The sequence below is a fragment of the Triturus cristatus genome, chromosome 4_2 (assembly GCF_964204655.1).
Source record: "Triturus cristatus chromosome 4_2, aTriCri1.1, whole genome shotgun sequence".
NCBI lineage: Eukaryota > Metazoa > Chordata > Amphibia > Caudata > Salamandridae > Triturus > Triturus cristatus.
This window is the reverse complement of record NC_140586.1, coordinates 308,426,583-308,498,671: the sequence shown is the minus strand read 5'-3', so window position 1 is coordinate 308,498,671 and position 72,089 is coordinate 308,426,583.

Genomic DNA, 72,089 nt, shown 5'->3' with positions numbered 1-72,089 from the left:
CAGGCTGCAGACACCAAATGGTTATGACAGGAAAATACCAACTGGCATTTTCAGAGTTGTGACTTAAAATCTGAGTTTACCTTTAAAAAGGATTTTAAATTACAAATCCTCAAATACCAAACAGGATTTTCCTACCTGCTCTTAATCAAAAGTTAGCCCTTATTAAATGTAATAAGGTAACCCGATGTTATCTTAAGGGAGTGGTTGGTCTTGCAATAGTGTAAATCAAATGTGAGCATTTTTTTACAACCAAGACATGTCAAACTTAAACATACAGGTGTGACTTATATTCAATTAAAAGTGAGTCTTAGACTTGGCAAAGGGGTATTTAGCCAACTTGAACTAGCAGTTTTAAACTGCCAAGAGGCTGCAATGGCAGGCCTGGGATATGATTTAAGGGGCTACTTAAGTCGATGACACAATAATTGCTGGAGGCCCACTAGTAGCAATTTACCAGCCCTGTATTTTGTGTCTGAGGTAGGTTCAAACAGAACCAATACTATTTTTTAACATGGACACGTTTTCTCAAGTTGCATTTTTCTTTACACAATAACCTTTTACACACATTTGCATGTGTGACAATGTTGGATTAGTTTCTCTGAAACTATTTTGCTTACAGATCCTGCTTCGCCTACCATTATCACGATTCCTTGAACACCACGTACAACGTCTTGACACACATTGTGCAAATCATGTTCCATTTGGTGGATGTGGCTATCAGTAGTTCAGAACAATGTTGGCTTATACAGGCTTGCAGACTTCTTCTCCCAAGGGTGCCCAGCTCGTGACCAAGACAAGAACTTACATTCTTTTCCATCAGGTAACCAGGGTTAGATCATTCAGTACAGGGATTCTTGGCTGTACATATACACACTCACCCTAGACACTTAGGTTAGGGACTGCATAGTAAGAGTACAACCAATTCCCTATAATGATTTTTATGCTTGTATATATACATTGTTTTACCACCATGGTGGAGCTTTTTAGTCTGTTCACCATACTCGTGCTTTTAGTAACTTTCATTTGTTTCTGTCTATTGATCATTGCAGCATATATATTATACACAAGAACCACAGAGGTTCTATAAATATTCACAAACGTCCCTCTTTGTATTCTTTTCTTTTCTCTAAGAGTAATAGAGCATGAGTGTCTGAGCAAAAAGGTTCTAGATCAGTTACCATACTTCCTGTGAGTCCAGGGTTCTCATGTTCATTGGTTGCCAGAAACCATTTTCTGCCCAACTAGATATAGAGGGGCTAATCCTGGCACTGTGAGCTAGCTGGTCGATAGGACAACACACTCTGAGGGGGTGCATAGAATCAGTCTGGCACCATTCCAATGTTTATGCTGTCTATAAATGTGCAGCTCCTACCGTGAGGTGGAAACTATACTATACTGGGTGTATGGTATACCACTGTACTATAGACTTACAAGTAAATTAAATATTCCAATCAGGTGTACTCCAATTTTAGCATGTTTTAGGGAGTGAGCACGCACACTTTGGCACTGGTTAGCAGTCCTGTTTTGTGTTGTCATGTTTCATCCCACATGGTTAGGCCACTAGGGGTCCGGGGCATTCGTCAGGACTTTAAGATGTGCTCCACGTTATTTTATATTGATATCCAGCTCATGATAATTTCATCAGTCCCAGCACACAAGACAGTACAATACACAGAACATGAAAAGCAGGCCTACTTGCGATATATTTTGGAAGCATCTAATAACTCCATAAACAAAATAATCATGTATCATAGCTAATGATATTTATATTGCACCACTTACAGATACCTCAAACCCAGGTAGACATGGGTGGGACATGCCATAAGCACTTCACACTTACATGCATCAATGCAGTAGTGTTTTCTTATCAGAGGTGCAGTATCCATCCAAAGTGACATGAATATACATAAATTTATAAAGAACATTCAGTGGAAATTCAGAACCTTCGCAATTAGTGTAGAAGTGTCTAGTCTTGTTAAAATGTATGTTTCTTTGAATCTTGCCACATGGAAGTGTGTATTAATACTTCTAAAAGCACAGCAGTGCATGACCCTTTAGTCAGACTTTGTTCCATGCATATAGATTGGGAGGACTATAGTGCAAACATTCATTCGCAGGGAACCAATAATATTAGTTTGATATGGTACACTCACCACTACAATCATACCGTGACACTGACAGCTCCAACTTCTTGACCGCTCTATCTTCTTTGTAACCTTTGTTATGTTTGTTGATTGTTTTGAAACACATTTTGCACAAACAGCTCGCAGACTGCCTGTGGGGGCGGTTACACTACATATATGGGCTTCATAACTGTACTGAGCCAGCCAGGCTCCCGTAGGGGCCATGATGTCAGTACACAACACCTCGGCCAGGCACTGCCAAGGTGATAAATAAATGGGGACAAACTGCTTGGAGTTCAGCCTTGGATCAGACACTAAGTGTGTGTGCCTCCTTGTGTGCGTCTTCAGCCATTGCAGTGCCTAGAGTGCATTCCGCCTAGTCTGAAAATGGTGGTGTCCCCAGCTCCCCCAGCACACTGGTGACGAGGGAGGAAAGACGCCAACAGCCCACAGAGCTGCATCCTGTGTCAGTGCATGTACCCACCTGCCTCCCAGGTGATTGGAACGTGCAGCCGGAGGGCAATGACCCCACGGTGGGCACTGGTGCCACCGGAGAGTTCCTGCAACGTTGGTGGCAGTGAGGGGTGAGGAGACCCGTGGCACTGCGAAATTTGATCTCCATAGAATACGAAAAATGAAAAAATAAAGAGTAATCACAACCGAGCTTCCCTGAATGTGGCGAGCACAGTGCCAAGTAGAGGGGGAGGATGAAAGTGTGCCGCCAGAACAGGTCGTCCTCGGTGTGCCTATGTGATGTCAGAAACTGAAAATCCTCAGCACAGGATACAGGAGCACATGCGATGCAGCGCTGACACTGTCAAGACCAAGCATTTCCTGCAGAGTGTGACAGCGATGGAGGATGAGGTGCAGGACAAGGGGCAAGTGCTAAGGCCCCCAGGGCAGCAGCGAGTTGCCCTAAGGCCCCCAGGGCAGCAGCGAGTGCCGGCACGGCAGCCCCTAGGTGGAAGCTCTGGGCATGGAGGTTGGAGAACTATTTTAGAGTGATGATAGAGAGAGAGAGACAATGAGGTCAAGAGATTGTATTTGCTGCACTTTGTGGGGGAGGAAATACATAAACTGTTCCAACACTTCCCAGACACTGGAGAGGTTGACCACAACGATGTAGCCAAAACCGCCCTCAAAGCACTCTTCGACCTGCAGCTAAAACCTGATTTTGAAGAGTTTAAGTTATGACAAGACTGGGAGGGGGAGTCGATGGTCAACTTCTACGCCTGCCTACGGGCTTTAGCCTGCACTTGCACGGATGACAACCAGCAGAAGAAAGTCAGGGCACAGTTGATACAGTGGTGCAGGTCAGCCATCTCCTCTGGCAGCCAGGAACCAAACTTGAAGAAATGCCTGGCCACCACGTATGACCTATCCAGCGCTGGGACGGATGAGATGGATCTAGCACTAAACAACGGTTCTGGACAGGCTCCCTAATCGAAATTGCTGGTTATCAAATCTGAAAGATTTGAAGCCATCAGCAGCAGGCCACTGCTACAAAAGGGGAAGAGGCAGAGGCAGGCCAGAGAAAGAACCCTCCTGCAGGAACTGCGGGTTGGAACCTCACTCATCCGAGAAGTGCCTGGCTGTAGGGCGCACATGATCAGCCAGCCACAAGCCAAACAACTTTGCGAGGGTCTACAGGAGTGGTAAACACGGGTGCCAAGCCGAAGGCAGAAGACCTCAGACGAGGGCCATCTGCCACTTGACTGTAAGCGAACACCCCCACCCCACAGGCAAAGATGGAGACAGGTGGCGGGAACACGATGGGGGTGAGGAGGAGGAGACATTCTTCATTTCTTACACAGCCCCTGGGGACCCATGGAAGGCGCCCTATCGCAGTCTGCAAGGTGACCATCACTGGCACCACCGTGCCAGCCCTTACTGATACACAGGTCTCAGTCAATGTAATGACCCATCAACAGTACCATCTTTACACCCACGACCGACTATCCACCCATTCCGCACCAAGATTTATGTATATGCGGCAGTGAACCGTCCACCCCTAGTAGGAACAATGGACATGACAGTCTGAGATAGAGATAGAGAAATCAAGACTATCTTCCATTTAATGGCACAAGGAGAACGGACGCTGATTGGGTGTCATGCGGCAGAGGATCTAGGGTTAGTCTTCTTCCCTCTGGAAATCCATGACTTACAGGTCTCCTCTAGCAATTCCCAGAGCTATTATCGGGACTCGCTGTCAAAAAGAAGCCCCTGTCAAATTGCACATTGACAAAACAATTCAGGTGACAGCTCTCCAATAATGGCAACTACCGTTTCACCTTTGCGCCAAGGTCAAAGCTGAGCTGGATAAGCTGGAACAGAGGGATGTCATCAAAAAGGCCTCAGGACCCACACCATGGACGTCACCTTTGTCAATAACTGAGAAACCAAAGCAGCCAGAGGCAAACACTCTCTGCATAGAGATGAGGAAGCCTACTCAGGCTGTACGCAAAGAAGAACACATTAACTCTACAATGGATGACATAATAGAGGATTTAAATGGTGCAAAATGGTTTTCAAAACTAAATTTGAATGCTGGGTACCAACAGCAGGTACTACATCTGGACAGTCAGTACATCATGACCTTTTCAACACGTTTGGGGTTCAGAAGATACAGAAGACTACATTTTGTTTCAGAATGCAATATGAGAGACACTGTTGGAACATCAGTGATGATAGTCTCATCTAATCCACTATGCTGGATGATCATCACCGCCACCTCCAGCCACCCTTCAGAGACTAAAGGAAAGCGGACTAACTATGCATAAGGCTAAGTGCTCATTCTTCAAATCAAAGATCGAATCCTTTGGATTTGAACACCTTGAAAATCTACAGCAATCAAGGAAGCCACACCACGAAGAATGCAACAGAGGTACGCAGATTCTTGGGCATGGCGACTTATTGTGGCAGTTTTCTGCCTAATCTGCCCATGTTGTCTGAGCCGCACTGGGCACTTATGAAAGCAGGAACAAGATGGCTGTGGGGCTCAAAGGAGCAAGAACCACTGGCCAACATAAAGGATGCTCTTTTATGGTACACCACAATGGCATACTTCAGCTCACACAAGACAACAGAGTTGGTGGTAGATGAGAGCCCTTCAGGCCATGGGGCCAAGTTGATGCAGGAATGGGGACCAGGGGTGTTGGGCCCCTAGCATTCCTAAGCAGGGACCTCATGGCCACTGAGGCGCGGTACGTGCAGATTGAACAAGAGGCCCTGGTGATTAAATGGGCCTGTCACCATTTTCACCTGTACATATGTGGCCAAGAGTTCAAAGCGGTAACTGATACAAGCCGCTGGTGAGTCTGTTTGCAGGTACAGGTCCCCACTCCTCGAAATGAGCGGTGGGCTGTACAGCTGCTACCATACCGGTTCAGTGTGATATATGCACCAGGAGCAAGCAACCCAGCAGACTTCTTATCCCGGCACCCATCGACTGAGCTGTCAGTCCAATGCTGGACAGTGACAAGGCTGTGGAATTTGCACAAATGGTGGTACTGACTGCCTGCCCAAGGACGAAGACAATCGAGGGCATCAGACAAGCTATGTTGGCTGATGATGGCCTCAGGAGAATAGCGGAGACCATCAGCAACAACGCGTGGAAGCTTTTCCTCCAGGACACAAACGAACTGCACCCAGAGAAGCCCCGACTGTCACATCTGTGGAGGATACGAGACAAACTGAGCTCCATGGCAGATGATAACATAATGTGAGGACACTGCATTGGCATCCCCTAATCCAGGAAGAATGAGTGATTGATCTGCACATGAGGGCCAGTGGTCTGTCATTTTCCCTCTCTACCCTCCCTGCAGTAAAAATGCATGATCGGGGGGGGGGGGGGGGGGGGGGTTGGGGGCGTGGCTTGCAGCCGACAGCGATGGCCTCTGCCTAGGAGAGCTCCGCAACCGCAAGCGTCTCTCCCTGACAATCCTGAAATAAATCCGGCATCACGGCGACTTTAAAAACCGGGAAAGGACGCCGGAAGATAGTGGCTAGCACCACCGTTAACTAGAGAACGCTACGTAAGCTTAGGGCATAACGGTGAGAGGACCGAGGCCTACATGCTGATCAGGAGCCGGGGACTCCTGTGAGACAACGTGGCGCCTGGTGAGCAGAACAGCCTGCAGCCGCGAGAAGGGCCGTGAGATGCCGAAAAAACTGAGGCCCAGGAGCAATGGAGGCAGAATTACCTACACCAGAGAGACCGGTTTAAATATACACCCACGCTACGCTACGGATCAGGCGGACGAGATGCCAGCAGGGAGGCGGGTCCGCGCCCTGACGGGGATCTGTTACACACAAAGACCGGGCACCCGGCAGACAAGTCAACAGGCCGGGAAACTGAAGGAAAGAAACTGCTGGGAGAGGATACACACCGGAGCGGGGCACCTGCCACAGAGACAGGCGGCGGGAGTGAAACTCGGCCAGCCTCGGAGGATCAACGCCGCTGGCAGATCCGGTTAGCGGCGAAGGAGGCTTAAAGGTGAGAGAGCAACCAAACAGGTGGAATCTCTTCCCCACTGTGACCTATGAAGCCAATACCTATTGTTACGCCTAAACCCTAGCAAAACTACTGTGGTACATGTATTTCCTGCAGCGGACCCACGGTCTGCGCTGTTTCGTGCCATAAGCTTCGCATTAACCGCGGAGCCCGGAGACGATAAAGAAGCGTATCTGGTAACACAGTGGCACAAGGGAGGAGCACTCTGGGCGGCCATCCAGAGAAACAGGTGTACTTGTGGGATGTTCGTAGTCTCCAGAGGCACACATATAGCCTCCCCATACTCTCTCACTGCAATTATAGGCGCAGAGCAAATTTCCAGAGCGTAATAACGCAAGGCAAGTAAAATCTGCCCAACGCAACATCCACAGCCAGAGCCACAGTATTCCGCCCAACAGAGGATACTCCACAAGTAATAAACTCCTTGACACCGGCGTCGGGGTAAGGCGGGAAAACCGAAAGGCTGTGTGTGAAAGTCATTCACACAGTCTGGCAGCGGAGATTGCCGACCACCCTGACGCATAGCTGCTGAACCTTGAAACCGGTCTTGCAACCATGGGAGGCAGAGCCCAGCGTGCAACGCAAGTAACTAAATTGGATAAATACGCCTACCGTGTTGACAAAACACAAACTCCAGAGACTCGAAAGGAAAGTGTTGACGGCGCCCAATCCGGAAAACCCCCAAAAATAACCTTACAGGACGTAATGCACACACCAATCCAAATGCAGACTTCGAGTGGCACGATTTCTACAGATATCACGCTACTGCGTGCAGACGTTTCTAAAATCAGTGACAGACTGAAAGAGGTGGAATCTACGACAACAGTACTATACACAGACACAGCGACGCTACAAAGGCAAGTCCAGACCCTGAAAAAGGCCCACAAACTAATAAAGATGAAACTATCGGGAAGGCCGCTCTCGACGCAACAATATTCGCATAGTGGGAGTACCGGAAATTGTACGCGGTCTGGCTCAGGACCTCTTTGTGGAAGAACTCGTTACAACTAAACTACAACCAAAAGGATTGTCCAGCTTCTTCTCGGTGGAACACGCCCACAGAGTACCGGGTGGGAGGCCAAAGCCAGGAGCCCCACCCAGGCCGATCCTTGCTTGGATATTCAACTTCCGTGACCGAGACGCTATCCTGCAGGCAGCAGGTATAGCACCCCCAATTCAAGTTGACAACAGCAAGATAGAGATGTACCCAGACTATACTGCGCTAGTAACAAAGCAACGGCGCGAATTCTTGGAGGTGAAGAAAGAGCTCCGGAATAGAGAACTTAAATACGCAATTCTCTTCCCCGCGAAACTGAGAGTGGTGGCGGAGGGAAAGACTTGGTTTTTTACTTCGCCGCAGGAGGCTGCGGACTGGTTGGAGGGATGGTGTAAGGCCGAAGGGCCCCTGAGATCACAACAAAGACACAGACAAGCAGCCCAGAGGTAAGGAGAATCGGAATCACCACACAAGAGAACGAATAGTGGTGAAACGCCACAAAACTCTCAGGGAGACTCAGGTTGAGACTGATTCGATTAGACATCTGTACCAGAACCGGGCCTCTCCCCAGCAGGAACGGATCTACAAACTGCAAGTCGTGGGCGCCAACTCCGATGATAGACGAGAAAACGGACCTCAACTCGACAACTGGGTGCGATAATAATGCTGAGGCTGGTGGACTACGGTGATGATGTCAATGACTATTATATACACAGTCGTGGACATATCATACTACTGGGGAGGCATCAGGAAGGGTCGCAATCAGCTCTCCCCCCCCCTACACGCAAGTACACAGTTATGGGACACAAGCACTCTGCTCAGTTGTGGTGGTGGGTAGTTTGGAATCTGCCTGGCAGGGCAGCAGGGAGTGGGGTAGGGGGCAGGGATCAGTTGAAGGGATTGTCATTTAAATTGGTTCAGCTGCATTTCAAGAACCTAGTAACATTACACATTGACAGTAACGCATACACGCTTCACAACATATACACACTCCACAACATGATAGCCAGGATCAAGACTACAAATGACACCAACGACGGTCGAAAACACAGAAACTGTTAACGATAACGGAAGATCCGTACATCTCAGTGATGTCATGGAACGTAAATGGACTGGGGGAAAAGATAAAGAGGGGGCTGGTCCTGCAATACATCAAGAGAAAGGGACCAGCGGTGGCATTGCTACAAGAATCACACTTGACAGACTCCACTTGTAAGGCCCTAGACAGATGGGGCTACAAGATGGCAGTACATTCCGAATTTACTTCAGGCTCTAGGGGAGTAGGAATCCTAGTATAGAAAAATGCCCCTTAATAGTAAAGAAGTCTTGGACAGACACCCCGGGTAGATTTGCTGCAATTGCATGCCAATGGGAAGGTAAAAAGTATAATTTAGTGTCGGTATATATCCCACCTGGTTTACACCGCTCCACCCTCCCAGACCTAGGCAAATTCCTACTCTCACTTCCACAGGGAGAACTTATTATAGGAGGGGACTTCAATGCAATCATTAATACGCACATGGACAGTCGACCACCTAGGAATCCAAGCAGCCCCAATCCCAAGCTGAACGATTTCATTAACGCGATTGGATTAACAGATGTCTGGAGGGCAAAAAACCCACACGAGCACCAGTATACCTTCCATTCAGGGGCACACAACACTCTGTCAAGAATTGATTATATATTCACGCTGGCGGCAGGGATGGAAAAGATATTAGACATAGTACACCTACCTAGGGGTATTTCGGACCATTCTCCGGTACTGCTGACCTATACTTCCTTCATCCCGGGTAGACGCAGACTCTTCCCACTATAACCACACTATTTGAAAATTAAATAAATTAAGAAAAAATTAATCACAAGTACGAAACAATATTTTGCAGAAAATGAACACTCGGTGAAGGCACCAACGACACTATGGGAAGCCTACAAAACGGTCCTTCGTGGCCAGGCTATTTCATTGGTTGCACATCATAAGAAGCAACAACACCAACAAACCCAAGCATTAGAACAACAGTTAGAAAGGGCAGAAGCAGATCATGCCTCAGACATTAACGAGAACACAACTCATATGCTTCAATTAGCGCAACAGGAATACAAAACCTACTTGTGGGAGCAAACTAAATCCAGACTCACAGCTACGCAGCATACGATTTACGAGCAGGGTGACAAGGCAGGGAAACTACTGGCTTGGCTGTATAAAAAGGAGAAAGCCAGTAGATGGATAGCGCAGCTAGAAATACAACAAGGTGTGATGACCTCAGACCCACAGGACATAGTCGACGAATTGGTGACCCATTATGAGCGCATATACACTCCAATAGCCACTACCACAATGGGTGAAAACATAGCCTTTCTAAAAGACATTAGAATACCAAAGCTAAATCACGAGGATGCACAAATTCTGGAGGCAGATCTCTCACAAGATGAGCTGACACAGGCAATATTGGCCTTACATACGGGTAAAGCCATGGGATCTAATGGAATTCCTGTTGAATTCTGTAAACAGACGACTGCTCTCCTTGTCCCTCACCTACTTAATATGTACTCTGACAGCTTGGATAGGGGCAAACTTTCTAGGGACCAACGCCTGGCAACGATAGTCGCAATACACAAGCCTGGCAAACCACCACATGACTATTTATCGTACAGGCCTATTTCCCTTATAAACACGGAAGCGAAGATATTGGCAAAAGCGCTAGCGACACGACTGCGACCGTATCTATGCACAATAATACACTCCGATCAGTCGGGATTTGTGCCCCAACGAAATACGGCATTGAATCTGCGAAGACTCCATAGTGTGATGGCGTGCAGGTCCTCTATCGAAGAGGACGCAATCAATCTTTCTCTCGATGCACGAATGGCATTCAATATGGTCGAGTGGCCCTTTCTGTTTGCGGTTCTCCACCATTTGGGCTTTGGACCCAAATTCATACGGTGGGTGGAACTACTATATGCGAAACCAATAGCACAGGTAGTAGCAAATGGCCAGATCTCGGCCACCTTTCCGTTGGGTAAAGGGACAAGGTAAAGCTGTCCCTTATCACCATTATTATTCGCAATTGTATTAGAACCCCTAGCAGCATGGATACGGCAAGACCCGGTAATCCGTGGGCTTAAGTGGACAATGGACTGGGAGGATCGCATCTCGCTCTATGCGGATGATATACTGTTGTATTTGGCCTCGCCCTCTCGATCCCTTAATTGCCTCCTAGATATTGTAGGGCGAGTGTTAGGTTACACTATAAACTGGATGAAATCACATATTTTCATACTTTCGGGTGGTCCCCCAAGACTCCCTCGCAATTGTGACATACAAATAGCTCACAAAGGTTTTAAATACCTTGGTATTTATATAACGTATCATTTAATTGCAGTAAAATCTCATGAAACCTTTTGCGCGCTTTCGCAGAGATGTAATCCACTGGCGATCCCTGCCACTCACATTATTGGGCAGAGCAGCTCTATTTAAAATGATGGCGCTCCCTACATTTTTATACCTCCTACAAAATACGCCATTTCCGGTCCCCCCGACATTCTTCAAGGCAATTAACAATGAAGTGAATAAACTACTATTAGACGGTAAAACAACCCGTATTGCTCTGCATAAGTTGGTCAAAAGCTGGTACGATGGCGGCATAGCGCTACCCCTTATCAAAACATATTACTGGGCATCACAACTGGCTGTAATAAATCAATGGCTTCACGCTGCTCAAGAGGAACCAGCTTACCGCATGGACAGATATCTATTAGGTGTAGACGGTATGTTGGGAGAACTATACAATAAGAAAAGAACAAAAACTCTAACGGGCCGACAGCACACACACTCAAGATATGGCATGAGGCGCAAAGGGAACTGGGCTGGTAGGATGTCGTGACGCGGGCTACACCGCTCTGGGACACGAAAAAATTAGGTACGTTACGCAATACTAAAGGATTTAGACAATGGGACCTAATTGGCATCTCAAAGGTGGGAGACCTGTGGCAGAAAGGTGGGATCATCCCATTTACACAATTGCAACAGACTTATGGCCTAGCAGACTCGGAAACTTATAGATACATACAAATCAGACATGCACTTGCGGCACTGCTCCCACAAGGTACGCAACTACCGGAATCGTCACCCCTAGAAGACAGACTACTCACCGACCATATGACGAAAAAAGCCATCTCCTTGACTTATAAGAAAATAATTAACAACCAACCGGACCCGACAATACTCCTAAAAACTAGATGGGAGGCTGACCTGGGTGAACTAGACGAGGCAGACTGGCAGGAAGCACTGGCATCTCCCAAGGAGGTAGCAATCCCCTCCAGATTCAAATTACTACAACTGAAAGTCCTACATCGCACTTACTATACAAGAACACTGCTATATAAGATACACAAAACAGACGCACCACTTTGCCGCCGGCAGTTTGGAGAACAAGGCACATTCTGGCATACAATCTGGCAATGCGTAGAAATAACCGTGTACTGGACAGCAATCATGCACACAATTTCGCAGGTTACAGGCATCACGGTTAAACCAGAACCTAAAAGGTGCTTACTCAACATCTGGGAACCGACAGATCTCAATCATGCGGCACAAACCTGGGTGGCGCTAGGTATGGTTTTAGCGAAAAGGAACATAGCACATGTATGGAGAGTCAGACAGACCCCCACGCTGAACAGATGGTGTCGAGATATGGACGAATTAATGGTGACTGAAAAATCAGTATATATGCATAGGAGATGCCCTAAAAAAATGGGCCCGAATATGGGGTACATGGAATCTATATTGGGGAAACATTTGCGACCCGCCACAGGAAGACTCTCTATCAGACGATAATGACTATCTACGGTATCAGTAATAGATGTTCCTACAATATATACAAAAGTAGACATAGAAGAAGGTGCAAAAGAAAAACCCGAAATGTTTGTAAACAAGATCGTACAGTTCCTAACTCAGATAATGTCCGTCAGAGTGATGTATGCAACAATGAAACTATGTGATACTGCAGCACTGTAAATAATTGAAAATGTTAATAAAAATATTTTTTTTTAAAAATGCATTATCAAGATGACTAGCATTTACTGACTACATTACCCAGAGGTAATTACCTAAACTTATAACCAGAACCCCATGCATAACTGTAAAAAATTTGTTACAAGTCAAGAAGCTACAAAACAGAAATGGAGCCTTATACCAAATTTCTACCACCTTATACCAATGAGATAGTAATCAGGACCGAACTGGAATCTTGCAAAAAAAGCAAGCTTTGTCACAAAAACACCTTCTAGGGCTGCAGGACCACACTTCCCATATTCTTTTATCAGGTCAGGTGACGATGCACGTACGTACAACATAGCTCCGCCTCCTGAGGCACTCAGGGAGTAGGGGGTACAGTGTATACAATACTTAAAAACAATCAACAAACATAATGGGTAGTAAAGAATGACAGAGAGGTGATGACGTAGGTACTGCCAGTAGCACAGCCCCTTGGAGGGGTGAGGGTACAATATCAAACCACCGAAAGACAAAGTATTTAACTCCGCACTCCGTTCTCATGAATATTTTCGATATATTCCTCCCTGTCTCTACGCACAGAACAGAGGGTTACTACATGTGCATGCACCCGCCATCCTGTTAGAAGTATTATTACACACTTCTATTGGGTAAGATCCAAAGAAGCATTATTTTACCCTAATTGCACACTTGTTCAGCATGAAGGCTAGGGTGAACCTGGAATTCACCAAGCTGGGACATAAGAGGGGAGACCCAGTCTGTTCCAAGAAGTCCCCATAGGTGGGCTGTGTCAAGGGCTTGAAAGTGTAGAAATTGCAGTGAAGTTTGCCTAGGGGAAACCAGAGGTTAAACTAAAGCCACGTTAGTCTCCGTTGGGGGGGGGGGGGCAGATAGATGCTGTAGCCGTGGCTGCCTTACCTTCAAGTATGGTGAAGTACAGGCAATGGACAATCATCAACGTAGAAGCTCTGAGGGATATATGAGCCAGCATGACTACAGTGTGGACCAGCCGGTTTGCCCAGAGCATGTTATCCTATGGCCAAGCGGAAGGGCAAGAAGTGTGGGAAACCAGCCTCAAAACTTCCCAATGCCCAGATAGAATCTAACACCAATGGGTAGATTTTGGAGCCTAAACTGGAAGAATAGACTATCCTGTGAGACTTGCCAGAACTACCAGAGTTGTATGGGGCAGGGGAACTCTCCAAGGAGGAATTCCGTCAAGCACAGAGAACATGCCCAACCTCTGAAGGTCTCTGGTGCCAGGCTGAATTCCAGGTGCAGCAGGATACCAGTGAAACACACAGGATGTACTGGGATGAAGGTGTCCTATACTTGATGCTAGGAACTCAAAACCTGGATTAAAGAGATACTGTGCGGGATAAAGTCAGATGAGGTCAGTTCTGGGGTTTCTGCAAGATGTTTTTGATCAGTTACTGTCTTTTTAATGAACTGAATCTGAACTTTTTTTTTTTTTTAACTTGGGGACACTTACATGGGTGAAAACATTGAATATGCTACTTACCAGTGTGCATCTGTTCTTGGCATGTAGGGCTGCTGACATTCATATCTGTGCATAGATCGCCGCCTAGTGTTGGGTTCGGATGATTGCACATTGTTGTCCTGGAAGAGTCTTCGAAGTATCACGAGATAGGTGGCTCCTCCCCTGGACTACAGTGCGCATAGGCATCCCCTCCATCCTTAGATTGTTTTTCGCCATTGTGGCATAGATGGAGTGTAATACAGTGAATGATGACCATGCTAACTAGTAATTACTGAATGCTACAGCTGCTACAGGCACCGGGGAGGAGGGTGGGCGATATGAATGTCAGCAGCCCTACATGCCAAGAACAGATGCATACTGGTAAGTAGCATATTCGGTTCGAGGCATGTGGGCTGCTGAATTCATATCTGTGCATAGATTATATAGCAGTCCCTCCATTTAGCGGCGGCTTCCCGTGCCAGCTGCAGCAGTCTGAAAAAGAGTTTTGAGAACAGCCGGTCCTACAGCTGCCTGCTGTCTTGAGTGTACATCTACACAGTAGTGCCTGGTAAATGTATGTATAGTGGACCATGTGGCTGCTCTACATATCTCCTCTAAAGGAATATTTCCCAGGAAAGCCATGAAGGCCCCTAACTTTCGTGTGGAGTGGGCTCTTGGAGGAATTGTTAGTGTGCGCTTAGCTTTTTCATAGCAAATCTGTATACACTTAACGATCCACCTAGCTATTCCTGCTTTGGAAATGGGGTTGCCTTTGTGCTGTGGAGAAAAGGCAACAAACAGTTGTTTTGTTTTCCTGAAATTTTGTGTTCTGTCAATATAGTACAGGAGAGCTCTTTTGATATCAAGTGTGTGGAGCAGTCTCTCTGCTACATTCTCAGGATTAGGATAAAACACTGGTAGTTCTATGGATTGGTTCATATGGAACTGCGAAATTACCTTGGGCATGAAAGTAGGGTTGGTGTGTAGTACGACCCTGTTGGCATGAACCTGTATAAATGGCTCTTGAATGGTTAGTGCCTGAAGTTCACTAACTCTTCTTAGGGAAGTAATGGCAACTAGGAAAGATACTTTCCATGTTAGAAATTGAATCTCACAAGAGTGTAGAGGTTCAAAAGGTGGTCCCATCAGTCTGGTGAGGACCACATTTAGGTTCCAGACTGGTGAAGGAGGGTGTCTTGGAGGAATCACACGTTTGAGTCCCTCCAAGAAATCTCTGATGGCAGGCACTTTGAACAGTGAGAGGTGCTGCCTGTTCTGAAGGTAAGCTGCCAGTGCGGTTAAATGTATACGGATGGAATTGTATGCTAGATTGCATCGGTATAAGCGTAATAAATAACAGATAATGTTTTGCGTCGATGCATCCAGCGGATTGATGTCATTATTTTTACAATAAATGACAAATCTTTTCCACTTAGCCGCGTAGCAGGCTCTGGTAGTGGGTCTCCGTGCCTCCTTGATGATATTCATACATTCTGGAGGCAAGTTTAGGTAGCCAAATTCTAAGATCTCAGGAGCCAGATCGCCAGGTTCAGCTGTTGCGGATCTGGGTGCTGAACCTCGCCATGGCTCTGCGTTAAAAGCGTGGGTGTGAGCCACAGGCGTTGATGCGGTACCACGGAGAGTTCCAGAAACGTGGTGTACCATGTTTGGCGTGCCCACGTTGGAGCAACCAGGATGAGCGTCATTGAGTGTTGCCTCAGTTTGCGTGCCACCAGCGGTATTAATGGTGCTGGGGGAAAAGCGTACGCAAATCTGCCTGACCAGTTCATCCATATTGCATTGCCCTGCGACTGTGGATGTGGGAACCTGGCGGCAAAGTTTTGGCATTTTGCGTATTCCCTTGTGGCGAATAGGTCTATCTCTGGATGACCCCACCGTTGGAAGTACGGTTGGAGTACTGATGGATGTATCTCCCACTCGTGTATTTGGTGGCTGTGTCTGCTGAGCAGATCCGCCATCTGGTTGTCCTTGCCCGGGAGGTGTTCTGCCATGAGGAAGATGTTCCTCTGAATGGCCCACTTCCACATGCTCTGAGCCAGATGAGACAACTGTGGGGAGTGTGTCCCTCCCTGCTTTTGTAAGAAGTACATGGCGGTCATGTTGTCCGTCCGGATCAACACGACTTTGTTGCACAAGTGTACTTTGAATGCCTTCATTGCAAGGAAGATTGCCATGAGTTCCAGAAGGTTGATGTGCATCCTCCTTTGCTGTGTCGTCCATAGTCCCTGAACCGTGTAATTGAGTACATGAGCTCCCCATCCCTGGAGAGACGCGTCCGCCGTCAGTATGATTTGTGGGACAGGCTCTTGGAACGGTCGGCCCTTGCAAAGGTTTTGTGGATTCCACCAATGCAGAGAGTTGTCTGCCCGACCGCTCACCAACACTAGGTCCTTCAATTGTCCGTGAGCCTGATTCCACTGACGTGCCAAGCACTCCTCAAGCGGGCGCATATGTAACCTCGCGTGCGGGACTATAAAGATGCAGGAGGCCATCATGCCTATCAACTGCATAAACACTCGTGCCGGTAGTGAGTGTTGAGGTTTGAACTTTTTTTATGAGCAACTGCATGCTGTTGATCCTTACTGAATTGGGCTGTGCCTTGGCTGCCAGAGTGTCTATGGTCGTGCCTAGGTACTGCTGTACGTGGGTGGGTTGAAGGAGGGACTTTGGATAATTCAGGGAGAAGCCAAGGCTGTGAAGAAGGTGAATGGTGTGGGTTACGTGGTTGGCACACTGCTGGGCCGACTTTCCCTAGATAAGCCAGTCGTCCAGATAAGGATAGACATGTATGTGCTGTCTCCTTAAGTGCGCCGCCACTGTTGCCAGGCACTTGGTGAACACTCTGGGTGCCGTTGTTACTCCGAAAGGGAGGACTTTGAACTGGTAATGTTGATTGAGAACAGTGAACCTGAGATATTTTCTGTGTGATGGGTGTATGGGTATATGGAAATACGCATCTTTGAGATCTAGTGTTGCGAGAAAGTCTCCCTGTTTGAGCAACGGCAGCACCCGTTGCAAGGTGAGCATGTGAAAATGCTCTGACAGAATGTAACGGTTTAGAGGTCGTAAATCCAGTATGGGTCTGAGAGACCCGTCCTTTTTGGGGATCAGAAAATACAGTGAGTACACTCCTGATCCCTGTTCTTCTGCTGGCACGAGTTCTATGGCTCCTTTTTGGAGCATACTGAGAACTTCCTGGTGGAATAAGTGCAAGTGCTCTGCGGACATAGGACGGTGTCTTGGTGGTATGTTTGGTGGAGTGGATGTGAGCTCCAGACAATAACCGTACTGGACAATGTCTCTCACCCACCTGTCTGTAGTGATGGACTTCCAGACCGGCAGGAACTCCTGGAGTCTCCCCCCGACAGGTGTTACGTGGTCGGGGGGCAGTGACAAGGCGCCACTGTTTGTTGGTGGCGGAGGACCTGGAGCTGTTGTTCCCTCGGCCTCTGCCTTTGACGTTGTTTCCACGGTATCCACCTCTAGTATTGTTATTATAGGTGGTCTGTGAACCTCCTTTAGTGTACTGCGACTGTTGGGAGTTCTGGTTTTTAGACGGTCCTCTGTTGCTAGAGCGACGAAAGGACCCACTCCGAAACTGCTGTGATTGCAGAGCCCCCATAGACTTTGCAGCCTCTGTATCTTTTTTGATCTTTTCTAGGGTGGTGTCAACTTCGGGGCCAAAAAGGGAGTCAGGGTTGACTGGTTGATTGAGTATCGTTGTCTGTATCTCTGGTTTGAATCCTGAGATTCTCAACCAAGCATGCCTTCTTAACATGACTCTGGTGTTAATAGCCCTAGCTGCAGTGTCCGCTACGTCAAGAGCGCACTTAATGGAAGCGTTGCTTATGAGCTTCCCTTCTGTAATAAGCGACTCTGCTCCTTCCTTAAACTGATCTGGGAGGTGCTGTAGCAGTGTCTCTAGGGTATCATAATGCGCCCTGTCGTATCGAGCCAGAAGTGCCTGAGTGTTGGCAATTCTCCAGATGTTAGCTGCCTGTGCAGCAACTCTTTTTCCTGAAGTCTCCAAGACCTTAGACTCCTTGTCAGGGGGAGGAGCATCACCCGTTGTCTGTGAATTGGCTCTCTTCCGAGCATTGGACACCACCAACGAGTCCAAAGGCAACTGGCCTCTTATGTAGGTAGGGTCCACAGGAGCTGGCCTATATTTTTTGTCAATCCTAGGGTTTAGTACTCTCGCCCTTGTGGTCTCCTTAAAAATGTAATGAGCCGGTTTTAGGACCCCCTTCAGCATGGGCAGAGTCTTAACAGATCTTTCTGAGGTAGAGAAGGTATCCATCAGAAAATCATCCTCAATAGGATCAGTGTGGAGCTGTACATCATGATTTTTAGCTGCTCTCTCAATCAAGGCATTGAAAGCAGCAGTATCCTCAGTAGGAGATGATTTTACCACATATGCCGGTGTGTCTGGAGCAGTATGTGGGTCCCCTGTACCAATATCGTCCACCCAAGGTTGGTTTTGATCTTCAGGGTCAGTGTCCACAGGATAAGTGTCCTCAACATCACCAGCATCCCCTGCATCCACATCAAATTGGGTGGGTGAGAATGACTGAGGCTCCTGGTCATAATATTGAACATGTTCTACTAGAACTGGTGAAGTGGTCCTCTTCTTCAATGGAATTTTGTATGGCTCCATTGATTTCTCTGGCAGTATCTTTCTTTTATATATTGAAAGTCTACCAGTCTCCGCATCGATAAACTGCCTTGGCTCCTCATCTTCCTGAGGTACTTCGACAGCTCCCTGTCCCATTGGCATTCCTGTTGGTGCTTCGACAGGTTTCTTCGGGTCGACCCCTTTTTGCGGCTCGGGACCCTTCTTTGTGTCGAACATCGTCGGTCGTACCGCCGGCGGTAGTCCGAATTTTATGTGCGTCGACGCGATGTGAACTGTGCTGACCGTCTTCGGCTGCGGGGGTGCTTTTGCGCCGAGCATGGAAGCCGTGTCGTGGATGCGGAGTAACGACTCCGACACCTTCTTCTTTAGGAAGGGAGACGGTGTTGTTGATTCGACACGTTCCTTCGATACCCTTTTGGACGTGGCATCTAATCCCGAACCAGACGCCGTGTTCTCGACACGAGGACTGGGATGGGTCGGCCGTCGCGAGTCGCTCTGTATTTTTGTGTCGACGATCCTCGGTGCCGATTTTTTCGGGTCGGCAACCTTGACCTTGGTTGTTGGCGCCGCCTTCGGCTCGACGTCCCCATGAAATCTCTGTGCGTCGACGGCCTTCTTTTGTTTGTTCTGCTCCGAGGGCTTCGAGTCCTTGTTGCCGCTGAGAGACTCTTTCACTTTCGGTTTCGAGTTAGGTGCCTGTGCCTTCAGTTTTGATTTCGTTTGATCGAATGATGGCGCTTTCGATACCGATGGCTCTTTAGGGTAGTTCATAGCCGGGCCTTTATGCGGGGCTGTAGAACGAGAAGAATGATCTTGGGTAAGGCCTTGTGGCGATCCCTCGACCTGAGCCTTATCGAGTGCCTCTCTGGGCCCTGTACCAACATGTGGGCCTAGCTCATCTTCTGAGCCATCCTCCTCGGCCCCAAGGGCCTCCTCGTCGTCTCCTACCTCTTCGACGACACCATCTTCCTGTTTGTTTACTATACGCTCGTCTTCGGCATCATAGTCGGATTCTCGCTCCGAAGCCGGATCCGATAGCTCCCCCCGAACTTCAAGGTCCATGACCTCCTCATCTTCTGTCCCGAAGATGTTGTCCGGGTTCGGCGTCGCTTTCTGCGCCTCGAGCCGAGCTGCTCGACGAATGCGAAGGGTCTTCTTCGATCGAAACCTGGAACACGCCATACAGGTGGCTTCGTCGTGGTTTGGAGAGAGGCACTTGTTGCACACCGGGTGCACGTCGAAGCGAGCATACTTAGCGTTGCAAAGAGGGCAATGCTTAAAGGGGCTATTCGATGTCTTTGGTTCCATCGTTGATGATGTACTCGAGAACGCCCTCGACAAATAGACTTGGCGCCGAACGAAAACAATACCGACTAATGTAAAGGCCTAAATACTCAAAGAGCTAAGATTAGGACATCCGAACACAATGGCGGAAAAAAACAATCTAAGGATGGAGGGGATGCCCATGCGCACTGTAGTCCAGGGGAGGAGCCACCTATCTCGTGATACTTCGAAGACTCTTCCAGGACAACAATGTGCAATCATCCGGACCCAACACTAGGCGGCGATCTATGCACAGATATGAATTCAGCAGCCCACATGCCTCGAACATGGTGTTTGTCTTCCAGGCTTAATTTCTGCTCTGCGCTGCTCAATTTAGACCCTTGACAGTTCCTGTTAGCTAGAGCGGATCTACCATCTTTGAGGCTACAGACGCTTTACTCTTTAGTCTTTAGCCTATAAAAGTAGCAGGCAGGCACGACCGCACAGTGCTAACCGTCCAGCATAAAGTCAGTTCTGGGGGGTTTTAAAAGGTGTTTTTCATCAGTTACTCTCATTTTAATGAATTGAATCTGAACTTGAATTTGCTTTTTAACTTGGGCACTCTTACCCGGGGGGAATCATACGGTGTTTGTCTTCCAGACTTAATTTCTTCTCCACGCTGCTGAATGTAGTCCTTCGGCAGATCCCGTTAGCTAAAGCCGGTCCGCTGTTTGTGACGCTACGGACACACTAGTCTTTAGAAAATAAAAGTAGCAGGTGCAGTGGGTGCACTGCTTGAGTGCCGAAGTTTCACCAAAGGCAAGCCGGTCTGCACCAGTATATGCCTGGACAGCGCCAGGGGCCAGGCCCCCTGGTAGTTTTAACAAAGAATTCTTGCAGTGCTCAGCAGATGAACTACTTCCTTGGATGCGGGGACTAGTACTAACTGCTGCCATTCTATAAATATAGTCTTAGGACAGGCTGTCTGTTGCAGCTGCCCCTTCTCCATCCTCCCGAAATCTCGAGCGAAGTGGGAGAGACAGAGTTGGCGCAACTCCCCAGAGACTGCCAAATGCCTTCTTTTAAATTGTAGGTCCCTTCCCAAACACACAACTGAAACAGACCTAAAAAGAGGAGAGGTGGACTAGCTGTGATATATAAACAACACTTGAGCTGAAGTTTGTCTGAAGTTCAGATCTGCGGTTATGAGGCAGCTTTTTTCTCTCTTTCTCTAACAGGTTGCTCCTTTCTTAACGGCTTTCTGATTTACTGGCCCCCAGGGCCTGCTTCCCCATTTATCACGGCTTTACTAGATACCATTCCCCCTTATTCTCTGCAGGATGCTAATATCCTTATCTTAGGCAATTTCAACCTACATTTTGATAACCTAACCTGCCTTACGGCTATAAGCCTCAGTGAGGATTTGGGGTTGCTCCATTTTCAACAGCTAGTGCAGGACTCCACTCATATCCAGGGCCACATTCTTGTTCCCCTATTTGCTAATTCAGCCCTGATCAAGCTGGCTACCCCGCGTCCCATCGCCTGGTCTGATCATTTTCTCATTCCCTTTCAGATTCTTGATTCTGCCTTTCTGACTAGACCGCCAATGGCCCACCCCATTAAAGTCCGCAAATGGACCAAGGCAACCCCAGAGAACTTCAGCCCTGAATTATAGGTCTCCTTGCTTAGACTCCTATCTGCAGGTTGCCAGTCAACATGTCTTGGCATGGATTGAGGAGGCCCTTGACAATATAGGCCCCTGAAAAATGCAGATCACTAGACCTTCTGCAGAATGGTACAAGGAGGACTTTCTTCAGACAAAAAAGGCATGCAAGCATCTGAAATGTAAATTTCGTAAGAGCTATCATATCTCAGATAAAGCCACATATCTACAGGCGCTTAAGGAGCATCACAGGCAGATCAAGCTCTCTCTGACCCAATTTTTCAAGCAAAAGATAGACGAGGCAAATCACTTGCCTCGCAAGATTTTTATAATAGTTAAATCCCTCACGTCACTCGATCCCATGGCAGCGGTCAGGGCCCCAACTCCTAGTAACTGCAATCAGATTTCTCTTATTTTCTTAGACAAAATATCCTCTTTGTATGCCTCCTTCCCAGAAAAAGAAAAGAGCCATAGCCGTTTTCCTCTTAGAGCATCATCTGGCTCTTCACTAGAAGGTTCCTTCACTATTAGGAACATTTATGTAGAAGAAATCTGCTCTCTTGCTGCTACAGTTAAATCGGGCTCCCTGCAAGACACGGCTACTCCGGTCATTTTAGAACGTGGACTCGTGACTCTTGCACCAACCCTATATGCACTGCTCAACCTGTCATTCGAAGTTGGACAACTTCCAGCTGAGTGGAAACACGCCATGTCGGTTCCTCTATTTAAGAAACTCGCTTTAGATCCTTCGAAGCCAGAGAACTTTCGATGATTCCCTTCTTTGCTAAAATTGCCGAAAAAATGAAAATTCACAATTAATGAAGTTTATTGACGAAAATGAACTTCTTCATGAGACGCAATCTGGTTTTACGCCGCAGTATAGCACAGAATCAGCCTTTGAAACGCTACGTATGTTGGCTGATGAAGGCAAATACGGCTGCATTAGTCTTGCTAGACTTAAATGTGGCTTTTGATTCCTTATCAAACGGTCAGCTTCTAGAATGGTTGTGGATACAAGGTATAAGGGAAGAGCCTACAAATGGCTTGCCGACTTTCTGGACAACAGCTCGTTCCAGGTGTTTCAGAAACCACACACCTCGGAAATCATCCCCTTACAACATGGCGTGCCACAGGGGTTGGCTTTAAGCCCGACCCTGTTCAACCTTTATCTCCGTCCTCTGGCAGACAAGATTGAAAGCCACGGTGTGAGGATCCTGTCTTATGCTGATGACACTCCGTTGATCATCATACTGGCGCAAGATGACAGGAGGTATGCAGATAATTTCAAGTCCTGTCTGATGGACCTTGCGGCATGGAAGGACGGCAGCTGTCGTAGACTAATGCAGACAATAGAAAGGTCTTGGCGATCGGGAAGAGGTCCTCAAAATGGTCTTCTGCTTGGTGGCCTTGTGAACTGGGTCCCACTCTGGTCCCTAAACTTAAAGTGAAGCACTTGGGCGTCACCTTTGATGCAGCCTACCTTTTGATAAGCCGATCTCGGCTACGGTCGGCATCTGCTTTGGCCTGTTAAAAATTGTACGAAAGATTGTGGGACTCTTACCAAAATCAGCTAAGAAAACTGTTATTCAGGTTTTGCTGATATCGCGCATAGATTACTGAAATGTACTCTACTTGGGGGTCTCCAAAGGCAGGCTGGGGATTCTTCAAAGGGTACAAAAAGCAGCAGCCCGGCTACTTCTAAACATTCCCAAAAAGTCCTCTATAAGCACTAGACTGGCTGAACTTAATTGGCTCCCCATTAGGCACAGAGTCTCCTTCAAAGCAGTTTGATTTGTGCATTGGATACTCAAGAAGGGCCCAAGATATTTCTTTCCCCTGATTCAAGCCTACACTCCCACCAGACACCTTGGGTCGTCTGGGGCTGGGCAAACGGTGGTCCCTAGAGTGAATTGAATGTGGGGCATCTCTTTTAGACTCCTAGCAGCTAAATTATGGAACTCTATGCCCGGAGGCCAAAGATGGGAGCCATCAGAAGCTCGATTTCAGAAATTTTCAAGTCCTGACTATTTAGGAAATAGCGCGGGACTGATCTTCCCCTTTTGCAGTACCTGATTGACTGATACTTGGAGCTTAGTGCTGTCGATACTCAGCGCGGGGACACTCCTTCGGAGTAACCAGGTGCTTTACAAATTTCTTAACATAACATAACATTGGTGCCCTCCCTCCCCCTCCACAACAGTACAGGGCCTTTCTCTAATACCTAGCCCATGATATCTCCTTGGCTAGGCATTTGGGGCAGACCAAAACATGGGACAAGTTGGTCAATCACTTCTACTGGCCCCAAATGTCGGGAAAGGTACCAGATGCAGGAAAAGGTGAAGGAGTTATGTTGTTCCTGCACCACATGTCAAGCCAGTGGGAATAGAGGAGCCCAAGCCAAGCCTCCCTTAATTCCACTACATGTGGTGAGGTCTCATTTTGACAGGGTGGGGATCGATATTATTGAGCCCCTAGACCCTAATACTGCTTTGGGAAACAGGTTCATTTTGGTGGTGGTGGACCATGCCACTAGGTACCCTGAAGCCAGACCTGTGAGGATGGCAGCAGAATCTGAGGTGGCCAGGCCCATGCTTGTTGTCGTCACCAAACTAGGGTTCCCCAAAGAGGTAATCACAGATAGGGGGGCAAACTTCATTTATGCGTACTTGAAGGTTATGTGGGATGAGCGTGGTGTGACGCAGAAAAACACCACCCCTTATCACCCCCAAACAAATGCAAGGACACTTCAGTCGATGGAGTGATGCTCTCCCTTACACTGACAAAGCAGACCAGAGAGACTGTCACCAATGGTTGGGCCATTTTACTGGGATGTTTTGCCTGACACCTGGACTGACTCAGATATGTATTCATGACAATGACAATGGTGGCAGCATTGCTGTCATAATCAAAATATACAGGTTGTCAGACAAAGTAAGAGCCAGCATCAAGGAAGAAGTTTCCAAAATGTCACTGGGGGAGATTAAGTAAGCCCTCTAGTAGTTCATGTGCCAGCCCAATAGTGCAGATGCTCTAGTCCAACCTGAAGGGAGGAACCCCAGAACTCAGATTCTGTATAAACTATAGAGGACTAAATGCCATCATCAAGACTGATGCACACCCTATCTCCACAGCTGATCAACTTACCAACCAGTTAGGTGCTGCTAAGTATCTCAGTACGCTTGATTTAGCTTCCGGGAACTGGCAGATTGCTCTGACTGAGGGAGCAAAGAAGAGATCAGCATTCTCAATTCCTGAGTTCAAAGTTATGCACTTTGGGTTGAAGAATGCCCCCCGTCACCTTCCAGAGGTTGGTGAACAGGGTACCTTAGGTGCAACATATCTAGTTGATATTGCTGTCTTTAGTTCCACCTGGCAGGAACACCTGACATATCTCAGAGAAGTGCTTTAGGCCCCGTAACAGGCTGGACTAACAATCAAAGCCAGTAAGAGCCAGGCAGGGCAGTGGTCTGTGGTGAACCTGGCCCACCATGTTGGCGTGATGATGTGCATTCTTTCCAGCTCAAGATCAAGACAATCATGGCGTGCGAACCTCCCAAAAGCCAGACTCAGGTCAGAGCTTTCATGGGTCTGACAGGTTACTACAGAAGATTTGTCAAGGGGTATCGGACCATTGTAGCCGGCTGACAGAGCTAGATTCAAAGAAGCCACAAAAGAAGGTTATATGGACAGAAGAATGTCAGAAGGCCTTTGACACTCTGAAGAAAACGCTGTGCATAGCACTTTTACTAAGGCACTTGTTTTCAACAAGGAGTTTGTAGTCCAAACAGATGCTTCAGAGCATGAGATTAGGGTAGCGTTAACACAGCTCTTGTGTTACATCTAGGGCAGCCTGGCGAGCCAAACCCTAGCATGTAATTCACTTGTTTGGGAAGTAAATATGTGGCATGTAAATAATTACATTGTATATATTTAAATCTTGCATTCCTAGATAACTTTTTGTATACTCCCTCATTTGGACCCACTCATGATCCATAACTCCTCTCTCTATACAAATCTCCTACATAGTTTCACAATAGCATCTTTATGATGTGTGAACTGGCTCTCAGAGCTGAGCAACGGCCCTAGCTTTAGGGAGGAGCTCTGTTCCCCTTCTGAATAACCATCAGGGCAGTGTCCATGAATGTAAACTTTTTTTAAAAGGCCTATCCTTTCACATACAGATGTAGCTAACAATTGGACCTTCCCCCTCTTTTGTCCTGTTCGCCAGCCAGGCACCATTTCTTTGGCCACACATCTAGGGTGAGCACAGGTGGTCTGCGCAAGGAAAGAAAGGTTCTGCCACTTTGTGTTTAGGTAGAAAGAAGGACTATGGGATTGGTTGTAAAAGTGCACACTAGAGCTGCTGCACAAATGTGTAGGATTACCCCTGGGAACATTTTTGTGATTGGTTAGGGAGGGCCCAGGAGTCACACCTTCCCTCACGCTATTGCCAAGCATAAATCTGGCACCCTTGGACACTCTATTCGGAACACTACTGGACCTGTGGAAGACAGCAGAAGGACTGCACTGGCTGTTGAGACCTGTAAGGAGAACCCTAAGGACTGGTACAGCTCCCACCTGTACCCTGGAAAAAGAAGTAGACTTCAAGGGTCAGTTAGCTGACCTCCTGTTAAGCTACTGAGACACTAAAGATGCAAGGACCAATTTCCTGCAAAGTGCAGCTGACCAGTTCCCACTGGACCTATCCTGACCCTTTTGTTGTCTTGTGTTGGCATGACTCTAGACCCACAAGTGCTGTTCTTATGGTCCTGGAACCCTGGGCTGGTATCAGAGTGTACTCCTCCTGCCTAACCCTAAAACCTGGGACTCATACACTTTTTCAAGACTTTCTCCTGGAGAACTATAGGGACCAGGATGAGACCTAGTGATGAAGCATGACACAAATAGAGTATGTGAGAGTCTACAAAAAAAACACTGAAGATTTTTTTCATAATCTTGGGTTCACTAGGACAGACATTCAGCAATAAGAATATACCGGACTTCTTGACAGGACAGTAGTAAAAATCAGACTAAACATCAGTGACAATGCTTCCACAAAAATCTTGACCTCAGCTGTATCCAATCAGCAATCACAATATCAGCAGTACCAGTTATACAGAAGGCTTCCTAACTATGTAGCCAGTACAAGCACCTTAATTAGAGAAGATTGTTTGTAGTTGAAAGCCAGCAATGTATGGTGGAGACTCTTTGCCTTCAAAACTAATCACAAAGCATGCAGAATTATTTGCTGCCAGAGATCATCTATAGATCTTTGAAGAAGCAGTTATGATTTCATACTTAAAATACGTTACTACTTCCCCTTTTATAAAGAAAAAAGAAGTAACACTACATCCCATGGATCCAGGCGTATACAGACCTTTAACTAAATCAACATATAAGCCAAAATTGTTATATAACATTTTTGACAAAAGAAATAGATACACATCTTAAAGAACTTCTCTGGCTTGGTGGTATTGTCAATAACGTGTATTTGCAGGGCCCACATTTATACAAAATGGTATATTGATGCTAGAATAACAGATGTTTATTCTTACCCAAGTTGGTGGTATTCCTTTTATCTACCATAGAAGGACTAAAAGCTCAGTTGACCCCCTGCATTCGAAGCTGTATGTCAAAAACAGGTCACTGCAGTGGATGTTTTAGTCTACTGAGTCACGAGACACTGATAACCAGGCTTTCAACAAAGAAAAGGCACATAGATAGCATCACTAGATGTGAAAGATTGTTTGGAAGACGCTTGTGGCATGTGTCAAGTGTTCCTTTCAATGCCTGACCTATCAGCACCGTTTGATACAATCAATTGTGACATACTGTGAAGGAAAATGGTTTATCACATTCACCCTAGAGAATGTGGCGAGTGTAAGAACAGAATCTACTTAATTCAAGCATTCCATCCATCACCTTTTTGCAGTGACTAAGTGCGAAGGATATGCCAAGACATGTGTCCCATGCTCACACTGTGGAAGGAATAAAGCTGCATCTCACTGGTGAGGGCCAGTAAGGCTGCAACTGTCTGAGGTTTTGTTTATTCCAATTCAGAACGGACATGGCCTGAAGGTGTGGGCTGGGCTAATCCCATTTGAACAGGACATAGGCTGATTTGCATACGGTTGATCCCTTTCCAGAGTAGCCCAATGATCAAGAAAACAATAGATTAGAATGTGGCCCAGAGTAATTCAGTCAGTGAGATTAATTCAAGCAATCCCACAGCACTTTTTTTCCTAGTTGAATCCACTTATATTAACCCCACTAAAACCTCGGGTGGTTTATCCGGGGATCACCAATATCCCCATGGCTCTTTAATGTGAATAGTCGACCAATACATCAATTGTTAAAATCAAGATGATTGGGTTTTTACAACTGATACCCAACTGTTGTTTACCGGCCAGAATCTACAGAGCCTCAGACCTTTTCAGATCCCCTCACGGTAAGAGAAAACTGGGCCAATGGAATGTGGTTATCTAGCTGAGTTTAAGACAGTGTTCATACTAGTGAGTGTCTACGGTTGTGCTGCTTAAGAGGTTGAGTGACAAGGGGAACGAGTTGTGAAGTAAGAAGGAATGAAGGCAGAAAAAGCATTTCTGATGTGGTGTACAGTGAGTACCTGGGTGTGACAGAGCAAGGGCATGAATTTGAAAGAGCTAATGGTAATCCTAGTGCAATTAGTAGAGGAGATTGGTGGATGGGCTGGGTGTGCATGGTGGAGTGAGTGTGTGTAAATGGCAATATGAATATTTCCTTTTACATATGCAAACCATAAAAGCATCCAGTACAAACATTACAATAAAAATACCAAAGTAAAAAGTAAATCCATCATTTATGACATTTTAACAGGTTCAAGAGAGAGAGTAATACATAATGCTTGTGAGCCTGCAATTCCTTCATAAAAGCCTGTCTCTAATTTTCTTGTTGCAGACGTCATGTAACATCTGTAGTTGCTCATGAAAGTGAAATGTTGAAGTTGCTTAACTGTAATAAGTTATTACAGCTGAGTTTTAAATCACACCTCTTGCTGTTGAAACAGCAGCCAATGTGAAAAGGACAATCATGGAGCGTAAAAACAGCCACAGTCTAAACAAGGAAAATTGGAACAGTTTTTTGCTTCTTCTGATGCCATTTGGTAACACTCTTTCTGGTGGATACTCTAACCGCAGACTCCTCACATTTAGAATATTCCCCAGGTGCCAGACTGGATCCGGATATTTTCACAAGTGTGCTAGGCGGTGCAGTGTGGTGCCACGTTGGCATTATTACACCCCGTAAATGACGGAGTGGAGGCACATATAAGCGCCATCCCGGCACGCCGGCGTCCCTTTCTTAGCTGTCTCTTTCTGCACCCACAGACGTGGAGCACAAAATAATTGGAGGCTACTCAACAGAACTTGAGGCTGGGAGACCTGCGATGATTCTGTGGTTAGAGACAGTATCCACTAGAAAGAGTGTTACCAAAGGTAAGTAACTTATTCTTCAAAATGAATACTTCTAACCGCAGATGCCTCACCTTTAGAATAGATACCAAAGCAGTTCCTCTCAGTCCTTTCAAAGGCTTTGTTTTGGCCATTGCTTAGTAGGTCTAAATGCAGACTATCTACCTTAACAGAGTGCCTTTCTTTTCTCCAGGGAACCCCACAACTGGGCTAGATGGGCCAAACACAAAATAGCTGACAATCTGATAGGCAAAGTGGCTCCGCACCAGGCTATAAATTTGTCCCAGCACCCTATGTAAATAGAGTTCGTAGAAGGGAGTCTGGTTGTCAAGGATAACATCAAGAACTTTGATAGACAACTTTGAAGCCGTCAATTGTTGCTGCTCAGTCTCCAAGCGTGGAGGTATAGATTGTGCCGGTGTGGGTGGAGAAGCCTGCCCTACTGCTGCACCACAAGATCTTACTGGTGTATTAGCTGGATAGGACGGCAAATGTACATGTTCAGATGCCCCAGGTACCACACCCTCCTGCCTCACTCTGGAGCCACTAGGATGAATTTGGTCCTGGTCATTCTTGATTTTCTTCAAAACTCTGGGCAGGAAAGGCAGCAGTGTGAAGAGATACAGGACCTATGTTCTACCCTCGACAAAATGTGTCTCATAGGGAGGACCTTCGCAAGACCTCAAAAGTGTAAATGTTTGGACACTGCACATTCTCGACAGCGGCAAACTGATCTTGTCAGGTTTGTCCCCATTGTTGGAAGACACCCCATGTCACCTCGGGGTGCAGCTGCCATTCATGATCCGCCAGGTACAGTCAATTAAGCTTATCCTCGTTGCTATTTAGTGATCTTGCCAATTAGTTCACGATCAAGGAGATACCCTGAGGTTTAAACCACTTCCACAGGTACAAAGCCTCCTGGCACAGGACCAAGGAATCCGTGCCACCCTACTTGTTGCAGTGGTATTGTCCTTGAGAACCTGTGCCAGCCTTCCCTCCATGCATGGTATGAAGGCCTTTAATACTAAGTGAATGGCCTGCAACTTGAACAGGTTGATACATAGATGGTTCTCGGCCAGACACCAGAGTCATCGGACCTCCATCTCCACTAGATGATGTTACCTCCAACCCAGTAATAACGCATCTGTACCACCATCAACTCTGGGTGGTAAAGGGAAAGGGGACTGCTGCTGGATACATTGCGGTCTAGCATCTACTATTGCACATCTTGTGCAGACTCCCCCGAAAAGTGGATGATATTCAATAGGTTGCCTTGGTGCTGGGTAAATTGAGACTTCAGATCCCACTGCAAAGCCTGCACATGCAACCTGGCAAAGTGAATGCATGAGGCTAGAAGGCCAAGATGCATCAGAGTGGTTCTCACCAATATCCAAGACCACACCTGAAACATCAAAATCATAGCCCAAAGGACTTGGGCTCATTGTGGTGAGGGAAAGGCCCTGAAATGCCCTTTGATAGCTCCTCTAAGGGGGAGTCATTGAAAAGGAGTCAGCTCGTTGATTGAGAACCCCAATGATATCAGATTTGCCATTGTCTGGAGGTGGTCTACACCTGACTGTGGCATGTCCACCTTTAACAGCTAGTTGTCGAGGTAAGAGAAAACTAATATCCCCAACCTCAGAAGATGTGTGGTGACCACCGCTATCACCCCTGAGGGTGGTAAGGCCGAAAGAGAACACAGCAAACTGAAAATGCTGCAGGACAACCTGGAACCACATGTAACATCTGTGGGTCTGAAGGAAGGCCACATGAAAGTATGAGTACTGCAGGCCCAAGGCTACTATCGAGTCACCCGGAACCAGGGTCTGGCCCAATGAAAGCATTTTGAATTCATCCCTCCTTAGAAAGCCCTTCAGAGGGTGAAGATCTAGAATAAGACAGAGGCACCTATCCTTCTTTGGAACAAGGAAATACCAGGACTGACATTCCATCTCATTTCTGATCCTAGAGCCCTCTCAGTAGCCTCTTTGGAAAATAGAGCTTGTATCTCTTGAAATATGATGAATAGGTGCTCCTCTGGAAGCAGCTCACATGTCGGCAGAAGCCATAGAAAGAAAGAGTAGGGAGTAGCCCTGTTGGATGATCTGGAGGAAGCATCTGTCCTATGTGATGGATTGCCAATATGGGATAAAATATATGGTCCTACTTGCCACAGGATGGCCATGCACAGCTAAGGGCAAACTAAAGCAGTTTGGGAGTTGGTACCACAGGGGAGGGGGACTGAGAAGATCGGTGGCCTTGGTGGCCATCGCAATGTTTGCTTGATTGTCTTTCCCAGCCATGAAAGCGGTGTGATAGCTGCTGCAGGGATGGTGAGGCAGTATTTGCCTATACACCAACATTCTTAAAAAGCCTCAAAAGGGTCAAAACTAGTGAAGAAACTGTCTGGCAGGAAGGAATGGAAAGGCTCAAAGAACATGCTGTGGCTCTACTCTCCATGATGCTTTCAAGAGCAGAGTGAACCTTTCCATCAAAAAGTCAGGAACAATCATAATCCATATCCCTAGGGGATGCCTGCATAGCTCCAAAAAGGTCGTATCGTACCCATGCATGGTAGCAGAACACCACACTAGTGCCAACCGCTCACCCCAAGCAATCTGTGGTATTAAGACCAGCCCGAATCACATATCTGGCTGCATCCCAACCATCTTGAATCGTTGGAGGCCCTAAATGACTTATGGACTGATGGCTAGATCTCACTAGCCATGTCCAAGAGGTTGTGCATATAACAGCCTAGTAGACAGACCGTATTGACCGACCTCTATGCTAGGCTGGCTGAAGTAAACATGTGATTCCCAAATGCCGGAATACTTTTCGACTCCCTATCCAGAGGGATTATGGGGAATACATTAGGATTCACTTTGCTGGTAGAAGCCGGAATGACTAAGCTCTCAGGAGTAGGGATGTGTGGAAGAAAATTCAGGTCCCTCGGGATAGGTCTGTGGAGCCTGGCCACCTGCCTGTTTACAAGTAGGCAAGAGTAAGGCTTTGACGAAGTGTCCATAAGGGCGTCCGTTACGGACACACGCCCAGGTTGCAAAACCTCAGTAAGGAGATTTGTTTTGACTTCAATAGAATTATATATCCAGGACCTCAGCTGCTCATCTGATTACAACAGCAAAAGAAACACCATTGGAGGTCCAAGTGGCAAAATCAACCCTGTAACAGAGGAAGTATAAAACCTACTTGTCTCCTGTATGTCCATGTAAGTACATGTATAAGATACGCCAAAGACAAGCCTGTCTGCGCCTGACATCGACCAGCGCCAGGGACCTGATTATCCGAGCACCCATCGCTACAACTCAGCTGCCCTCCTCGCACTCAACCCCGGAAGGAACAACAACTGCCAGCTGTCTACACCGATCACCACCCACGGCCAGTTCTCCTGCCAACACTGCTGACAATCCTTCACCACCCTCGGCAACCCCACGGCCACCGCTCCTGTGCCAGGTCCCAGCACCCCCAAAGCCCTGAGGTGCATCCTCCTCAATGTGTGCTCCCTACACAGACATGCTGTAGAGATCTGGGACCTCCTCCACACCCTCTTGCTAGACATCGCCTTACAGAAACATGGACCAACCCCACCTCTGCCACCGCCATCGCCGACGGATACAAGATCCAGAGGAAGGACCGCCCTAACCGCCCAGGTGGAGGACTCTCCATCGCACACCAGAGCTCCCTCCAACTAATGACCTCCAGCACGAGCGACTCCCTGCCCACCACCGAACACCTCCATTTCCAGATCAAGCCCAGCCCCAGAACAACCCTACACGGCACCTTCGCCTACAGACCCCCCGGGCCTTGAACCGCGCTCACAACCACCATCGCCGAACTCCTCGCGCCCCACACCATCACCTCCATGGACTACATACTCATTGGAGACCTCAAATTCCACCTTGATTACCTCAGAGACCCCAACTCCACCACCCTTCTGGAAAACCTTGCCAACCTCAGACTGAAACAACTCGTCACCACCCCCACCCACAAGGCAGGACACACCTTCGACCCCACCTTCGTTGGAGGTAACAACATCCACTTCAGCCACACCACGCAAACCTCCCCCCCCCTCCCGGACGGACCACTACTGGGTACACTTACACGTCGACAAACCCACTGCCTCCAAACGTGCACCCCGCTCTCTGCGAAAGAACTGGAGCAAGGTCACCGAGGAGCACCTCAACTCCAACCTCAACAGTGATGCCCCCCCACCTCGACCGACGCCAACACCGCAGCCAAAGAACTTCACACATGGATCACCAACTGCGCATACAAGCTCGGCCCTCTCCGCATCCCCGACAGACAGCACCCCAGGAAGGCCACCTGGTTCACAGCCAACCTCCAAGAATCCAGACGCACCAGCACACGCCTCGAGAAGAACTGCAGAAACAGCAAAACTTCGGAAGATCGCACCACTTACATGAACGCCATAACAGAATACCAACTCATCAGATCCACCAAAAGGATCTTCATCTGAAACAAAATCCACGCCAATGCCAGCAACTCCAAGGAACTCTTCAGCATCATTAAGGAATTCACCAAGCCCCCCCCACAGCGAAGCCACGGACATCACACCCTCACAGGACCTCTGCAACAAACTCGGCTCCTACTTCCACCTGAAAATTAGATCACTCTACGACAACTCCAGCGAATAGACTCCGGACACTGAACGCACTCCTCCCCCCAGCAACGACAACCAGCCCACCATCCTCTCCTGGATCCCAGTCAACACCGAAGACACCGCATTGACCATGAAAGGCATTCACTCAGGAGCCCCAATGGACCCTGCCTTCCGCACATCTTCCACAGAGCCACCGCCTCCATTGCACCTGAACTACGACCCACCATCAATTCCACCTTCGAATCCGGCACGTTCCCCGACGACTGGAAACAAGCAGAAGTCAAGTCCCTCCTGAAGAAGCCCACAGCAGATCCGACATACCTCAAGAACAACTGACCCATCTCTCTCCTCCCTTTCGTGGCCAAAGTCACCGAGAAGATCGTCAACGTCCAACTAACGAGATTCATCAAAGGGAACTCCATCTTTGACCCCTCCCAATCAGTATTCCACAGCAACCACAGCACCGAGACTGCCCTACTCGCCTCCACAGACGACATCTGCACCCACCTCAACCAAGGCCACACTGCAGCCCTGATCCTACTTGACCTCTCTGCAGCCTTCGACACCGTCTCCCACCGCACTCTCACTGCCAGACTCAATGACGCCAGCATTCATGGAACCGCCCTCTACTGGATCCACTCCTTCCACACCAGCAGAACCCAAAGAGTCAGATTTCCATCCTTCCTCTCCAAACCCATAGAGATCAACTGCGGAGAACCAGGGATCATCGTTCAGTCCCACGCTCTTCAACATCTACATGACTCTCGCCACCATCGTCAGACAGCATGGACTCAGCACAGTATCCTACGCCAACGACACCCAGCTCATCCTCACCCTTACCAAGGACCCCCTCACCACCAGACTCAGCTTCCTGGAACGAATGATGGACGTCGCATCCTGGATGAGCAGCAGCTGCCTGAAGCTTAACTCGGAGAGGACAGAAGTCCTTGTCCTCGGAACCTCCCCCTCTGCATGGACAACACCTGGTGGCCCACCACCCTCGGCAGCCCCTCTACCCCCATGGACCCCGCCTGGAACCTTGGCATCATACTCAACTCCTCCCTCACCATGACCCGGCAGATCAACGCCGTCGCCTCCACCTGCTTCAACACCCTCTGCATCCTTCGCAAGACCTTCAAATGGATTCCCCCCCCCCTCGAATCAAGAAAGGCCGTCACCCACGCACTCATAACCAGCAAATTGGACTATGGAAACACCCTCTACGCCAAGATCAACCAATCTCTACTCCTCAAGCTCCAGGTCATACAGAACACCCCAGTCAGACTCGTCCTCTGCATCCCCCCCCGACACAAACACATCACCCTACACCTGCGAGATCTCCACTGGCTCCCCGTCGAGAAAAGAGTAACCGTGAAGATACTCACCCACGCCTACAAATGCCTCCACAACACTGGACCCCAATATCTCAACGAAAGAATCTCCTTCCACGTACCCAAGAAAAGCCTCAGTTCCGCCAACCTCACCCTTGCCGAATCCCCACGCACCGCGGAGCCAGAATGGGTGGAAGAGCCTTCTCCTACATCGCGGCAAAGACCTGGAATGAGCTCCCAATCAACATCAGATGCGCCCCCACTCAGCAAATCTTCAGGAAGACCCTCAAGACCTGGCTCTTCGACTGACCGGAGCTGCACCCCCCAGCACCCTGAGACCCTTACGGGTGAGTAGCGTGCTTCACAATTCCCTGATTGATTGATTGATTGATTGCTTGATTGATTGATATAAGATATAACTATTATCTTCTCCAGCATCAACATTATCATTGTCATCAGAAGGTGGTGGCAAGCTGTGGTCAGAATCAAAACCAGAATGGTGATGGAACCTCTGAAGACAGCTCTACGGTTGGGGCACTGTGCTATCAGAACCAGATTATACAGGGCGTGGTGCACTGGAAGGGAGTGAGTACGCAATCTCGGTCAGGCGAGAATCAGATTCTACTCAAAGTGAAAAATCTGAACCAGGTCCCCCTCTGACACTGGCCCAGTTGATGCAAAAGGGTTCTGCTTAGGTTTTGGAGCCGTAATGGAATTTGACACTAGAAATGGTGCAGAAGCCGGAGAGGTTTGCACTGAGGATGGAACCACTGGCTGTAACCTGTCTGGGTCCGAAGACACAAGAAGCAGCTAGTGGCTCTAGAAAATCGCTACTTCTGCCTCACTACAGTACGTAGAGAAGCGCAGGGAGACCCATTGCCTACGGGTTGTCCTCGGGGGTGGAGTGGTGTCGGACGTCCTGCCCTACTGGGTTGCCTCAACAGCGAGGAAGCTGAAAAAGCCGCCCAAGTTTGCGCTGACTAGGGGAGCTGCGCGGTCACCTAAGAGGCCGGGATCACCTGGGGGCACCGACGTGGACTAGTCCGACTCCTGACAGGGGGACCGGGAGGAGCCAGACCAACCAAGGGTGGAGGGCAACCTGGACCCTCACAGAAGAGGCCGGTGAAGGAGCGGCTGCACCAGAAGAGATCTGAAGACTCACAAGTGGGGACAGCCGATCTCCCCTTTAGACCGCAATCGAGCCTAAGACAAAAGGCCGGCTGCGACACGCGGCTAGGGGCCCGGGAGGCCAGTGTGCTGAGCCGATACTCCCGGCTGGGCATACACAGGGAGGTAGGACCCAGGACCAGACGGAAGGATCTAGAGAGACGGCCTCAACATCGCTGGGACCCAGCAACAGGGTAGTGACCCCAGGTTCAGCAGCTATATCGAACTAAGGCGCTAAAGAGGACAGTGTGACACCACAGGAGCCAAAGAGACCAGCATGAGACCGATCCTGGGAGGGACCCATAGACTTGGGTTATGAATTCCCCCAGATGGGTGCAGACAAAGGGGACTCCCACACACAGCAAGGCATCTGACGTCCTGAGTCCCTAAGTGAAAGCCCTAGCTGGGGGGCAGAGACGGGAACTGGGTCGTTCCACGGAGAAGAGTGACACATCCCCAAAAGATGGGCGGCGACCAGACAGGGGCAGTGAATCGTGCCCTTACATAAACCCAAACTGGTCCGCTCAGAGAAGCAGGAAATAGCCAGGGGCAGGGTTCCCACTCAGACGTAACTCAGACACACAACAAGCAGGCAGCGGCACACCAACATAGCCACCTCCAATAGCCAGAGACAAGGAGGCGAAGCCACAGAAACAGAGGAAAATGGACAGGTATGTGAAGGTTGTGTCCCCTCCCCCAGAGGCAGCGAGCGAACACTTGCCCATGCCAAACAATGCGACCCTCCTGCAGGCAATACAGTACTCCAGAGAAGCACTGGAACGAAGAATAGCAGAAGTCCTCTTGAACGTAACTCCATTACGACAAGACCTACGATATGTATCCGAAAAGTTACACAGTCAGAACAGCGCATATCAGAAGTCGAGGATATATCGCACACACTACGTAAGAAAGTTACAACCCTCACAGCCCCCTTGAGGGGGATCGCCTGGAAGGTAGATGATGCAGAGAATTGTGCACGCAGGAATAACCTATGTTTCATAGGCTTCCTGGATGGAATTGAAGGATCAGATGTGGGAGCCTTCTTAGGCAAATAGCTCAGAGACTCCCTCCTGAGGGCTCAGTTCTCGTCATGCTTCGTAACTGAACGTGCCCACAGGATGCGCGGCTCCAGACCACTGCAAAAACCAAAGGAAATGATGGACGGAGTGTTGAACATTGCAAGCACTCACCCCCAGTCAACTGATCTGGGTTTAATCCATCACCATTCTTTAGCCCACTCTGCCACCCCAGTTCAGACATGGCCATATGCAAATCAGTCTGACCCTGTGCCTCATGGGAACAGTCCAGCCCGAACTGCCAAGCCATGTCTTCCCTGGACCGGAAACAAGCTTCCTAGGACCGGTTTCTGGCATTTCAGCCGTCTTCAGCCAGGCTTGCTTGAATCCAGTGTAAAAGTGAGCAAGGGACTCACGTCTGAGCATACCCTGCCAACTTATGGCGAACAAAGCAAAAACCAAAGGAAATGATGGACGGAGTGTTGAACATTGCAAGCACTCACCCCCAGTCAACTGATCTGGGTATAATCCATCACCATTCTTTAGCCCACTCTGCCACCCCAGTTCAGACATGGCCATATGCAAATCAGTCTGACCCTGTGCCTCATGGGAACAGTCCAGCCCGAACTGCCAAGCCATGTCTTCCCTGGACCGGAAACAAGCTTCCTAGGACCGGTTTCTGGAATTTCAGCCGTCTTCAGCCAGGCTTGCTTGAATCCAGTGGCAAAGTGAGCAAGGGACTCACGTCTGAGCATACCCTGCCAACTTATGGCGAACAAAGCAAAAACCAAAGGAAATGATGTACGGAGTGTTGAACATTGCAAGCACTCACCCCCAGTCAACTGATCTGGGTTTAATCCATCACCATTCTTTAGCCCACTCTGCCACCCCAGTTCAGACATGGCCATATGCAAATCAGTCTGACCCTGTGCCTCATGGGAACAGTCCAGCCCGAACTGCCAAGCCATGTCTTCCCTGGACCGGAAACAAGCTTCCTAGGACCGGTTTCTGGCATTTCAGCCGGGCTTGCTTGAATCCAGTGGCAAAGTGAGCAAGGGACTCACGTCTGAGCATACCCTGCCAACTTATGGCGAACAAAGCAAAAACCAAAGGAAATGATGGACGGGGTGTTGAACATTGCAAGCACTCACCCCCAGTCAACTGATCTGGGTTTAGTCCATCACCATTCTTTAGCCCACTCTGCCACCCCAGTTCAGACATGGCCATATGCAAATCAGTCTGACCCTGTGCCTCATGGGAACAGTCCAGCCCGAACTGCCAAGCCATGTCTTCCCTGGACCGGAAACAAGCTTCCTAGGACCGGTTTCTGGCATTTCAGCCGTCTTCAGCCAGGCTTGCTTGAATCCAGTGGCAAAGTGAGCAAGGGACTCAAGTCTGAGCATACCCTGCCAACTTATGGCGAACAAAGCAAAAACCAAAGGAAATGATGGACGGAGTGTTGAACATTGCAAGCACTCACCCCCAGTCAACTGATCTGGGTTTAATCCATCACCATTCTTTAGCCCACTCTGCCACCCCAGTTCAGACATGGCCATATGCAAATCAGTCTGACCCTGTGCCTCATGGGAACAGTCCAGCCCGAACTGCCAAGCCATGTCTTCCCTGGACCGGAAACAAGCTTCCTAGGACCGGTTTCTGGCATTTCAGCCGTCTTCAGCTAGGCTTGCTTGAATCCAGTGGCAAAGTGAGCAAGGGACTCACGTCTGAGCATACCCTGCCAACTTATGGCGAACAAAGCAAAAACCAAAGGACCACCAGCAGGGGCAACCCCACAGCCTCTAATCGCCTACTTCTTAAACTACCAGGATCTGGACCTGATACTCCGTGAGATGGGACAAACTGGGAAGGTCCGACTCGCCAACAGCAAAATAATGGTGTTCCCAGACTACTGCCGGGAAGTCCAGAAGCAAAGGAGAACCTTTGACTATGTCAAAGAAAAACTACAAAACTTCCACAGCCAATACATGCTGCTCTTCCCATTGAAACTTAAGGTTATCTTTCAGAGCAAATCATTCTTTTTCCAGACGCCAGAAGAGGCATGGAACTGGATAGAGGAACACCCCCCTCTGAAGCACAGAAACGAATAGGCGGGGACCCCACACCCAGACCCACTGACAGGCACCGGGCCCCGATCACAGAGACTGAAATTGAAATGCCGACCAGGCCGGATAAATAAGCCACACCGGGACACTAATGACCAGATCGGGGTCCAGAGGAAATGGCCCAAACCTCAGATACGGATGATGGACGGATGCAGACAGTGACCAGGAAGAAACACCCTAAGGGTAGTGAGAGAGAGTGGGGAGGGACGGGTAGGAAGGGGGGACAGCACTGTAAGATGACATGGGGGGTTAGTTCATGGTTTGAACTGAAAGGAAGAGACATTGAAGCTACGAGTAGAGAAGCAAACTCACATTTCTGGCTTTACACACACACACACAAGACATGGCAGAAGCGTCAGCACATGCACAAGGTGAGGGAGAATGCACCATAATTACGTGGAACGTCAGCGGTCTTGGTCACAAGATCAAGAGAGGACTGGTGGCCAAATATCTCTAGAGATTGAAGCCTGATATAGTCCTCCTTCAAGAAATATACCTCTGCAGTACCCATTACGCCTTACTTGGGAGAGGCACATACACAACCCTTGCACATGCTGGATTCTCCTCTGGATCCAGAGGGGTAGTCATCCTCATTAGAAAGACCCCACCCTTTCATATTCACAATACTTGGATAGACCCAAATGGCACGTTTGTCGCGTTACAAGGGACCTGGGGTCAAAGGAAACTAACCCTAGTCAGTGTCTACGCACACCTATGATTGCAACAGCAAACACTTGACAAGGTAACAGTGATACTGCTGGTATCCAACTCCTTGATACACATAGTGGGAGGGGACTTTAACGATGTAGCAGACCCCTGCCTGGACCGGATGAGTGCGATAACAAGACATCGAGGGAATATACCACTGGCTGGGTTTATACAGACCTTAGGTCTGACTGTCCTTTTGCGCCAACACCACCCCACTGACCAAACCTACTCATACTTTTCTAGTGCCCACAAGGTATTCTCCAGGATGGAGTTCCTTCTTGCCCTGGCTGGAGAAATAGGGATGGTAGATACAGACGGCACACTCCCACCAGACCTCCGTAACGCTACTGTGGTAGTCATCCATAAAGCCGGGAAGCCCACTATAGACTGTGGGTCTTACCGGCCGATTTCGCTACTGAATGTGGAAACTAAAATACTGGCCACTATCTTGGTGGCTCAGCTGTTACCAGTAATTTCCTCCATCATCCACAACGACCAGTCAGGATTCATGACAAAAAGGTCGACAAGGTATAACCTTCATCAGCTATCTAACTGGCTAAATATGATCAAAGACAGAACCGACCCACATATACTTCTATCCCTTGACGGCGAGAAGGCATTTGATGCCGTACACTGGCCATTCTTGAGGTAGGCCCTAAGGAAGTTCGGATTTGGGCTGGTCTTCCTGGCATGGATAGAGCTACTGTACATTTCATCGCAGGCAAGAGTACGGGTCAGTGGAGCGATGTCGGCTGAGTTTCCTGTGGAACGGAGCACCAGACAGGGTTGCCCGCTGTACCCACTGCTATTTGCTCTGATACTGGAACTGTTGGCATGCCTAGATATAGGGGGGATTCACAGACGGTAGCGAGATAGGTCGAGATGAATGGATTTCACTTTATGCCGACGACATCCTCCTATATGTCATCAACCCCACAGTGACGCTCCCAATCCTACTTCACATATTAGAGGAATACGGACTGCATGTGGGCTACAGAATCAACTGGGACAAATCCAGCCTATACCCAGTAGGGGGACACGTAAATGCACGACATCTCCCCAGTCACTTCAATATTGAGGATTCAGGTATCTAGGCCTCTACATACCCACTTACCTCACTGAGCCTCTCTCATAATATCCGTAGGGCAATAGCAGAAGTCCATAGAGACGTTGAACGATGGCGACTGTTGCCCCTGACATTACTAGGCAGGGCCGCTATGTACAAAAAGATCACGCTCCTGAACATAGTATTTATCCTTCAAAATACTCACTATAGAATACCTGAAGACGTTTTCAGGGCAATCGATAACGAGGTGCGTACACTATTATGGAATGGGTACCATTCAAATGTAGCGCTTCAGACATTTCAGTGAGCCAATACAATTGTACGACCACCCTCCCAGACATACGATCATATTACCATGCTGCCGACAAGGGATTTTGTTTGTGATAACTTGGTTCTATTTCTTAGTGATTCATTTTGGGGGGTGTATTTAAGCAAATTATATACCAACAATAAATGTTATCAACAGAAACAATCTTTAGATAAAAAGTGCACACACGGGAATTCTTTTTTTGTGAATGAAACACAAATCTTTTTATATATAAATCAGAGTAAAAAAAGGAGTACAAAAGAACCATTGTTTTTAAGCAATAGATCATGAAAGGCGGGTTAAATCAGATCCACATTTCATCAAAAGACATCTATTTCCGTATAATTTTAACAGAGACTAATCTCATTGTTGAGAAAAAATCAACTGCATTCATCTAATGTTGTGGAATTAGATGATGCAGTTAGTTATTGCATAATTAGACCCTTCGTGAGTTCTAGAAATCCCACGTGACTTTTTGTTTGTTTTATTGTTGTCAGGGCGTTCTGGTTGATACTATAGCCTATCAGTTTTCGAACTTTCTCATGACAGGAGATTGAACGGGGGAAGTCCTTACTCGTTCTTTTTTCAAGAGATTTCTGATTATCGTTCAAACGCGCAAAAGTCTGCCGAGGTCAGGGACGCCTTTTGCGCGTTTGAACGATAATCAGAAATCTCTTGAAAAAAGATATTTGGTTCCGAGTCAAGGGTTCTGTTACCGTGCTGGCCCAACCCTGAAGTTTCTCTGTCCTCGCACCCTAGTCCATTGCACACAACTTAATTATCTGCTGCATGTCACAGAGGTAACAATACTAGGGGTCCCCCATGCAAGGTACAGAATAATCACCCTGACACCTGCTTGTTCACATATCTCACCTTGCAACCTGCTAACTGGTACAAGCAACGACAACGAGATGGTTAGGGCGTCTTTACACCTCATGCTCTCACCATTGAGAGACATCCAGTCCAGGCTTTTAGAGTGACCTCTGCCTGGACCACTCGAGGTTTGATAGACATCCAGCCTATGTCGCTTGAGGAATATCAACCCATGCAGCTCAGGGATTCCCAGCCCACCCATGCTGCTCAAGGGACAAATAGTACATGTCACATGAGTCTTTTCAGTCCACCCATGGCTGTGCAGTCCTCTTTTACCAAAACAGGTAGACAGCAGGAGAGCTAGCTTACCAAACAAAACAGTTAGAGCATGGGCAGCAGTTTATGGATAGGTGTGCAGACCTGTGCAGTTGCACCATGTCATGTGAGCCCCCTCTGACCAGTCGTGGGTTCTTATCGTTGTAATTTGGCATTTTTATACACTGTGTAAACAGGGATTGTAAACCGATTCTTAAAAAAGGTTCTAATAAAACTACAAGCCCCAGAATGCACAGTGGTCCTGGCCAAATAACTGTAACTGGCTGAAAGTGTTTCATATGATATAGGACACTTGACAGTTATGTGTGTGTGACAGTTTGCACAGTTTTTCAAAATATCGTTTTATCCAATTATTCCTGAACATGCATATAGTACATATAGTCAGAATGCAAGTGTTACAATTCTATTTTTCAAATGTATCTGTTTCACGGCTTGAAGCAGTAAGAATCTATTCAATAAGACAGGTTGAGGCTTAATCAAAATGGAAACGTATCCAATCAAACAAAAGCATGTAAAACAGACCCGTGCATCATCTATGGGTGTGCATTTACAAACAGTAAGCTAACCCCAGGGAATTCAGTAAGGGCATCAACATTCAGCATCAGAACATTATATTAAAGTGATACCTGCCCCATTCCAGGGAATTAAAGGAGCCTATGTACGTTTTCCTAAAAGGCCCATACCAGGTTCTCCATACTTAACTGTCATTTTCTTCGATCACTTGTATTACTTCGCTTCAGAGATCAGCTATTGTGTGCCTAAGCTTGCCACATGCTTGCCCCTAAGCAGGGCTTCCTCCTCCACCTATATCCACTGCACCATGTCCTTCATCAACCAGTCATTTACAGGTCCACCAGTCATACACAGGTCCCCTTTGCAGCTTTCCAGTAAACAGTGAACAATTTCTTAGCTAAAATCAATGCTATGTCGATAAATATATTGCCTACTTTTTTTGGGTTAAGTATGGGGAAACCTCTGAGCAGGCACATCTCGGGTTATGAGCCACTTCTCAGTATAGGGTACAGACCAGCTGTCGGGTGACTATGTGCGGGCAATTCTGCATCTGTGGGCATGTCCAAACCTTGTCCAAATCATGTAGCAGAAATCTGAAGCCAATGTATTGCACCTAAAACAAGTCCTTGGGTCTCCACCATATAGCTCAGTTATGATACAGGGCATGAAGTAAGTCTGGTTTTTATATCTGAACTGGATAAACCTTAATCTAGTATTCCTAGATACCTTCTGGGGGTAATCTATTATCCTATCCCAGTCCCTCTCACCGATATCGTTTCCTAAGTCTGACTCCCACCATGCCTTAATTCTATCTAAGTTTCTACGCACCATGTTGATTAACAACCAGGCCAAGAAATGGCATCCAGACTCCATCATCATTGACAACTGTAAGGCCTCGTGTTGTTTGGGTTTCTCCATGCTTAACCTCCATAATGATTTGAAAGTCATGGTCAAAACTCCATATGTTAAGAACTGCCCTTGGGGTGATCAATAACATTCCTCAACTTTCAAAATCCCCACTTCAGTCCAGTGTGAAAGCTGGTGCTCAGTGTAGAGAGTGGTGAAGTCACCTTGCGGAAGCCAGACATCGCAGGGTCATATGAGTTTTTTTTTATGTCCATTTAAGGCATCTCTTCCAGCATTTTATTGTAGTAGGCAGTAGTAGCATTTGTTTGCCTGTTTTATTTTTTGCCTGCATTATGAGTACAATTAAAGCACTCCGGTTAGGTTCTGTCCCTATCTGGGCCATCTCCTCTGTGTCTTTCCTGTCTAGCCACCTCGGGACCCACTGTAACTGGGCAGCCAGATAATATAGGTCATAGCCTACTTAAGCACTTCCAGTGAGACACATTGACAACCACTGTTCCATACGAATTCTCTGATCAGGGAATCCAACTGCTTAAACCAGGAGGAAAGATCCCACACAAGTAGACTAGGAAGAAAAATATGATAGTGTACGCAGAATGACCATCTTGATCAGGGCCACACGAGCCATATTCAGCAGGTGCAGGGAGCACCAACCAGAAGGACATGCGACACTTAAGTGACCTCAGCACCCCCTAGTTTTCCTTCTCTAAAGTCATCCAATGCATGATAGGTATGTACCACTGGATATTTAGAGGTGTAAGAGGCCCATCAAATTCCCTATTCACAACTCCACATTAGCTTCTCCATTTGAGATACCAGTAAACCACACATTTTAGATGTTATTAATTTTAAACCTGAAACAATCCCAACTACTGACAATAATGAGAGCAAAGGTTCAAGTCCATCTCCTGATTTTTAACATATAACAGTAGGTCATCTGCATAGAAAGATATGAAATGTATGGTCTACTCTAGAGGTATACCCCTTCCTCCCCTCAATCTATACACTATGGCTAATGGTTCAATTGCAATTTGAAGAGGAATGAGAAGAGGGAACACCTTTTCCAAGTGCCACGAAATACGTTTTACCTATGGGAGATACACTGGATGGTCTTAAACTTAGCTGCTGGGTTGGTGTATAACAGGCAAATCCAGTGGAACCATCCCAATCCCAAGCCCATCCTCGGCCTGACTGCCTCCAGATAGTGTAACTGAATAGTGTAGGAAGCCTTCTCCAGGTCGATGGAAACAACCATCACCCAGGGGTATATTCTAGTCTCTGTGTCCTGCAACACCCTATATAGTCTCCAAAGGTTAAGGGGCATATTACGCAGAAGGATGAGCCCATTTCTATCCCTGTGGATCAGGGTAGTAAGTAGGGGTCACAATCAATCTGTTAGCCAGCACTTTACTAAGGATTTTAAAGTCCATTTTAAGCATGGAGAGTGACCGAAAGGAGGATGCACTTTTCCCCCAAAGTCTAATCTTGGGTAATAGTACTAGCAAGGCTTCTCTTGCTGTCGCGGGGAGTTTCTTGTTCCTCCAATGCCACTGTGTAAAAAAGGAGAACAAACTGTGGAATGAGACACTCATAGGGTTGATAGAATTTGGCCGGGAGTCCATCAGACCCCGGTATTTCCCCCCTGGCTAGGTTCTTAATAGCTCCCCTTAATCTTATTGGCTGAAATTGGACCACCCAATTTCTCTGCCTCATCAGGGCCCAGAGTAACCAAATGAGCCTTGTCCAGGAAGGACTGCACCTCCCCCAGTGGCACCTCTGTGGGCACCCCATATAAATTCACATAATATTCCCTGATAGTATCACTAATCTCCCATTGAGTCTGCACTAAACTCCCCTCCTTTGTCTTTAATTGTGTAATTAAGGCACCGCTGAACCACCTGCACCACTGATAGATATACCCATGGCCATGACCATCTTGTTTGAATGTGTCTCTACATTTGAGTTTAACCAGTCCTGAATGCTGGAAGGTCTACAGCAGCTTATTAAAGGTTTGTTCTGCATCCAGCACTAAACCAGGTGTGGGAGTATCAATGTGCTTGCCTCTTTCAATAACGTTGCACAGTACCAGTGTATTGCCACTCAATCATCACCCTCTGAAGAATCCTTTCTGAGAAGGGTGTATAAAGTCCTTCATGGCCCTTTCCCACCAATTTTTGCAGAAATGTTTGTTGACCTCAGGGCTCTGTGCACTTTATTACTGCTATTCTGTTCTAAAGTGCTTGTGCTCAATCCCCTAAACAGGGTTTGATTGGCATATACCTAATTGGCATATTTAATTTACTAGTAAGTTCTTTGTACATTGGTATACTATGTACCCAGGGACTATAATTTAAAATCTACCAGTGGATCTGCAGCACTTATTGTGCCACCCACTAAAGTAGCACCTTAAAAATGTCCCAGGTTTGCCACTGCAGCCTGGATGCAATGTCAACTTGGCATTAATCCCCCCTCCTTGCCAGGCCTTATACTTCCCTTTTATTACATTTGCTACCACTAAGGTAGGCCCTAGGTAAACCGTGGGCATGGTGCTGTGTGATTAAAATGTTGCATATACACTTGTAAGTTTTATATGTCTTTGAAGTGAAAACCTCTAAATTTGTTTTTCACTACTGAGTCCACCCCCCTCTCATAGGATAACATTTCGGATCCCTTATTACATTTAATAAGCTGTAATTCATAATTGGGAGCAGGTAGATATATCATGTTTAGTACCAATGAAATTCTAATGATAAACCTTCTTTAATGGTAAAGTCGGATTTTCCTTACAGTTTTGAAAATGCCACTTTTACAAAATGTTGGCATGTTCATGCCCTTTGTGCCTACAGCCCGTCTTGGGTCACATGACTTGGTGTAACTGACATACTATAGAGGGATTAGGTGTGCCTCAATGGGCCAACTGCTGGCAGGATGAGGGCATGGAGCAGAGGACAGCCACACTTACACCTGAACAGCATTTGCTCTGCCTTTACACAAGGCCAGGACGGAAATATAACTGGTCTTAAGGCCATAGCCTGATCCATATTCACCGCCTTGCCCTGAGGAAGTCACACTCCCGGGCGACGAAACACGTGTTGGCTGGACCAACAAAAGAGAAAAAAAGAGAAGATACAATTAAACTGCAAAAATCATGAAATTGTTCTGTTTACATTATTTGTTGACAATACATCAGTATGTGATATGATAGTTGTGCTCGGGCTTTGATACATGTTCAATACCTGTTTTACAAAGCTGCGCTAACAACTGGTAGATAAGAAGCTTGCTCATCCCAGGAAGCTTGCTGAGGAGGCAAACCTCTGGGTTAGCACCAGAGTGTCCAAAAATTTACCTGGGGGCAGCCCCAATAAGTGTGTTTTAGGTTACCCCCAAAAGAGTGAGCTCAAGGTAAGGGGGAAGGAAAGGCCGAGGGTGCCACATTTCCAACCCTGCTGCTTTGATTGTTCCCAGCTAGATCACAAGCAGGGGGGCTCTGTCTTTCCAAAGAAACCACCCACAGGTGGGACCTCTACAGGAGTGGCTAATAGGGTTGGTAGTCCCCAGGGGCAAGAGATAGATCATGCCCTAATCTCTTATTTGTGGGTGAAATCAGAGGGTAGACTGGTGATTCCTGAGGGTGGGAGTCATCCCTTCCACCAGGTCAAGGTGAATGGGGTCCCAGTGACTGCTCTGAGGGACACAGAGTCCAGCCAGACGATTGTTGTGGAAAGGCTGGTTTACCCAGAGCTGCATACCCATCAGGTGTGTGGAGTAACTCAGGTCCAGGGGCCGGTCTTTGTCTACCTCATGGCCCTAGTATCCCTGAAGTGAGGGGAGGGTTAACCAAGAGAAAGGTCATAGTGTGCCCCCAGGTGTCCATAGACTGGATTCTGGGAAATTAGTTTCCACCGGTGATAGAAGAGCTAGGAGGGGCGGCCTCCCAGATTGCCCTGAAAGCTCAGACATCTGGGGGCACCCCTCCCAAACGGGGGGTACAGAGGCCTAGATGGAGGGGCAGGGAGAGGAAGGACTCACCCCTCCTGTTCCGCCTCAGGTACAGGCTCTGGGCTGATTGACCAGTCTCAGGTACTACCCCAGGATTAGTGGGAAGTAGGGTAGAAAAAGGGTGCCTAACACCTGTGAGAAACCTCAGAAGTCAGAGACCTGGGGAGGACAGAGACCTATCTCTTGACACTGACAGCTTTCAGTGGCCTCTGTTGGTTGCTGTCCTTATGGGCAGAGTTTTCCTTGGGTTGGGGACAGAATTCTGATCCAAGGGGTGGAATGAGTCCCTATCGCTTTGTTGATCATGGTGGTACTGTCTGCTTATTGGGATGCATCTGTGAGCAAGGTGCTGCACAAATTGGGATCCACAGGTGAGGAGAAGGAGTCCCATGGGTCAATTCAGTAGCTCAGAAGAGTGTAGACAGAGGGATCCAACTGATTTTAGAGGTGCTATTAACCCCTTCAGTGCCCGCCCCTTTCCCCGCCCTGTGCCGGCCGTTTCATTAGCGGGCGGGGTTTGTGACGAGCTGGTCTCGTCATGGGCACAGCGCAACCGCGGCCCATGACGAGACCAGCTCGTCACGGGCATTGAAGAGGTTAAGAAAGATAACAAAGGAACGTCTGTTATGAATACATGTAATATTCCTACAAATAAGTACTTGTTTCATAACATTTATGACATAAAAGCATCATAATTTTGATGCTTTTATGTCATGAAACAAGAACTTACTTGTAGGAATATTATATATATAGATAACAGACGTTCCGGTGTTATCTTTCTCAATAGGCCTTTTTTGTGGTGATTTTTTGGCAATGGGATCACAACCAATTGAGCGTCTATTCCACTGTCTGCTTATTGGGATGCATCTGTGAGCAAGGTGCTGCACAAATTGGGATCCACAGGTGAGGAGAAGGAGTCCCATGGGTCAATTCAGTAGCTCAGAAGAGTGTAGACAGAGGGATCCAACTGATTTTAGAGGTGCTATTAAGAAAGATAACAAAGGAACATCTGTTATATATACATGTAATATTCCTACAAATAAGTACTTGTTTCATAACATTTATGACATAAAAGCATCATAATTTTGATGCTTTTATGTCATGAAACAAGAACTTACTTGTAGGAATATTATATATATACAGACGTTCCGGTGTTATCTTTCTCAATAGGCCTTTTTTGTGGTGATTTTTTGGCAATGGGATCACAACCAATTGAGCGTCTATTCCAAGATTACAAAAAGATACGGATAAGTACTAGTGCGACAATCGGGTAGCCTTATTGCATGTTTTCTCTCTTGTTCAAATTGATTTCAGAGGCGGATAGAACTGGCACAGGTTTCTGCAGTAGAGGGCCAGTGTCCACGTCCTATCACCTAAAAAGGGAAGCCAACCAAGGTATTGATTATCCTCTCCTGGCTTTTTGCCCTGAGGGTTGTCATGTTGGATCTTGTCCTCTCTGCAGGTTGCCTCCAAACCTTTTGCCTTTTTCTCTCCAATGTTTGCTGAAATTTATTTTTGTTGGCCTTAGTACTGTGCACTTGCTAACCAGTGCTAAAGTGCTTGTGCTCACTTCCCTAAACATGATGTAATTGGCAAATACCTAATTGACATATTTAATTTACTTGTAAGTCCCTTGTAGAGTGGTATGTCATATATCCAGGGCCTGTAAATTAATGCTACCTGTGAGCTTGCAGCACATATTGTGCTACCCACTGAAGTAGCATCTTAAAACATGTCCCAGGCCTGACATTGCAGCCTGAAGGCAGTGCTACAATGCCATGATAACTTCACATTTAGACCCCCTTCCCAAGCCTTACACTTACCTTTTATTACATATATGTCTCCCTTAAGGAAGGCTCTAGGCAGCCTATAGGGCAGGGTGCTGTATAATTAAAATGTTGGACATGTGCGTTTAAGTTTTACCTGTGCTTGTAGTGAATAACCCCAAAATTATTTTTTTCATTTTTTGCTATTGTAAGGCCTACCCCTCCCATAGGATAACATTGGGAGAAGAGGAAATCATCTAATCTGGCGGCAGATTTATATTTTGCTGAAAAACAGGAATATTACCGACTATTTGGATGTGGTTCCTGCCATAGGTCTATCAGATCTAAGCCCCTAATACATTCAATCAACGGATTCGCCATTCATGATTTATTCTCCTTACGTCTATCAAGAGATGACTCTAACTCCGGTTTTTGAAGAAAATGTAGATTTTCCCCAACCTTGATGGTCAGAAAATCTGGATTATGTTAAAGACACGAAGGCTAACATTATTGCAATCTTCTTTATTTAGCTCATCACAGCCACTTTAAAGAACTTTAGAACATTTGAAAAGAGAAATTCCAACCTAATAAGGCCAGAACACTCATAACTCTTGCTTCTTTTTTGAAACTTTTCTTACAATTCCAGTAAGACATAACCATAAAAAGATATTCAGCAAACAGTGTCCAAATAAAATTCAAATCCCCTTCATAGGAAGGTATCTTTGCCAAAATCAAAGTATCCCAAGATAGGAGGATGTCCAATTTATTTATCCTCTTCTTTTATTGTTGAGCATGACCTACAATATAAAGAGAAGAGAGGTGAAAAATCATGGGTTGGGTTTAGGGTGGAAATAATATTAGCCTCAGTGTCTTTAATAAAATCCAAATTTTCTGACCATCAAGGTTGGGGAAAATCTACATTTTATGTCAAGACCAGACGCTAATCTTAATTTTAAAGCATTTTTAACAGACATGAAGCAGCATTTTCAACAGGTCTAAAATAAAACTTGCGAAAAACCACGTAATTCGACCAATCAGCACATTTCAAGATATCATTCAAAGATCCACCTTACATAAATGCTTGAAAAGCAGTAGCTCCACGAACAGAATGTGCCCCGAACAAACTAACATCCACACCAGACATTCTCATCACCTCTTTTACCCATCTTGCAAGAGTTGCAGATGATACACCCTTATGAGGTTTCACAATAGATCGTTTCTCAAGCGTTTTCCTTTCATATTCGTTCACACAACGAACCACACATAAATTAACATCGTCATCACAGTAAGGATAGAAAATTGTTTAAGAATTGGTTTTTGTTCTATTATTTAGATAGAAACATATGACCTCGTGAGAAAAAGTTATATTTGAAATTTCCAATGCTCTTACGTCGGATACTCTTCTAAAAGAAACTGAACACAGAAGGGTTGTTAACTTGTGAGATAGTAATTCAAGAGTTAATGAATCATTTGTACCCAAATAATCTAAGTACCTCAATACTTTTGAAACGTCCCATAGAGAATTATATCTAGATATTGGTGGTTTAGAAATCCTTATGCTTCTTAATAATCTTTTAATCAACACATTTTGATCTACTGAATATCTATTAACCAGGGATGACCAGCAGCAATTGCTGAACGATTTACATTGATAGTCCTATAAGATAGACCTTTTACGAACATCTCTGACAGATAATTAGCTATTTCTACTATATCCACTGAAATGGGATCAAAACTCCTTTCCAAGCAGCAGCAAACCCATTTTTGCCAAGCCAATCTATGCATTGTACGTGTTCCTGGTGCTCAAGATTCCTTGATAAGATTTGATGCCTCTTCTGAAAGTCCCGGCACCTCCCATAATTTCCTGAAATTTTCCTTGCCATCGTTCTCAACTCCTCTTCCAACATCAGATTGTGTCACTCTCCTGTTGGACCTAATAAAATCTCTGGGAATACTAGTAACAAAACTGAGTAATCTACCAATATTTCTAACAGCATAGGGTACCACACATGAGACTTCCAAAGTGGAGTCACTGGAATCAGTGAAACCTTCCAATTACGAACCATCATAGCTACTTGTGTAATCATCAAAAAAGGAAGAAAGGCATATCCTTTCAAACCCCTCCAATCCTGTCTGAAAGCGTATATGGATGCAGACTCCGGATCTGAATGCCAACTGTAAAAAATCGTTTATTGGGTATTCAGCCTGCGGCGTATAGCCGAAGCAAAAACTGCCTATCATGCTGCCTCCGCGGATTTGCGACGATACAACTTCCGGTCGTACGCTACACGGATGCATAAAGAGAGGGACAAAACGGGCACTCTCTTAGCATGGCTGGCCAAGCAGGACACAGACATCAAGCCCATTACCGAGATAGTGAACCCTGAGGGGCTACTGGTGCGTTCCCAGGCAGGGATTCTCTGGGCCTTTCGCGACTACTATGCGGCGATATATAGCGACCCTGCCTCTACCCCACAAGCTGTAGTGGATCGATTTCTCGATCCCCTACCTATCCCAATCATTACGAAGACAGAGAGGGAGGCCCTAGACGCCGTAATCACCGCGGCAGATGTGACACGGGCCCTACGGGCCCTAGCCCGAAATAAAGCTCCGGGGCTAGACGGGTTTCCCTTAGAATATTACACGACATTCTCGGTGCACTTGGTTCCTCGATTGGTAGAGATGTTCGCGGCGGCACTGAAGAAGGGGGAACTACCGAAATCCATGCGAGAATCCGTAATCGTGACGTTCTTGAAACCCCATAGGGACCCGCAACAAATGGCCTCCTATCGCCCCATATCACTGTTGTCCGCTGATTGCAAACTCCTCGGGAAAACTCTTGCGGACAGATACGTACAAATCATACGCTCCTTGGTCCACCCAGATCAGTGCGGATTTATACCCGGCAGACGCACATCTCAGAACATACGTCGGGTTTTTCACATTCAGGATCAGGTGAAGGGGATATACCCTCGAGCGGCCTGTCTCATCCTGGATCTTGAGAAGGCCTTTGATTCCCTCACGTGGCAGTTTCTGTTTTCAGTGCTACAGAGAGCGGGCATCGGGTCTACCCTCTTAGCGTACACACGCCTACTGTACACCGGGCTGACATCACGGATACGCCTGGGCCGGTATATATCGACGGAGTTTGCGGTTCAGAGGGGCACGCGACAGGGCTGCCCGCTGTCCCCTCTACTTTTTGCTCTGGCGGTTGAGCCCCTCGCCATACGACTTCGGCGGGAGGGGGAGAGTTGGGGTATCCCGGTGGCAGGCACAGTGCATAGTGTTTCCTTATACGCGGACGACCTGTTGATTTATGTGCGGGACATTGCGGACGACCTGACTCCCCTTTGGGAGACTTTGACGGAATTTACAGCGGCCTCGGGACTGCGGGTGAACTGGGATAAGTCCACGATATACCCACTGCATCCGGGCCTCATCCCACGGGAGGTTCGCATGGGCGCTCAGCGGGTGCCCTGGAGTGCGGAGGCCCCTCGATACCTCGGGGTCCGCCTATACCACTCCTCCACAGATATGTTCGAGGGTAACCATATTAGGGCATTGGCGAGTATTAGGGCTACGGTTGGATTCTGGAGGAGCCTTCCGTTGGCTCCAATAGGGAGAGTGGCATTGGCCAAAATGATCATGGTCCCAAGATTATTGTATTTCTTTACCAATTTGCCAGTAATTCCGCCCAGAGCCTTTTTTCGGGACCTAGACTCCCTCCTCAGCGCACTCATCTGGGGGTCCGCCAGACACAGAATAGCCCTGAAAAAATTGCAGTTGCCCACCTCACAGGGTGGCCTGGGAGCCCCCTCATTCGAGGCCTACTTCCTAGCAGCACAGCTGCAGTGGCTGTCGCACTGGACGGCAGACAGGTATACTGTGGAAACTCACACCATCGCAGGACAGATATCGGTCCCGGAGATCCGTCGCCTACTCCTCCCTGGCACCAAACCAAAACGCACATACCCTCTGCAAGTGTCAGTGGCACGTAGGTGCATGCTGAGGATACACCGCATATCCCCGGGGACCCCGTTGTACTCCCCTCTACTCACCCTGGCGGGATGGCCCAAACAGGAACACTACTACACAACAAACGCGGTCCGCACGTGGACATCGTGTGGTATAACGGAAGTGGAGTCCCTTTTTGAGGACGGGCAACTAAGACCGTTCCACAGTCTTGTGGCAGAATACGATCTTCCCCCGGGACAATTCCTGCTTCACCACCAACTCCTAGATAGCTACCGACCATATCAGGACCTAATCAAAGGGGAACCACGCACACATCCAGTTCTTCACACGATCCTACACATGGGAGCAGGGCAACATTTAACGACATGGCTTTATAAAGCCATTCGGGAACTGACTAATAAACCACTGGAGACCCTGAGGGCTACCTGGGAGGCTGAAATCGGGCGCGCACTACATGATGGGGAGTGGGAGAGGGCTTTGGAGTACCCTAAGAAGGTCTCAAGAAACGCACGCTTTAAGAATATCCAATATTACATTCTGCACAGGGCCTATTTAACGCCTGCACGCCTCCAACGATTCTACCCCGACACTCAGTTCCTATGTCCCAGATGCCACGAACGGAATGCGGATTTCCAGCATATGTTTTGGATTTGTTCCGTCATTAAAACTTTCTGGCACCATATTCATACTGCTTTGGGTACTCTCACAGGGCTGGCCTGCATGAACACGTGGGAGGCCTGCGCCATAGGCGTCTTTCGCGCAAGTAAGCAGCACAAGGTACGAACCCGTTTTCTCTCCCTTGCGGTGCTCTTAGCCAAACGCAGCATCGCCATGCACTGGCGCTCCCCCACCGGTCCACCGCTGGCGGCTTGGGTGGGAGCAACACACAAATGGGCGGCGGCTGAGGAGGAGACATTACGGGAGGAGGAGGTGAGAGGGGTCCGCAAACACCCAATATCTATGGAATGGGCCATGCTATTATATCAGTTCAAGCAGCTAACCCCGGGAGCAGATCCAACAGACGGCCCGCCCACATTGTCAGCCCTGCACACGCAGTCACAGACCCCACCCAACCAATCTCTCGAAATAACGACCGCATGAACTCCACACGAACACCAGCATCAGGGGTGCTATCGTGGCTTCAGATCGAATCGAATCTGATAGGCAACCGTGAGTCACAGTGGTGCCTTACCCATACGACGTTCCATACCCTCGCTAGAGATTCTGGAGAGGTTCTTCCATGCCCGTTCCCTAGGTTATGCCCCGTTACACCCCAGTTCCTGTGCCATGTCTGGAACCTGAGACAACAGGGTACACTCATCACGATATATCTGTAAGTTGTTTATGCTCCCACTTGATGTATCACCAGTATATACAGATATTATGTACCACCATGGAATATACAGTCTAACCTCACTATTCGATAACTTTGTATGATGTACGATGTGTGAAATATGAAAATGGCAATAAAAATATGTTTAAAAAAAAAAAAATATTGGGTATTCAGCCTGTCTACAAACAGATCTACCGAAAAAGGACCCTAAAGATCCATCAATTTCAGGAAAATTCCTCTGCTCAGAGTCCAACTGCTCGAATCCCTGTGATTTCTTGAAAACCAATCAGCTTCCACATTGTTTATAATAGGAATATGTTCCGCCTGAACTACAATATTCTGTTTCAGACAATAATCCCAAAATACTTTTACCAAATCTTTCGATTTCCAACCCCCTATCCTGTTCACATATCTCACTGCTGACACAGTGTCCATTCTCAAAAGAATCGAGCACTTTGCAGTATCCTTGGTTAAACATTTTATCGCAAAGGAACCGGCTAGTAGTTCTAAACAATTTATATGAAGGCCCTTTTCTCTGTCTGTCCACTGACCTCCTATAGAAGGTGAACCACAATTTGCTCCCCAACCTGACAAGCTTGCTTCCGATTCTATGACCAAGTCTGGAAGAGAACCAAAAATTGCTCTCCCATTCTACGCTTCCATATTTTTTAACCACCAGTCTATTTCTTCCCTAGCCTCTTGAGAAAGAATCACCTCCTCTGAGTATTTCAAACCATCTCTTAGGTGTTTACTCTTCAAACGTTGGAGAGCCCGATAATTCAAAGGACCAGGAAAAATGGCTTGAATCAATGGCGATAACAATCCTATCACTCTTGCTAATATTCAAAGAGATATCTTACCTAATAACAGGATTTTTCGTAATTCCTTTTTTATGCATTTCAATTTTTCCCTCTGGAGTTTCAACTGACCTTTGACTGTGTCTATCATGAACCCTAGAAATTGAGTTACCTGGCTCTGAATTAAACATGACTTTTGTCTGTTTACCACAAACCCTAGGTCTTCTAACACGTTTATTGCCAAAGCAGTGTTGTGTAAAACCCTTGATTTTTCTTGATCCATTATCAGGATGTCGTCTAGATAAATAATCAGACGTACATCTCGTACTCTCAGAAAACCTGCCACTGGTCAGAGAACCTTGATGAAACACTAGGGGCCGAAGAGAGGCCGAAAGGTAGGCAAACTCCCACATTTTTCCAGCCCACCTGAAACGGAGGTATCTTTGATGATCCCTGCAAATAGGTATTGTCAAATACACATCCTTTAGGTCTAACCTTGTTAGCCAATCTCCTGGTTGCAGCACATCCCTTAATAGATGTAGACCTTCCATTTTGAAATGGTGATATTCTACCCAATAGTTCAGACTCTTTAAATTTATAATTGGTCTCATACCTTTGTCTTTTTTTCTGAACCAGAAAGCTATTGTTCACAAACACTTTTAGATTCCCTCTTGATTCTATGATGGCAACTTTCTCTTTCAGGTCCTGAACTTCTTTGTTCACTAATTCTGACAGCTCCTCGTTGAACCTTATCATCTCTGGAATATGATCTTGTACAGGTTCCCCACAAAATATATGTGGTATCCCATAACAGTTTCTAGCATTCACGGATCTGTAGTTATTTTTAGCCAATTCTTGGAGAACTGAGCAAGTCTTCCGCTTATCTTTATAGGGATAATAGAAAGGTCTTGGCTTACCTGAACACCGTAACCAACGTTCTTTCTTTATAACCTTGTCTTTGGGGGTAGAATCCTCCGTATTTATACTGTGTTTGGTAGAGGTCAGGTTTAAATCCTCTATAAAATGAGGTCCTGGTACTTCCTTGGCCTCGGCTGGGGACCCGACCTCTCGTTCGCCCGGCCCCACCAAAAACACGTCTGTTGAAAACTTTCTTAATCTCTCTTTGAGATTTCAGTAAGGAACTGAATGCTCCTACGTATTTTGACATCTCTTTTATAAAATCATCGCCAAACAGTACGCCATTAGCCTCTTGTCCTGCTTCGCTATTTGCTAACTCCACCAATTTAGGGTCTATTTTCAGAAGGATACTTTCCCTTCTCTCCACTAAAATGGCCGTATTGGCGTTGCCTAGTAGGCACACAGCTTGTTGGATCCATTGTCTTACATCCTCTATATTGAGGCTTGATTTTCCCACAAAGGTCTCCTCTGTCTTGTCAAAAATTCTTGTTAAGGGACCAGATACGTCTAGAAGCCTGTCCTGACACATGCTTAAACCCTTATCCAGACCTTTCCTGGGGTCCCGTCCTCCTTTTCCAATTAAGGCTATTATTTTAGCATCCAAGTCAGGGGTCTGTGTCACCTTATTAGCCAATAGGGGTCTAGGGCGTTCCGACCGGAGACGTAATCTCACATCTTTTGGGATTTGTCTCCTAATACAGAACTGCACATAGTCAGCTACATGAGCTACTGGTGACCATTCGGGTGACAAAGGATGTTTTAACAGAGTGGGATCAAACATAAGGCCCCCAAAGGGGTCAGTTAGTGCCCCATATTGTTTACCCTCTAATTCTATTGTATCAGTCTTTTTTGTCGATATTATTTCAGAGCCTTCTGAATTAAAGTCCGATGACCAGCTTAATTTTACTCCAGCACTCCCCGAGGAGTCGTCACAATACACATTATGTTTGCGTGCTTTTATAATTTCAGAATTTTTAATTGGACCCTTGCCACTGTCCCCTTGTGTGTTCTCGACACCACCAATTTTCATATGGACTGAAATCCTATTAGAATCAGAAAATGTTCCTCTTTTATTATTGTGCACAGAGGGTTCTACATGTTTGCGTTTTCTATTAACCTTGCCCCCTCTCTTATTGAGGGGCCCCTCACCAGCCAACTAGAATCTTTCCTCATCCGATAGTGTGTTCTTATCATTATTAATCGTTTCTAATTTTTTATCCATTTTTTTCTCAAGGTCCTGAGAAAATTTCTCTAACAATTTTAAGGTTAAACCACCAAATGACCAAATGTTTTTTTTTTACTCTAATTATAATGTGAATTTGTAGCAATTAATAGGCTGTACACAGCGAGGTAACTGTCAGAGCAGTTGAGGAGAGAAAAGCCATGTAACTGTCAGAACGACTATTACTTGGTCGTTGGGATACAGTGGAATTGCTTAACTTCAATACAAAAGATACCAAAGTACTAAGATGGCCGCTGACACAACGTGATGACATAGCCCGGCGACCGTGTGTGTCCTATCTCTATTTACCCAGATTGAAGATGTCCTATTTCTATTTCCACGAAAGGGGGAGTCAAGACAAGGTCGAGTAAGAATGCGGCCAGAATGGAAGAATCCCAAGCACGCCAAGTCCTGATCCCCGTTTTGAGGCCCCGGTTCCCTCGGTGTTCCGAGTGATGTCTTCAGCTCGGCAACGGATCACTAAAGAGCTTTCAGCCTACGATTGGAACATTATTGAGCTCCTAGCAACGCGGGTGACATGCGCTCACAGCAACTCTGGTGGTTGCCATGGTGCGCTGCTCGTGCTTCCAACCGATCTATCGGTAGGCGCACAGTTTCTTTCGTAAATTATAGAGAAAAGTAACTTTATGATTAAATACTTACCTAGCCTTGCTGTATGCGGACACGAACCCGCTTTATTAATTAATTTTTTGTATCTATCTGTGAGTTAATCGAGAACACTCATGAAATGCTAATAAAAAAGCTATACAACAAATACTGAAATTTAAATAACAAACAAAAATCTAATTAAGTTACTATGACGCAAAACATTCAATTGAATTCACAATCATAAGAGCAGGAACAAGGGAATAATTATCTTCTCTGCGGCAGCCAAAGAAAAAAGGAAGAGTTATGAGTGTTCTGGACTTTTATTAGGTTGGAATTTTTCTTTTCAAATGTTCTAAAGTTCTTTAAAGTGGCTCTGGCGAGCTAAATAAAAAAGATTGCAATAAGATTAGCCTCCGGTCTTGACTTAAAATTAAAGTCACCACCTAAGATCACAAATCCAGCAATTTTCAAAAATGCCTGGTATAATGTAGATTTTCCTAATAATTTATGACGGAAAGTCTTAATTTTATTAAAGACTCGGAGGCGAGTATTATGCTTTCTTTTCTTGCGTTTATTCAAACAGCAGCGAGATAAGTGAAACACTACACTCCCCAGAAGGCTGCAGGAGAAAACTACTGGCCAATGGGGGGAAAGATAAAACACAGTAACCCAATCAGGTAAGGCTAACCATATAAGGACCTATCTGACCGCAAGCAGTCCTCTTTTCTTGTGCGAGTTAGGAAGAAGTCGAAAACAAAGGAACCAACGACAATAATATGCAAACAGTCAAAATCCAGGTAAACAGTTCTTGACCCAGGAACACCATGGACGAAACATCCTGAGGAAACCATGTTGGAAGACAGATGGACGTCGAAGGCAAGAACTCTGATGAGGCAGGACAATTCTCACAAGGAAGCCGGTGGCAGTGCTGGAGTTCCTGAAGGGGGGGAAAAAACAGAACGAATTAGAACTGTTGTGGAGGGATAATACTCGCCTCCGAGTCTTTAATAAAATTAAGACTTTCCGTCATAAATTATTAAGAAAATCTACATTTTATGGCAAGACCGGAGGCTCCTACTATGCTGGTTGAAAGCATATCAACAACCAAAGAAGAAGCAGTAATCACAGGTTTACAATAAAAGGTCTTAAACACATTATCATTAGACCAATCTGCTGACTTAAGGATATCCTCCAGACGCGAGCCTGTCCAAAAGGCTTTAGAGGCCATGGCACCCCTGGAAGAGTGAGCACCAAACACAGAAGCGTCAATGCCCGCAAGAGACATGATTCAACGGGCCCAACAGGCCAAGGTAGTAGAAGAAACGGGGAGATGAGGTTTGCGGAAAGAAATGAGCAATTGCGTATGGGAAGAAGTCCTAAAGTCAGCAGATTTTTGTTCGTAGGCTTTTAAGCAACGACCTACACATAACTTCGGCTGAGCTGGAAAATAAGGATAAAATACTGATTGTAAATTTGATTTTGTACGTCTCTGCACTTGAAACAATACCCCAGTAGGAGAAAACTGTCTTGAGGAAAGATCTATAGCCCTAACATCAGAAACACGTTTAATGGATATTAAACATAACAACATAGTAAGCTTTGCAGACAACATTTTCAGGGAGAGAGCAGTATTGTCAGGCCAATCCATAAACAATTTGGAAACCAAATTAACGTCCCATAAAGAAGAATACTTAGCCAACGGAGGTTTGGAAAAGCGAACTCCTCGTAGCAAACGGCAAACCAGCAGATGAGATCCAACCGGTTTATTGTCGATGGGGCAGTGATTAAGCGAAATAGCTGATCTGTACAGGTTCACTGTGCGATAAGACTTACCAGCGCTGGCCTCAGAGGCCAGAAAATTAATCACAAAATTCACAGAGGCTGAAAAGGGATCGATAGACCGTTCCAAACACCAGCTTGACCAAAGAGACCAAGCGGATTTGTATGCCTTGGAAGTACCGGGAGCCCAGGCCCGGCTGATAAAGATCGAAGCCTCTTGAGAAAGGAGTTGGTCAGAAGAGAGAGACCGGCCAGCTTCCAGGCCGATAAAGTCAGAGACCGATCCAGAATGAGGTTGTGAGGGGAACCTCGAGGATCCAGGAGAAGGTCCCGCGAATGAGGGAGAAGGACAGGGAAATCCACTGCTAGTTCCAAAAGAGAAGGAAACCATATCTGGGATTGCCAAAAGGGCACCACCATGACCAGAGACATCTGTTGACGACGAATCTGGGAAAGGACCCTGTTGATCATCAGAAAGGGAGGAAAAGCGTAATTGAGATGAAGTGACCAATCCTGAAGGAACGCGCAAGCGGATCCGGACGCCAACTGTAGAAACGAGGTAACTGGGAGTTGAGGCGAGACGCAAATAGGTCGATGAAGAAAGGACCCCACTTGAGAGAGATAGAATGAAACACGGAGGGAAGTAATCTCCAATCGCTGGAATCCCGGAGATACCGAGAGTGCCAGTCCGCGATGGAATTGAGATCGCCGGGGAGATACTCTGCTTGGAGGGAGAGATTGTGAAGGAGGCAAAAATGCCAAAGACTCTTGGCGAGTTCCGCAAGGGGTTTGGATCTTGTGCCACCGAGACGGTTGATGTAACGGACCGCAGAAACATTGTCCATCCTGAGAAGAATGGAACAACTTACCCTGTTCTTTGCAAGACTGCGGATTGCAAAGGAGCCTGCCAGCATCTCTAAACAGTTGATGTGCAATGACGACTCCTCTAGACACCATGTACCTCCAGTCGAGATTGGTCCACAACGGGCGCCCCAACCCGCCAGACTGGCATCTGATTCTAACACAAGATCTGGGGCCGTGGCAAAGATAGTCCTTCCGTTCCATGCATATAAATGGTCTATCCACCATTGCAGCTCGGAACGCGAGTCTTGGTCCAGCAGGACAAGATCTGAGTAAGCCAGACCCTGACGCAGATGTCTTATTTTTAGGCGCTGAAGGGCCCGATAATGGAGAGGGCCTGGAAAGATGGCTTGAATGGAGGCGGAGAGAAGCCCCACTATCCTTGCGAGGGAGCGAAGGGAAATTCGGGAAGGAGAAAGAACTTGAGAAATTTCTGAACTAATAGATGCGATCTTTGCGGTAGGAAGGAAGAGAGACGCGGAGGGAGAATCTAAGCGAAACCCCAGAAACTCTACACTTTGAGAGGGAAGCAACATGGACTTCTCTGGATTGATCAGAAAGCTCAGATCGAGAAGAAGGGATTGGGCCACTTGAAGGTCGTGTAAAAGACCTGGTTTGCTCGCATTCATAAGAAGAATATCGTCCAGGTAGATGATCAGACGAATTCCCTAGGCTCGAAGATAAGCTACTACAGGCTTCATGATTTTGGTGAAACACCAAGGAGCTGAAGAAAGACCGAAGGGGTGCGAACAAAACCGATAAGTGACGCCCAGCCATCGAAACTGGAGGAACTTGGAATGAGAAGGATGGATAGGAACTGTAAGATAAGCACCCTGAAGATCCAAGCGGACCATCCAATCGTTGGCCCGCAGAGTGTCTCTTAAATGGCTAATGGTCTCCATTTTGAAATGTCTGTAAACGACAAACTGATTGAATACCTTGAGGTTGATTACAGGTCGCATCTTTTTGTTCTTTTTGCGAACAAGAAACAAAGTGCTCAGAAAGCCCGAGGGATCGAAAGGTAGCTTTAGGATAGCTTTCTTTGCCAACAGGGAAAGAATTTCTTGAGAGATCAAGAGAGAAACGTCGGCGGAAAAAACCAGAGGTGGAGGCAAAGTATCCTGGAGAGGAGGAGCGTAAAACTCTATGAGATAGCCTTGGACAGAACTGAAAACCCAAGGGTCGGAAGTTAAAGTTTGCCATTTGCTTAGAAAGAGAGCTAAATGCCCTCCTACCGGAGGGCCAGAAGACAGGCTTACCTTGCTGGGGATAATTGGAGTTGTTGCCTCTGTGGCCCCTCTGTCCACAACCCCGGAAGCCACGGCCACGTTGGGGATAGAATTGTGGCTTGAACTCTTGATAGCCGGTGTTGGAAGCTCCTCTGGAACCTTGGTTGGAGGAAAAACGTCAGGAAGAGCGGCTCCTGCCTCTGCCGGCCCTGCCAAAATCCCGAGGGGCGAAGACTTTTTTAATGGAAAGTTGTGCCTTGTCCAGTGAGGCGAAAGTTGAAACAAATTTAGAAAGATCTTTGACCAACGAGTCACCAAAGAGAAGACCGTCCGCCTTGGCTCCAGGGTCCTGAGTCGCCAAATTGGCTAATTTAGGGTCTAACTTGATAAGACCTTTGCGTCTTTCATGGGTGATGGCGGCATTGGCGTTGCCCAATAAACAAAAAGTACGTTGGGCCCAAAGGGAAATATCTTCAGGATTTAGGATTAAATCCTCTGAACGCGCCGTCTCCGCCAGATCAAGAATGCGGGCAAGGGGACCCACTATATCCAGAAGTTTGTCCTGGCAAGAGGACCATGCTCTGTCAACCCCCTTGCGAGGGTCCTTGCCGAACTTTAAGAAAAAGGTGAGAAGCGGTTGGTCAATAGAAGGGGTAACCGTAATGTGAGAGGCCAAAGAAGGTTTAGAACATTCAGATTTTAACGTTGCCCTGACTGACTTGTCCAGAGGTTGTCTGAGTCTGGAAGAGATGTATTCTCCCACATGGGGAATTGGAAACCATTCAGTGTAATTCGGATGCCGAATCAATGCAGGGTCAAACATAGGCATCCCTTCCGAGTCAAGGACAGGCTCGGATTCAAAAGGGGACAATTTTTGCTTCTTGGGCGAAGAATCGCTAACCCCAAGTAAATCAAAGAGATTGTCATCGTCCGTGTCACCCAAATCATCATCCGTATCACGGATTGTATCAATGACCAGCTTCTTAGGAACCTCCACGTTTTTAATTTTGGCTTTGCTTTTGCCAGATGTTAAGTAGACCCCCCCTTTGACTGAGGCCTGGGAGGAATAGAATCCTCATTCTTGCGCGAGGAACCCTCGCTAACCACATGTGACACTTTTGTGGTTAAGACAGTGGCAGGAACCAGTTTACGTTTTCTGCTTTCCCCCGCAGACTGGGCCAAAGCTTTGGTCATAATACAGATTAAAGAGTTTTCCATATTTCTAGAAACTCTCTGCATGGAGTTTTCCACAGCAGTTTCCACTGAAGAATTTATAAACTGGCTCAAATCAGTTTTAAAAGCATTGCTTTCATCATTATCAAGCTCAGGAGAGCTGGAAATGTCCATTTTCACTGACTGGTGAGGAACTGGGAAGCAAGGGGTTAACAGTGTCGGGAAACAACAGGGCGTGTACAAACTAGCCCGTCGGTGGAAAACGAGCGGGAGAGGAGGCGTGAAGAGGCTGTAGAAAGTCGCGCTGAGGAGACCTTGTAACCGGCGACAGTTGAGAGGCAGAAGGCAGCGCTGAAGACTGGCAAATAGCGAGGCGTCAGCTGAGGAGAAGGCGAGCGTTAGGGAAGCGCCGGTAAAGTAAACAAAGGCGCGCGCGAGGGCAGACGCGCTAAACCCTCAGAGCCGAGGGGGGAAATACTGAATGCGCAACCACTCGGAGAGCGCTATAACAACAGACACACCACGCTAAACAGAGCGCAACGCTAGCGGCAGTTATGTAAATAAAACTTCATAAAATAAACAGAGAAACACTTAACCAACGGAGAATAAAATAAGCGACTTATCTGACTGCAAGCAGCAAGGAAAGAGGACTGCTTGCGGTCAGATAGGTCCTTATATGGTTAGCCTGACCTGATTGGGTTACTGGGTTTTATCTTTCTCCCCATTGGCCAGTAGTTTTCTCCTGCAGCCTTCTGGGGAGTGTAGTGTTTCACTTATCTTGCTGCTGTTTGAATAAACGCAAGAAAAGAAAGCATAATAGGAGCCTCCGGTCTTGCCATTAAATTCTATCAAAGGTACTGAATTTTCTAAGAACAGAGCATAAATCGTGGATATAGTGAGTTTAGTATTTTTAAGTAAACCACTAATTAGCCCCCATCTGTCTTCTTTATCGGACTGGGAGAAGGTAACTTGGAAAGGAAAATATTTATTGCCAAAAACTGCCACACCTCTATGGACGGCATTTGTGGATGACATGTACTGATAGATTGCCTGTCCATTGCCTAAACATTTTATATGTAGGTTCCCTTTTATTCATATTATGTATCTACTGAACAAGCACAATATCTGGGGAGTGACCTCTCACTGAATCATCTATAGCCCGAGTCTTGCATTTATTATTGAGGCTACTGACATTTAAGGTGCCAATTTGTATGGAACACTGAGGCAGCTACATTTAAAACCGCAATAATAGCAATGGCCTTCCAATGTAACTTAAAATATAGTGCAAATAACAATCAAGAGAATATTGATGTCCCTACACTTAGAACTTATTCCGGAAAAAAAAAGGTGACTGAGTGTATTGTTTTATGTTGAAAGAGCCACCTAGGGTAACAACAAAAAGTGCATCATGCAACCCATACCATATTTTACATTTGTAGTCTGCCTTAGCCATTCACCTAGGTTGGCAATAAAAAATACAACATTTTTCAAACCTATAATCTTCCATAGCCATCCTCAACCAATCTTTCTGCAATTGCATCATTTCGAACTTCTTTCAAGCATATCAAATTTTTTAAATGCTAGATGTGAACTCTCCCATTTTCCCCCCTGCTATAAGCCCGTGTGCCTCCCCACCACCATCAAGAACCCCCACGAAGTGCTACCTGAGCGAGTATTGCCCACACATCTTCCCTCTCACCAATGAATCTCCTGTGTGTCATGACGTTGCCCCCCTTAGCACTCGTGCTGCCAGAGAGAAAAAAGGTCCTCAGGCCCCATATCCCCAGAATAGTCATTTCAACCTCAAAAAGGCTGTACAGGGGAACCATTTACCACCCATAATGCTTGCAATTTTAAATAGCTTCACTATATCAAACTCATGACTCCAGGAAGGCCTGGGTCCTATCTCCAGGTTTCCAAAATACCACATACACCTTACTTGAGAACTATAAACTAAAGAAGTAAAGAGATTCATTCATGCAGGTGTGGCATTCTTCAGATCTATGCCTATTATGTTTTAATTAGAAAAATTTTGGAAAAGCGTCTGAGCTTCTTTTATATCGGTGAAGAGATAAAACTGGCCTTTTGCTAAAACTTTAAGTTTAGATTGTTGCACAATCTTTAAATTAACCAATCATCCTAACAAAGTATCTGTGCCTCCGTGCTGATACAGCGGTCATGTGCAAAAAGATTCTAAATTGAGGCACTTCCTGAGTTGATAGGGTCTTTTTTTCTATGGTTTTGGACAGAATGCACTCCCTGACTCGAAAGTCTGCATAATTAAATAATATTGTGCGAGGGTATTTCGAATTGGCAAGAAGCTGAGCAGGTACCCTATGAGCTATTGTAATAGTTAAATCTGCCGTTAACTCCAGAATTGCATTCTTCATCAGGGAATCTAGTCTCGTACATGAAAGCCTTCACTTCCTTCAGGAACTCCTACTATTTGAAGGTTTGAGAGCCTGTTGTAATTTTCCAAATCCTGTAATTTGCATTCAAGAGCGTCTTTGTTTTTACCAATTTGCTTGACTTCCTGTTACATGGAGAAGACTTTATCCTCTAGAGATTCGACCTTCAGCCTCTGTCAGTCTTTCCAGAAATGTGCCCATTTCTTCCTTAATCTTTGTCAATCTCGCATGTGGTCCTGCAATTTCCCTGGACTGCGTTGTTTAAAAATTCTTCTATTTTGGCACGTATGAGTTCAAACATACTTTTAATGTACTCAACAGACTCCAGCAGTTCTTGCTGCATATCCAGGCAATTTACCCTGTTCTCACCTTCCGTCATCACCTGAGAAACATCATCATTCTGAATAGCGATTTGAGCTGCTGTCATGTCCTGAAAAGCTGGCTGTTGATTCATGTCCTTTGCTGCTTGAGGTATTATTGAGACTTCCATTTGAGCCTCCATTGATGTCAAAGGTTTATGTTGATTTGAAAAAAGGGGATACTGTTTACATGCAGTGGGGCTTATAGTAGGCTCAGCAACACATACAGCTGTATTGCCCCCAATATGCTCTTATTACTATCCATTCCTTCCAGGGTGGAGTGGAAACAGATAATTGAAAATCAGAGCTATCTTCCCCGCTTTCAGTCTCCGCCCCTTTCTCACTTTCAATTTGATTACTGGAGCCATCTGTTTTTCACTGCCTTAAATAGCTGCTGAGTTCAGCAATGTGCAAGCATTTTTTAGATGTTTTCTCTTGGGTAACCTTTTGCCTCAATTTCTGGGCCGGAGTAACATTGGCTGCGCTAGAATTTGAAGTTTTACGCTTAAGCGTGCGCATGCTGTAGACGCTTTGTTCTTTTTCCAGATCCAGTAGAAGCAGGAAAAGAAACTGGCATGTAAATTAGAAAGATTATGGCTATGAATAACCTCAGTCACTATGTCCAAATCCTAGAGCAAACTGAAGCATTTAAACAGAAATGTGGCCTTTTACCCGTCTTTGTAGTCTTTTGCCATTCAAGTTTATTTTAATTTCATACAGCATCTATAATTCTTGAGAGCCACGTCTTCAAATGATGATCCTTCGGTGTGGTGGATGCCAGGCACTACCATCGCCCCCTAGCACCTTGAGGCAATAAACCTCAATTCTTTATGAGGTGCCCTCAGTGCATCTCTTGTGTCACATACTCCACAGAACTGGTCCCGACCCAATAACACACTTGGCAGCGCCGTGATCACACAGTCCACTTGTGGGGCACATGAACCGCCACCAGGAGCTTATCCGGTCTTCAGTCAGATCTAGCACACGGGCACACCTCTCCATGTGCCTTGTTAGCTACGAATGGAAATAAATGACAAAGGTCAATCTGCTCTACATGGCAGTACCCCGATTCCTTCAGCACACTTGCATAGCAGGGTCAATTGTAGCAGTCCCATCCACAAGCCAGACCTCCTGCAGGGCTACCCTTTCTTCCATCCTCACAGGCAGGTTGTATTGGTACCCAGGACAGGTCAGTAATTGTTGTTTCAGATCAGACTCCAAGTGATGTTGCCTTGCCTTTGGGGAGTTAGCTGTTAGTCCAACACCACCACCTTGGCTACTTAGTTGTTCCTGAGTACTCTGTGTAGTAGTCCCTCCTTGGTTGACCACAAAAACAAACAATGATGATGATTCTTGGGCTCCCATCTTTATATCAACTTCTCAGATAGAGGATGTGTATTTCAGGTCTGCCTCCTTGGAACTGGTTTTGCTTGGTTCCCCTTTCATGTATTCCTAAACAGGTCACCTTACACGCCTGGTTTTCATCTGCAAGGTGCTCTGCCCAGCTGGTCAGTCTCCCGGTGAAGCGTCCATTACATCAGTACAAAGAGGAGTGATCAGGCTGCACCTAGCAATTTATGATCCCCTTCTCACAGGGATCAGAAAGAGAGACACAAAACTGTGCCCCTCCAAATTACTCCTTTCCCTGACAACAAATACTGCAAGCCTCACTATGCACAGCCCTAACTAACAGCAGCTGCAGTCAGTCTTTTACATTGTGATGTATCAGAAAGGGCCCTGGCACTTCTAAAGAAAGCATATCTTATCTTTCCTCACTACAGCTTCTGGTGCTCCACAGTTTTATTTAAGTGACGCCAGCAATACCCATGTACCATCTGGAAAAAACGAAATCTCCTTTATCTTGTACTCTTGCCCAAGCTGTGGTCTTCCAAAATGGAATCCACAGACCTGCAACACCTATGATTGCCACACTATCCATCCTAGCACATGTGCAATACACAGGATGTTGATGTTCAGAATTCCAGGTTCATTGTGAGCATTGTAACTTTTAGATGAATGGCCCTACAAGCATTAATTCATGTCTCACAGTTAAAAAGCCTGTCACTTTAATTCGCCAACTATGGCATGCTGCCAACATCCCGCTCCACACACGAAACCTGCAAAAGTGATAATAGTCTCTTGTCATTATGAGGGTGCACGTGGTGCACCCTTCCTGGGTTCAGGACAAGGTCCAGAGCCTATCACTGTTGGAGACCGTGCCTAGGTCAATGAGTGCACACTGGAATAGTGTGCGGCATGAACAAAAATAAATAAAGAACAGGATCACATATATGCAGTTCAGAAACAACATTACATGTCTGTTTGTAAAATGCACGCTCACCTAGAAGGGTATCTTGGCATTGAATAACATATGTTTATTTTTACTCAACTCAATGGTACTTGTTTTATCCACCTCAGAAGAATAAAAGCCTGACTGGTCCCAGCGGGATTTGAATCTGTGACTTTGAGGTCACACAGAAGTTCCTACACCGCCTTTAGTCCACTAAGCCATTTGACCAGGACAAGAGCACAACTGCATATCATGAAGTGAACATTCTTGTCTCAACAATAGAGTTGATAAATTAGCTTCTTCAAAATCATTGATTCGTGCTATTTGCAATGATTTTTATAATTAAATATCCAACAGTTGAAAAATATTGCAGTTTTGAATGGATTATAAGGTTTTTCTATCTTCCCATGCTTCAGAGTGTAGTCTTGTTTTAGCAAATGAAAACAAATGGAGTCTTATCCTACTAGCCTTAATATTGCACTGGTCAGTGGCGTAATTAAGCTTTAGGGGGGGGCCACATGCGAAGTTCATGGAGGGGGCACCCCACGCTCCGGCCCCAGGCAGGAGCTATCAGACCAGGGGTCCACCAACCTTGCACAGTGCAGGAGAAGGGCCCCTGGAGCTCGGGTCCCCCGCACTGCAGGGGCTGCGGGGGGCCATTGATACACCACTGTATATGACCCATTCACTACCTAGTTTGGAAGGCCCTGTACTCTGTGCCCACCTGAAGAGCAACGGGCACCACAGATCAGACACCATTTCCTGCAGAATAGATGTGTCTGAGGACACCTTGACCTTCCACCATCCACATTGCCTCATATATGTTACAGTTCAGCCTGCTTTACTGATGATGTGTGAGTGGGATATGAGTGCGGAATGTGGGCTGTGAGGGTCATTTGGGTCTAACGGGGTGGGCAGATAAGTCCTTGTTCCTGGTGGAGTGCCCTGCCTACATCAACTTCTCTATCTTGTAACATTTGTGGGACCTGGCATAATAATGATGTATCTTACATGAACTGGGAAGTTATGCCTCGTGAATGCCTCAGAAGGTGCACTCCAACACACTGGCATTTCTCTGCAGGACTGTGGTATTTTTAATAAAGACAGTATTTGCACATCTTAGTATTTCTTACTGTTACTAGGGCAGAGGTTGAATTTCTCAGCAGAAAAATATTTTAAGTTCTGAGACAGCTCCTGCCCATTTGGGCAGCACCTTTATACAGCTAATCGAATATTGGCACCTCTCAGCAGGACATTTGTCCCAGTTATTGGGACAGCACTGGCCCTTATCAGCCACATTTTTACTGAGATAGTTCTGGCACATCAGAGAAGGACTAGCGCCACTTCTCAGTATGTCTGTACCGATGCTACTCAGTAGCAACTGGTGTGCCGTTGGAGTGGTGGGGTGGAGGATAGGGACATGGAGACGACAGACCAAAAACAGTGAAATAAAAAGTAAAAATAACATACCTCCTGCATCGCTCCTGCCGAAACGCCATTCTTCTGTTTCTTCCTGCTGCAGCACAGGCCTCCCTTTCGGCCAATCCTGGTGCTGCTCTCAAGCTTGAGAGCAGCATCAGGATTGGTCCTGGCGCCCTCAGTTAGCACTTCCAGAGAGACCGGGAAGCCTGTGACTGCTATCTCCAACCCAGTAATGCAGCAGGGGTTGGAGAGAGCTTCACTGCGCATGACTCTTTGGCCAGCCTAAGATGACCGGTCAAACAGTCATAAGCACTGAATCACAGTGCTCACCACTCTCCCTCCTGCCTTGCCCTGCGATGGCCCTCCCTCAAGCCTCATTCAATGGAAGGAAAATAAAACGCTAATAAAAACTTTTTATTATCATTTTATATTTCAGATTTTGAGGCTTGCGGGGGGAGACTGATACTCCTCAGCCATAGCAGAGGAGCCGCCGCTTATGTTACTGAATAGTACCAGCGCTTCATACCTAGCCTGTACTGTTGGTACTGGGATAATGCTGTAGCATCCACGTTTCTAAGCAGGACTGTTGTGTTGCTAATGGGACACTGCCGGCACATCTCAGCAGCAGTGCATTTTATGAGGACGTTTTCAGCACTTCTGAAGGAAGCAGGCTATATCCAAGCACTGCAAATGTTACTGCACATCAGGCGAGTTGAAGGGCTTCCGAAAGCAATAATGTGATCAAGAAGAGGCCACTGATGTTCTCGGCGATGCCTCCTACAGAGGGAAAGAGATGCCCTCATATAGCTAGCTACAGGCCCATTGTGAAAGCAGAAGACCGGAGTTCAAATTACAGCTTCCTCCTGACGCGACCAAATATTGTGGTACTGGGGAATACTCTACTTCCCACGAGCATCACTGTCCTAATTAGACTCAGCTGCGAGTGCTACCAAAAATGTTAAATATCTGCCTGTCGAAACATGACCTTTTATGTCACTTAATGTGGGGAGCCGCGTCCGGTGCAGGTAAGAGCGGTGAGACAGGGCGGCGGGTGCCGTCAGACGAGTTTGAGGGAAAATAAAATGAAAAAAAGAAAAACTCTTAACTTGCGCTCGCTGCATCGCCAACTTGGTGATGCAGCGAGCACAAGGTAAGTGTTTTTTTTTCTTTTTTTAATATTTTGTTTTACCTCATAGTCATCTGTTAAATCTCCTCCCGCTCACCACTCTTACCTGCACCGGCCGCAGCTGTTTGTGAGTGGTGCTTAGATAATGTCCTCGTCCTGGATCCATGGTGTGATAGAATGGCAGTGTTTGAAAATTGCACTTTTGATAAAATCAAAGAAACTGGGAAATTTTTAAAAATAACAGTATGCATGATGAGAAAAAGTTTCTCTGCAGATTTGTCGAACAGGAAAACTCTTGAACATTCCTTCAATCATTAGATAAATGTTAGCAATTTATTGTGCATCTCAAAATGTTTTACTTTTCTAGTTGTGTAGCTGCCAAGTGGATCTTTGGAAAAGTCCCCTCAACATCGTCATACAATTGGGATTCTATATGAATAGTTCAATGCAATTTGTTGGAAACTGCCATTTGCATAAAAGGCTGAAAATGCAAATGGCTGCCAAAAGGCCCATTTGTATTGAAATTGGCATTGGTTTGAATCGACACCTTAACTCTGAGTTAACACTATCACTGACCCTGACCTTAGCTTCTTTCTTTTTTCAGGAACCTAGCTCTTTTCTCACCATTTGGTTTCTCACTTGCTGCTTTTTAAAATAATTTGGTTCGATCAACATGTAATTTGAAACGCATAATCGCATGGATTACCATGAAATTGCTCATTTTCAATGTTAAAAGTAAATTCTGCAAAATGCATCTCAAAAGCACTACACTGTTCTATCCC